The 57,007-nt window shown below is 33.7% G+C and overlaps 1 protein-coding gene and 1 non-coding gene across 4 annotated transcripts; one reads left to right on the plus strand and one right to left on the minus strand.

Moving 5' to 3' along the window:
* Positions 1 to 15,376: 15,376 nt before the first annotated feature.
* LOC142982745 (uncharacterized) lies at positions 15,377 to 50,914 on the plus strand. Of its 3 annotated transcripts, XM_076129422.1 has the most exons (6): positions 15,377 to 15,494; positions 15,574 to 15,618; positions 37,840 to 37,924; positions 41,411 to 41,431; positions 47,026 to 47,127; positions 47,593 to 50,914. In XM_076129422.1, the coding sequence occupies exons 3-6, from the start codon at positions 37,840 to 37,842 to the stop codon at positions 49,275 to 49,277; spliced, it is 1,893 nt and encodes a 630-aa protein (XP_075985537.1). In that variant the 5' UTR covers positions 15,377 to 15,494; positions 15,574 to 15,618; the 3' UTR covers positions 49,278 to 50,914. The 3 variants fall into 3 exon arrangements, with proteins under 3 accessions (XP_075985537.1, XP_075985538.1, XP_075985539.1); XM_076129423.1 differs by lacking the exon at positions 41,411 to 41,431; XM_076129424.1 differs by lacking the exons at positions 41,411 to 41,431; positions 47,026 to 47,127.
* TRNAR-UCG (transfer RNA arginine (anticodon UCG)) lies at positions 42,163 to 42,235 on the minus strand. The gene has a single exon. It is a non-coding gene; the product is annotated as a tRNA-Arg (tRNA).
* Positions 50,915 to 57,007: the final 6,093 nt, after the last annotated feature.

Consider the following 57,007-nt stretch of genomic DNA (forward strand, 5'->3'; position numbering starts at 1 on the left):
CGGGCGCCGTGGGAGCTATTTTTGCAGTACAATTCAAATGTCAAACTTAATCTCAACAGTCTTGTCTGTACAGAATCGTTACAATCTAACCCTCTCATTCATAAACATCTTTAAACCTATTTTAGTTAAAAAAACTACTATAATATGTTTTCTCTTTTTTATTTCGCTAAGGAGTGAAAGAAACAAATCTCTTTATACACCTTTCGTGACTTCATATATTTTTATGAATAAGAGGGTAAGTATTTTGTACATGACAGTACACAAGAGGCGGTTGCCCACAAACCATTAGACAATTTTGTCACAGTATGTACAATTAGAATTGTGAACGAAAACGTTTAACAACATGGAAACTAAATGATATTTTTATTGCGTCTCTATTGAACTGAGTTTTGTTAAAGTTGATGTTTTTGTGTAAAGTTTATTTTTATATAGGAATAGGAGGATCAGTACCATACTTAACATTAATCTTTTTTTTTCTTTTTTTTTTCTTTTTTATAAAGACAACTCCCGTCTAAGAATTGCTCTTGTGTCGCGGGGACTTTTACAAACATACAAACAACGGACACAAAGCACAACCAGACTCGAAACAATTATTTGTGACTAGCTGACCCGCGCAACTTCGCTTGCGTCACCTAAGAGAATGGTGATGTTATATAGCCTATAGCCTTCCTCGATAAATGGGCTATCTAACACTGAAAGAATTTTTCAAATCGGACCAGTAGTTCCTGAGATTAGCGCGTTCAAACAAACAAACAAACAAACTCTTCAGCTTTATTATATTAGTATAGATAAAAATTAATTGTTCTGTGTGGGAATCGAACCCACGAACTCCCGACACAGTGGTATCGGGCGTGGCGACCTAAACCACTGCGCCACGGAGGCATTAATCATTCGAATGATTAGGATTAATACATAGATACATAACAACACGCCTGCTATACACTTAGACAGATGTGTATAAAATACATACATTCTCGTTTTACTATTGATAATGTTAGTCCCATGTAACAGGGAGTGAGCTTATTGCTATATACCGGGCACATTACCAAAACTCCAGGCTACTATTGAGAAACATCTAATACCTATATAAAATTCTAAGGTCACAGTTTTCGATACCGTACTCCTCCGAAACGGCTTGACCAATTTTGTGAGCATATTGAGTAGGTCTGAGAATTAGCCAACATCTTTTTTCATGCCCCTAAGTGACACTTTTTTTTTAGTTTTTATGGCAATACAACGTTTGCCGGGTCAGCTAGGGAAGGTGGATTTCGGTACATCCCTGAGTATAATAGGCGCTAAGTTATAAATAATGTGGTACTAGAGAAGTTTTTACTCATATAATAAAACAAAGTAAGGGATATCCCTTATTAGCGTAACGAATATAATTAACTACCATATAATTAATGATCTTGATTGTCATTTTACAAGGTCATAAGTGCCATTACGGGCCTATAGTGTAAGTCATTTCCTTAACACCATTATCTTTATCATGCATAGTAAGTAAATCATGCATAGTAAGTAAAGCTATAGTTCTCGTCATATTATAGACAATTTCGCAAAGAAAAATAGTGCATTGATACATTGACTAATATATGTATCAGGTCGGGGAAAAAGTCTTTTCGCCAATAATAAACCTCACGAGCTCGCTGAAAGAAACCTAATGAACCGTGTGCTCATTTGTGGTTCTTGAAGCCAAAGAGATTTTATTACAAGTTCATACATACTGTAATGCGAAAAGACTTTTTCCCCGACCTAATATATACTTATAAAAAGCTGTGATAACAGTAATGTCCTACAACAAGTTTAGGTGCGTACCTAGTACTCGTAACCGGCAGTCTTGTATGACACGATGTATGTATGTTACTGTAAAAGCCCGAACGGTGGTAAATCCTAAGATTTTCCGGTATAACCTAAGATTTACCAACTCGCAATGGTAAAAGTCCGAACAATTCTTTTGTTTCGAACTTTTACCTATATTCACTTGATGATATCGAGATGTCGCCGGAGCCCCGCTTCGCGGGGCTCCTCCTTCTGACTGGTTAAAAAAAAATAACCACGAAGGCTAAGCCTTCTAACCTAACCTACCCATGTCGCTTTGCCCAAAACTCCTTCTTTATAACTATGTCACAGTATATAATTATACCGTGAAATAGTTATAAACATAGTTATGAAGGAGGATTTTTTTATATATCGTAACATAGTTTTTAAACTCTGGCTTGTTCGGACTTTTACCATTGAGAGTTGGTAAATCTTAGGTTTTACCGGAAAATCTTAGGATTTACCACAGTTCGGGCTTTTACAGTAACATGTACATAATATAATGGTTGTCAATGAAACAAAAGAAGTTTGTAGGGATCGTAGCAAGCGGTTTTCTTTGCATTTGCCTAGTTGGAAATTTGTGAAAATGGCTTGATTTGTATGTATGTATGTATAAAAAGCAACTCTATAACTAATGATTTATACATAAGCATCATGTTACGTATTTCACACCTTACATGAAGTGATGAATGTAAAGTCATGTCCCGTGTCATCGCGGCAATTTGCACTATGACCTTGCAATTCCTCAACTTGAGAATAATTTCACACAAATTCACAAATTTCTAATACACACGTAACCTGTGTATAATTATGTTTAAGGCTGAGTATCCACTGTTCTTTCTATAAACCATGACCCGCGCATCTAAATAAACATAACTGAAAGGTGACTGACTGATATAGTGATCTATCAACGCACAGTCCAAACCACGGGATCGAGCTGAAATTTTGCATGCAGGTAGTTGTGGGCAGGCATGTTATGGCGTAGGCATCCGCTATGAAAGTATTTAGATCAATTCTACCCCCAAGAGGATAAAGAAGGGGATGAAAGTTTGTATGAAAATTGTGTCCTAAGTCAAAAACCACACGGACGAAGTCGCGGGCAAAAGCTACTCACATTATAACGCTAAGCTCTAGAAAAACTCAAGTGTACTGAACGGATTATCATGCGGTTCTCACTAATAGATAGAAAGATTTCTGAGAAAGGATTTATTACATAGTTTGTTAAGGATAACCCGATGCAGCCTGGGTGAAACCGGGCATCTAGTAAAAACATAAAATTTCGCAAATACAGTGAAAACGAACCTTTAACATACAATTATACAAACAAGTTCGAACTCCGACCGATCAAGTGTGTCCAATCAACAATTAATCAGTTAATTGTACACTTTCACCCTCCGTGGAATGTGCTAGGAATTTCACAAATATTACCATTTGTGAACTTTTATTATACAATGCGAAATTTTATGATGTTTTTGATGGGTTTGCTTACTACTTATTTAAACCTTTATTATTTATTAATAACGAGAAGTAACAATTATTTATATTTACATTTTTATTCACAATATTTCTTGAATAAGTTAAAATATATAAATAAAGTTAAGATATTTAAATAAAATAGAGGAGGCTTTTATTACTACCTATTGGATTAATAATGTTTTAATGTATTTGACGTCCATTATTTCCAATGGTGTAAGCAGCGGGTTTTACCATTAACAATGTTAATACTTAATTATAGGGGGCGAGTCTATTGTCATTTAACGGGCACTTTACCAAACTCCGGACTACATTTACACCTTTGACCTTATACAGCAGCAGGCTCTCCCCCTTTTACACTGTAAAATAGCCAAAATTTGGGTGTGTTTCATCCACCTGTGGCTATATGGAGGCGCCCATAGCCAGTTGCGCTCACCGGTCGGTAAACGATCTGTGGGTTAAGCAAACCTTGGCGCGGTCGTTTCATAGATGGATGACCGCATAGTGGTATTTGAATAGGGCGTCTCCGTGCTTCGAAGGGCACGTAAAACGTCGGTCCCGGTTGTTGTCAATTGAGATAACAGTCGTCAAGCCATGTCAAAGGCCTTTGGGCGGCTTGAACAACTTTGACATTAGGTTGACCACTAACCATACGATAAGAAGAAGAATAAGAACCTGTGGCTACACCTCTACTTAAACAGGCGTGTTTAAGTAGAGGCGTGTTTAAGTGATTTATTGGCACAGATGATTGTATGCAAATATTTTTCTATATAATATTTTGAATTATTTTTATTATCTTTATTATTTACATTATTTTGACATTATTGTGATGACATCTCATTAACTGACATATTTACATTAATCATTTCTGCTCATATAACCTTAAATTATTGATGTTGTATAAAACTACGTACCTATTATTTTTATTATTATTCCACCTAACATTTGCATGCCAATTATTGGTAAAACATGTTGATACGCCCTGATATGTAACTAAAAACTTATGTAAACCACACATGTTTTGAGCAAATAAATATCTTTATCTTTATCTTTAATAACAGGTTTTATTAGACATGTTAACATTTTATTCTTGACAATGCCTTCTGTTAGATCTACTGACAGTATTAGTTACAAGTTGGTTGGTAAGGCATGTTAGTATGATGCAATAAAGGCTCTATGATAATAAAAATGTCATTGAGCAGTGAGCACGTTGTCATGAGTTTAATTCTTAAGTAGAACAAACAAACATTGAAAGTCTTTTCAGGCTTTAGTTCTACATTCTCAATGTATTTATATATGTACCATGCCATGTACCTACCTACATTAGCAAAGTCAGAACTACTAGTACGAAATATTCCGACTAACATTGAGACATTTAAAATTGTTTCCTGATTTAGATTTTTTAAGCAGAAAAACTCTGTTGTTATTGGTATCGTGTAGATTTTTTTTATTTAATAACAAGTTTATTATGAGTAATATTTAAAATGTACAGAAATTTATTACAATAAAACTTAACTATAAGTAACTTTTAACAACTAAACTATACTAGAAATAATTAAAAAAAACAAAATATTTACAATTATACAATATATTTACAATATAAAATATGGATACAAAAGGAGTGCGTCACGCGTCGTAGAATTTCTCCTCGTGTAGATTATATTTTTTTTGTTGAAATATGCCCTAAAATCAAAACGTTATTATTTATTTCTTTAGAAAGTTCTTAATACAATTCCCACCAAAGACTATCAATATAGAGATAGAAATTCAGCTATTATTGAATGTGTATTCATACAAAATTTTACCGTTAAATATGCATTATACTCACATGAATGATGACATTTGGTAAGGATACTGCAAATAATTCGTCATATCTAGCGTATTGTTAGCTCGCAAAATTTTAGCTTATGATGATTTAAGCTTATTTTTGATCTCTTTTCTATACACTTGCTCTGCGTCGTTTCTATGGCCACTTTTATCAAGCAACTAAAAGAGCTTTATTTCACCGAAATATCTTGCAAAACCACTATGCAAATGAAATTATATTTTAAACTAACTTTAAGTATATTATAGAATATAGTTTACTATTACTGTTATAAGCCTGTACCGTCCCACTGTTGGGCAAAGTAAACCTAGTTTTCCACTGCAGCTGTTTTGTAGAGAATTTAAGCTTTCTATTTTTGGTTTTAGACTGAGCAAAAGATTTGCCACAATCAGTTTGCTTCTTGAGATCATGACCTCGCGACTAGATCTGGTATTTAAAAATATGTTAACACAAGCTTTGTATTAATAACATTTTGTATAAAAAATTACAATTATCTGAGGTCTTAGTAGTCACGATAGATATTGTAATGGTATTATAATTCAGAAATACACGTCCTAAATAATTTAAGTTAAGGGTAAAAATTACATACATAGAGGTCATGTTTTGATAGTTATTTTTTGTTAATATACTAAAAAGGTTATTTTTTTATTTTACTAGAAGAATAATTACAATATAAAAGTACATATTTTGGTAGTTCAAGTACAAATATGCACCGATGGCAATGATTCCGGATAAGTAGATTCCCTGTCTTCTGCAAAATTGGTTTAAAATTAAGATAGTTATCAAAATTGCATTGTGTATTCTAATGGTCTCCGGAAGTTAATAAATATTTAGTAAACACTCTCAATTTTAACATAACAATACTAAATATTACATAAATAAAAGTGTGTGAAATTGTAATTTCATTTTCAAAATATCAATAATAACAAAATAATACGATCTAAACTGAATGAAGGAAGTCGTTGGGACGCAAACAAATGTACCATTACACGATACTCAATCAATAAAAAAAAAACGTATTTATTTATTCGATTATTATCTAAATCTATACTTTAATATTATAAAGCTGAAGAGTTTGTTTGTTTGTTTGTTTGTTTGAACGCGCTAATCTCAGGAACTACTGGTCCGATTTGAAAAATTCTTTCAGTGTTAGAGTGCCCATTTAACGAGGAAGGCTATAGGCTATATAACATCACGCTACGGTCATTAGGAGCGGAGTAGCAACGAAAAATGTTACAAAAACGGGGAAAATTTTGACCCCATTCTCTTAGGTGACGTAAGCGAAGTTGCGCGGGTCAGCTAGTCGATACTAAACTGCTAGCTTAAACACTTAAGCCGAAACGATTATAAAATGAGCTCATAAAAAAACAATGTTTGAAAACAATAATAGCATAGACATTACATTAACCGCAGCTCAATTACGTAACAAAGCAATCGCAATCTCCTTCATGAAAGCGATTGGGTACGTCACTTTTGACATCAAAGAACAATGAATGAATTGACACACATACTAACACATACAAACTTGTGTGTAATTATTTTATGTCTAAACTAAAGACTGCATGGAAAAGTATTGAATTTGGTATTTTTCCATACAATGCAATTTTGTCATGGTTTCGGAAACTTAATGATAGGTTAATTAAGTATGGTGACATTGGCTACTAGTTCCATAGAAATTTTAACTACTATGGTGGTCTTAGTTGAAATTCTTTGTAATTGCTAACGCTTTGTTAATAAATTAATTACTTTATAGCTTGTTTATGGTTATGTTGGACGCGGTTGTTGGCCATGAAGGTTCAGGTCAACTTGTAATATTTGAACATACATTAATTACGCTTTAGTTAGTTAAGTATAAAAAAAACCAAAGTCTACCTAGTGTGGTTCTTCTAGTGCCAAAGTTGTTCAAGCCGCCTGAAAGGCCTTTGACATGACTTAACGAGCCTGAAATAAATTCAAAATAATTTGACTCACAGCAAGCAAAACATTGAGACAAAGAAGATACCAATACAGATACTTTAAGTCAGAATTACCATCTCTCAAAGTCCGTCTCTCATTGCGGGAGGAGACTCTAGCCATGTCTTAAGTTAAAGTTCATAGATCAATATTTGAAGTGCGAAAGATGTTTGGGGTACTACTACCTACTCTACTCTACTACTCAACTATGCAAGTTAAACTATTAATCTTTACCCCCAGGAACTGCAGACGAAATCGCGAGCAAAAACCTGTATTTTACCTAATATATTTTCCCCAACTATTCTTAGTACAGAAATAGTTGTGAAAGTTCAACCCATCAGAATATTCTACACATAAGTATTAAATTTCGCTCTACGTTAAATGGCAGGTACTAGGAGAATATTTTGCAAGTGCGAACGTTTCTTAAATGTCTACAAGTGTTGTTTTGATACCGGGAAGTAACCCATAAATAGTTGTAATAGTAGAATGATTAAAAAACAAACGCGCATAACGAATATAACGGAGTAAATCTAAATCAAATGTCTTTTAGTTTGGATATTGTTTTTAAGTAAACACATTTTGGTTACTCGTAAAACCCCTTTCAATTTAAAATACTGTTTGTTTTCTTAATTCTAAGAAAAATGGAAACAATGTTATTTCTTTTCGCTTAAATATTATACTAGTGTTTACCTTATGGTATTGATACTTGTGCTGTTTCGAAAATATCTTAAACACTTCTACTTCGGTACTTGAAAACCAACAAAAAAATTTAAATGTGCGGAGTACAATTATCGCTAAAAACTGCGTCCGTTAAATCTAGTTAATTTGCATATAAACAGTTTAGCATACATACGCTTAAGATGAATATCTAATACAATGATACTAATTATTCGCTTGATTGTAGATAACAATTATAAATATGTAAATTTTATTTAAATATTAAGAAATAGAGTATTAAAGTTAAGAAAATTCGTTAAACGATTAGGGTTCAGTAAATAAAATTACTATATCAACACAAGTCTGCTGCAATATTTCATCATGACATTTTCCTTTAACGTTAGAACAAGTGACATCAAATTTTAATAGATACACAAATCTTACTAATATTACATATGCAGAAGTTTGTGAGTATATAATAGTATGTACGAATGTTTGTTACTCTTTCATGCAAATACTACTGAACCGATTACGATGATATTTGGTATGGAGCTAAAAAGACACAGACTAACACATAGGCTACTTTTTATCCCGGAGTTCACCGGGAATTATATGGGAAGGGTTTCCACGCGGACGAAGCCGCGGGCGAGCTCTAGCGACTTTATAATTTCACAGGCGTGTTGCCTTAAGTTTGAAACCTCAATCACATACATGTGAAGCGAATCTTTTTCCCACTGTTTTTTGGGGTGAATTAAACCCAAAAAACGAGATTAGCTGCGGTCCTTATAAATTCTTTTTGCTTTATAACCGCTATGAGTACACATCAATCCTTTTTGAAAAACATCTGTGTAAATTTTTTACATTTTTACTTCAAACTAAAATGTAGGCTTTTGATAACATAATTGCGGAAAAAACTATTCTAAAGAGCAATTGTAATCCAAAATTAGATTTCTATTCAAGCAGGCTGTTTTTGCAACTTTATAATCAGCGGTTACATCTTTTAAGATGATTTAATTAAAGCTAAATTAGCTGAAATGTGTGTATTTGATACTGTAATCCTTTTCAAAGAATGATGAGAACATTTACTATTGCATACATTGTATAATTATATTATTACTAGTTGACCGGCGTGGCTTTGCTCGTAGTCAAAATTCGACCCCCTATTTTGGCAGCTTAGGGGATCATTTAAATAAAATTGTTCGTTGTTGGTTCTTTACTAATCTTTACCTAAAATTGTATGAAAATCGGTTTAGCGGTTTAGAGGGAATGCTCAACAGATAGACTTTCGCATATAATATTAGTATGAATACTAGATTTTACGTTCTGTAATTTTGAACTGTGTCAATATAGTTTTTTGTTTAAAACATCTGCCTAGCTAGCAATTATTATTAAGGCTTAATGTTTGATTTCCGGGTTAAGTAAAATGTATTTATCGTATGTGTGCCGTTACTGCAGAAGCCTTGAATTTCATGACGTGTTTTTCTCACGAGATTTTTTTTAAGATTTACGTTTTTTTTTACTTCAGTGACTTTTAGCCGATTCTAGGTCTAGGGAGGGCTACAGGAACGTTTTCTTAAAGGCCTTCGGGCGGCTTGAATAACTTTGACGCTAAGTGAACCCCAAACCGTACAATTAAATATGTTAAAAACATGATAGAAAGAGTACTTAATTGTACGGAACCTATAACACAACCTACCTCAACACAAACATATTACGTCACTAGTGAAAATATTTATACAAGTAGTTATTATAATTTTAATATCATAATAGCTGAGTTTTAACACTTTCAATTTGAATATTTGATTCGTTAATTATTGCGTAAGTGCCCTTTACAATTAAATCATTAAGATGATTATTTTAATTGTTTAGATTTCGATGTTATGGTTCGTCTTTTTAGTAGATGTAGGTATAGTTAAGCAATGTAACCACGGCGAAGTTTTAGTTGGAAGATTTGAAACAGTCTAGATTTAATATAATGAAAGATACATAAATTTAATAGAATGAAAGCAGGTCCCGAATTGGGTTTAAGGGACTACTGGACTAGTTTTATTTATGTGTATTAAAAAATAAATGGGTCATAATTTTCCTCGTTTTTGTTAAAAAAAATTATACACACCTAATTTTATATTTATTTATTTTATTAGGTCTGAAAAGATACTGGCATCAGCCGAGGCTTGTTGTGTGGTTTGCTACTGTAAAAAATAATTACATTAAGTACTTCCAAAAGTAACGAAAAATATTTACCCGTATAGGTTATACGGGTAAATATTTTTCGTTACTTTTACTCGTACATTATTATTTTAAGACTTGCATATTTTAGACATAATTATTATCTTAATAACAATAATGACAGAAACTATTTTGTCAGCACAGAAATTTCTATTATTCTTTTTAATTGGGTAATAAAGTAATAAAATAATGTAATAATTACCGGTGCGTTAAGGATTATGGCAGTGAAAGCATACTCCTTGTATAAATAGTAATATTTTTTTGAATAAAATGTTTTGGAATAGTAAAAAATACTTTGTTCCGTCATCCTTAACAAAAAGTACGTATTAAATAAAAATATTTTTATATTATACCTAACGAACCCGTGAGATTGCCTCTGTTGTACGATCGGTATTCTATGCAACTACCGAGCGAGAGGTGGGTTCGAATCCTGGGTCAAAAAATCTATTCTGCGTTTTTGTTTCGATTTTTTTAGAGATTGCCTGGAGTTAGAAAGTTGTAGACCTCCTTGCCTCGAATAGCACGTAAATCCGTCGGACTTACGCCTAACCTCTTTCTTGTCGTATCGGTTAACCGGACTATGAGAGAGTTATGATTAACGAATAGAGAGTTAACTTTATTGTGCACACATTTGGACACTATAGACAAAGTCCTGCACAGTTGAAAATTTGGCTCTGTTGAAATCGTCCACCTGTCTTCTTAAACTACTCGAAGGATATCGTAAATACTAAAGTTAAACTCGATAATGATTATACAAATATCTTTGTTAGCACAATGCTTAGCTAAAGTATATTCTTACGAAATATCTCTGCTAATTTCACGGCTCAATGTCGTCTTGTTTAGATATTAATGTTTGATTTTCACAATGTGGATGCACATATTAATGCAGTTTGTGTACCTTTGCTCATGAAGTAGGGGGATTGCATACGTCAATTTGTAAAATACGCTTTCTATTTTAATAAAATTGTGTTCTAGACAACACGCAGGGACGGTAGCCAGTTTCACGTACTTTCAACACTGACATGTTTTTATGCTCTTCGATTCATTCACAAGTGTAATACTCTAAGATTTCAATTTTTATACAACGCACCGGGATACCACTAAAATATATTATACATTAAAAATAACGCCTTTCCCATATGAGTAGGCCAGAGACCGAAGAATGCTTCTAAAATGTTGACAGAAATGTTTTATTGGTGAAGTATCTTTGTCTCCCGTCTGGAATCAGACCTTCTTCTTCTTATCGTTTTAGTTGTCAACCATAATTAAAATATAGAATACTTCTTCGCCGAGAAATTTGCACGCAAACATAGTCGCGCGCAGAAACTAGTCATACATAAAGATAAATCACACTTCCGACATCAAAAAAATCATTCAGCACACATTTTTATCTGTAAAATTTGCATAGCACCGGAAAGATCGCAACTACATAACATGTTAGTTTTAAAACGAAAGTGACTGAAGCGTTAAATACTAAAACAAGTAGCTACAAGTTATCTAAGTTATGTTGTCAATAAATTAGGTAATATGTCCTGTTTAGTAACGTGATTTGACGTTTTTTATATTTCATCTGTTTTCAGGCTGACATACTCCAAGGCGCAGTGGTTAACTGCCACTACTAATGCATTAGGAGGTCGCGGATTCATTTATGTATTATTAGTACTACCTAAATGTTTGCGACAGCATTTTTAGTGTGTTAGTAGTATTTCTTAAAGATTTAAAATAAAAGTAAATTTTACTAAAAGCGTAGATTCTCTGTCCTCAGCAATTATCAGAAATTTTATCTTAAACTTACAGCTTAATACTACATCGTACGGGAATGGAACTTAAGAACTCAAGGCCCAGCTCGACAATCGCCATAGCCACTATTTCACAATCTCCTTCACTATTAAGCATAAACCTAGCCAAAGTGCGAAAATTTTTACGAAGGTAATTAAAATCACTCAAACTGTACTGAACTTTGATCACAGTAAAGTGTATGTGCAATGTGGATGTACTGTATGCTCTGCTGGGTGTTTAATGGCGAGATGAAGACGTACATGACATAATTTATTAGGCCGTTTAGTCAGGGCTGCCTCGTGGTCTAATTTAATGTCTGAAATCTTGTAATTAAATGGAAAAGATTTGAACACTATTTTTACTAATGCTTGATTAACTTATTGATTATTTAATTACCAAGTTTCACCTAGTACATTGAGAATTATAGGTATAGTATTAATGAGCTAAGTCAAAAATATCCCTATAGTTATTATAAGGATATTTTTGACTGTCACTACATTTTAAAGTAAAGTATCTTCACCGATCTATTTACGATGTACTAAAAATCTACTTAATGAGTTTTCATGTAGTTTTCACCAATAGGTAGTTCCTATTCCCATGGAAGGTTTTAAAAAGTATGACATATTGACCGATGCCCAGGCGGATCTCTGGCAAAACCGTAATGTATTATAAGGTTATTTTTAAATTTCCCATTTTAATTAAAGCTTTAAATACGTAAAGGTTTAATATTGTAGAACAGGCACCGAAAACCGCGATATTGAAAAGTGACATCCCTATTTTAAGATGAACTCAAACACTTACCAGCGAAAAAACCTCCACTACATAACATAATCATCACATTACATAATATCCATACTTATTTGTATATATTTATATATTCTACATACTATGTAATATTATGTATACTGTTTATATTCGCTTAGAAAATAACCACGTCTCACCGGTACATTTACAAAAGTGTGTTAAGTAGTTATATATGTATGTACCTTCCCCTTATTTCTAAAGGCTGCCTCTGTGGTACAGTAGGTAGCGCATAGAGTGCTGACTCTGAGGTCCAAGGTTCAATTCCCAGATGCTGTGCATAGGAGTATTAAAAAATTTCATTGCTGTTCTGCTGCTGAGAAAGGGTTTTCTCCGGTAATGACAGAGGGGTTAGTTCGTTACATTTCTTCAAGAACTGTGTCAAAGAACTTTCAGGTATGCAAGGTTGTATTACGATCGCCACTATAATATAATCAAAACTTTGCCTCATATAACAGCTATATTTGGACAGTCACGAAGTTGATTCTATCGCTTGTTTCATCCAAATGTCAATAATTTGATTGTTTGACATTTGAACTGTCTATGATTATGTTTTTATAAAAACATATTGATAACAATCCTGTGAGTAATTTCTTTAAGATCAAAATATAAAAAATCACAACTAACCTCAAATTATCACCATATAGGTACATATACAATAATATACATGGATTACAAACGGTCCCAAAAAATGTTATGGATATCGAACTCACAACACCCTCCACTACCAATCCGACCACAGCTCTACTTCTAACCATGCTCTCTACATTACATAAGCTTCCAACAAGACCTATAACCTCATTAAAACGGGCGATAAGCCTTCAGGCGACTTAACACAAGGTTACTTCATACATTCATACAAAAGAAAGATTTCATACAATCTCGCTTCATTAATTTTGTATGACTGTTTGTAAAAGCTTAAGAGTGTTTTATTAATCACCTAGGCTTCGAAGGTTAAAGCCTAGACGATCTGTGTCAATATTAGCACTGTTTATTGTCTAGCCTAAGTTGAAAGCTGACCTAAAAAAACTTTTTTGGTTAAATACCCCAGCCTACGTACCGTAGAGGCATAGTATGCAATACTATGGATATCTTAGTGTTAGGTTCGATGCTCAGAACGTGAAATGTATAATTTGATGTACTTTGCCCTAGTGCGCTAGATCGACCAGTAGTGCTTACGATAATCAATTTGGTAGCAAAGATGTCATTGAAAATTATTTAAGTTCATATAGCTTAATTATCTATATTTTTGAGGAAATTAAAATAGGCTTGTACTTATAAATTACGTTCTCAAAATTAAACTCCATTAGCACACTACCTGCCTAAACAGTACCTACCTCAAACACCCAAAACAAAAACGTTTCATGTACATATATTATAATTATTTCCATAGCAACAGAAAGCAGCCATAAATTACAAACCTTAAACCATTTCTAAGAACGCAGACGAAAGCCCTCGAAATTCATCAACGCAGAACATAATACATCATCATATAAATTAATGATGAATTAGATGAAAGATCCGCCTTTGATGTCCATACTATAATACTGTAAATTTGAAGGTATGTCTGTGTGTTACCTTTGACGAAAAAACCGCTGAACTGATTTTGTTAAAATTTTTCATAAAGATAGTTGAGAGATTGCAATATAATTTAAAGATTGTATTCCAATATAGGCTACATACATAGCATACATAATATCACGCTTTTTACTCATAAGGGTAGGCAGATACCAAAGAACGCCACCTATTTTAATCTTTACAAACCTCCCTTGCTTCATTTACAACCATAGATCTAGTAATAGAAATCATTTCCAAAAATCAATACCAAAGTTGCTGAAAAGTGATAGCCGAGTGGTTTAAGTTGCTGTTGCTGAAATACGGGATCAAACGCAAGTGGAGCCACGATTTTGAACTAGTGCGATATAAATTAATTAATCTCATAAAATTATTTACGAAGTACTTCGTACGAAGTTGGGGTGTTAAAAAACATTGAAGATTGCGTTGATGTCTTTTGTATGGAGAGGCTTACGAGATGGCGAGAGGTCATTTATAGCGTCTCAGTCATAATTAATAAGAGTACTTCAAATAGTGTTTTAGTGGATATGAAAGAACTTACATATTTTTATAGATTGGTTAGTAATAATAAAAATGGTTTAGAAACAGATTGTTATAGCCGAGAAAGTACAGCTTTGGTACGTAATTTGTAACATTATTTTTAACACAATTAAACTTTAGATAGGAACGAAGATTAAATCAGATTGGAAGATTCAGCAACACTGATGAAAAAAAGGTGAATGGTTTCTCAACTTTGTCTATTCCTTGATGACCTAACAAAATGTTATTTCTCCCAATTAACAAACTTTCTTTTTTCAAGACACTTAGTCACGGACCTTAAAGTCTAACTGACCTTAATAGTCGCCAATTGTCAATTAACTATAAAGTCCGAAACAAAGAGATCTTAATTATCACCTTAGACAATTCACATCGATAAACAACACTAAATAATTTGTAGGCAACTTGCCAAATGACACATGAATAGACCCAGCCTTCAATGTTCTTATTGTGTTATTTACGCAAGCGAAGCCCGGTGTCGACGTAATGTTTATTCTAATTGTCGAATATTCATTAATTTGGTAGTAATACCCCCCAGAAAACTCTTCATTCTCATTTATATACCAATTTACAATGACCTCTTAGTCCATAGTAAAAGTTTGATGAAAGAGATCAACGTGAAATGGTTCTAACGTCCAGTTTTTAGAGAGCCGTGATTGCGAAGTGAATGTTTGTGTGAAGGGGTCTTGTGTTTATGGTGGGTATCGTCATTGTAAGTATGGGAGAACGTTATAAGCGTGGTCTATGGTTCGCACGCGTGCATTCGCTTCCATTGCGTGGACGCATTCGCATTCTATTTTTTTAATAAGCTTTTTTTTGGCGGTTCTTTTCAAATCATATTTGGAACGTGAGTTTTTTTCGCTCGGAAAGTGTCTGTGTTGTGATTTTTAAACTTTTTAAATTGATAGTTTTTTTTTCTTTTGTAGTTTCGGTTTTTTGCTTCGGTGTTTTTTTAAGAAGAATTTATCAAGGTGAGTCCTTTTTAAATTATTTTATAATTATTTTGTGTGGATAAGAGATTTTCGTTTGGTGGTGTACTTTAAAAATACAAAATGTTTTTATAAAAGTAAAAACGACAATGCTTACTCTAGCATTAAAATTCCGCATAAATATATACTTAAATGCTAATTATAATATTATGAAGTAACATAAAAAGAAATCTGCTCTATTTAGTCCGCAATTTCTCACGTTTACGTTTAATTAAATCATGTTTTGCGTAGGCATATTACAAATTTTCTATGAAAAAGAATTTTCCATTTTTTTTATAATTTTGCCACTTTTAATTAATATGCAAATTAAGTGGTTTTATAAGACATTAAAGGCCAGTTTCACCACTTTTAAAAATCTATCAGATAACATATCAGACGGAGTCTCGACAGTAGTTTTCATACATTGGCTATCACTAAAATATATACTGTGAAACTAGCCCTTAGGATGGCTTAATCACATAGTTATAATATTTTAAGATATGAAATAGTAAACCTAAAAATATCATTAGACAACTCACACACTGTCATGTGATTCCAACCTAAGCAGAGCTGGCACTATGGCAACCAAATAACTGGTAAACATACTTATGTCAACTTCTAAAATCTTCTCAAAAATTGGTCTCGGGTGGGATTATATGAGTATTCCCTACATGTTATATTAAACGTTACACAAATGCCCGAAGACATAATACATAAATATTAATAAAAATGTTATATCAGAATCTTTTACAAAGTCTATATAGAGACTATAAACTAGCGCTTAAATGTAAGATAATAGTAGATTATGTAAAAATTCTTAGAAAACAATTAATAGAATCTGATAGTGATTGCATTAACCTGTTAATTGCCATGAGAGCCATAGATTACATCTAATGAAGCATAGATTAAATTCTATAGAGCATTTCGTTACGTGCTCTATAGTTGCCGCCATTTTGCAATAATTATTATTCCTCTTGTGTCGCGGGGACTTTTACAAACATACAGACAACGGAAACTTAAAAACATCTAGATCCAAAACAATTATTTGTGGAACGCACAAATAATTGTTCTGTGTGGAAATCAAACCCATGACCTCCCGACAGAATGGTAGCGATGCGGCAACCTTAACCACTGCACTACGGAGGTAGTCCTTATTGTTCCAAATTGTTTTAATATTAAAACTAATGTCATTGGGGACTTTTTCATACTAACAATATTAATGGTGAGGATCCGGTATATTTTATACACCTCTACTTATACCTTCAGGTCGAACAGGCGTGATATTATATACTAGCTGACCCGCGCAACTTCGCTTGCGTCACATAAGAGAGAATGGATCAAAATTTTGCCCGTTTTTGTAACATTTCTTATTGCTACTCTGCTCCTATTGGTCGTAGCGTGATGATATATAGCCTTCCTCGATAAATGGGCTATCTAACACTGAAAGAATTTTTCAAATCCGACCAGTAGTTCCTGAGATTAGCGCGTTCAAACAAACAAACTCTTCAGCTTTATAATATTAGTATATATGTATTACTGACACACTACAAATGGTGTCAAATTCGCAATATTATCGCAAAAGACATCAATCGCATCAATTCACAACAAAAGATGACCTATCCTTACTCTATAGCTATTGTTAACAACTTACGAAATAATGTCCAGCTTATTGCATGTCTATCAATCTTTATTATGTATTCATCATTATGTACACTTCAGTCTAATGATTATGGTCTATTCAGAAATATTTGTACACATATGAAATTATGTTGGTCTGTCTGAAAATAGTGCAATTACTACTGCTTTATCTCCCGAACAAACACCTTAACTAAAAATACTTATTATGAGTGTGCCAGATGCTCGCGAACTTTTATTCATATTTACTATATGAAGATATTGCTCAGCTAGTCACCTATACTAAGGCAATATTAGTAGTCTCAAATATTAGATCACGTATGAATATAATAAGGACTGATTAAAATCTCAGGAAAAACCACTCCCGCTCTAAGAGTTGCGCTTGTGTCGCGGGGACTTTTACAAACATACAAACCACGGACACAAAGTACAACCAGACCCGAAATAATTATTTGTGCATCGCAGAAATAATTGTTCCATGTAGGAATTAAACCCGACCCCCCGACGCATGTAAATGTAACCTTTATTCAGGTTATGTTTGACGTTACAACTCAACCCAAAAAAAACATACATATTGTAAACTACAAACAAAGTCGCGTGTCTAACTTGTCTTATAATAAAGCCTTAAACTTAACAACACCGTCTATCCAAACTTGACATGTTGCGCAATCATGACATTAAAAATAGCACCTTATTTTCTAAACCATAAAGTTGCCTTTTCATCAAAGTGGAAAGGTGAATGGGAACTTCTGTCATGTCAATTTTTTGTTAAGGGTCAGCTTCTAGTTTGACCCGAATCATTACTGTTATTACTTAGAGATTGTCTTTTGACCCCCAGTACTGAGTCGTTAGAATGAAACTGTTTTTTGCTAGTAGTATTTATTTTATACGTTTGATAAGCAAAAGTGTTACGATAAGAATTTCTGATTGGTTTAATGCCTCAAAATTATTTAGTTGAAAAATATAGGATGTCATTTAAATTAACTAAATTATAATTAGTTTTAGACTATTAGTGGAAAACTTAAAGCTTCTATTAAATTTTAGAAGTATTAGAAATTATTTGCAACACTATGTTACTCGCCATTCTCATTTTATAAAGTGGTCAAATTATCCCAAGGTAATAATATGCCTACAAAAAAGTTAAATTAAATATTTATATATAGACGATGGGAATAGTTGGAAAAAATTAAGAAATGTGGAGACCCTTGTCCAACAGTGGGACAGTGTGGGTAAACAATTATAAAAATATTTTGATTATAACTAAGCATCAACCATAGAAGCCTGATAATACTTAAATAGAAATAGAATTTAGGCCACATACTACATAACTTTATTATGGAAAGAGTGTAAAGTTGACTGAACTATAGAGCCTTTCATATATTTAGAAATATAAAATTACGTAAACTCATATAATTTTTGTTATAAAAATATTCTGCCAAAGTTAATTAATGGCTTGATTGTACCATGAGTAATTGGCCTATGACCTATCGAATGTCGAAAACACCATCAATTATGAAGTAATAAGTGCGTAGGTTACTAAATAACATACATACAAAAATATTATGTAACGCAATATAAATGGTAAGCCTATATGTAATTGTATAATTTTGTACAATTATTGAGAAATTACGTCACAACTCATATTTTTGTTTAACAAGTTTTCCAATTTGATTAGTAAGATCCAAGTTTGATTACTGATAAATATTTAGCGTTAGAAGTAAATCTCTGACCTGAAAAAAAATTAAAAAACTTAAATGCTGAAAAAAGGCAAATAATTACGATATTTAAACCTGTAAAAAAGCTTTATACCAATATTTTTTGTAATATTCTTTGAAACTCATTAATATCCATAACCTGGTGGTTAAAATTGTCACTATACGACTAGTTATCGCATGCGAGGATCACAGGTTCGATTTTCTCGTTATCCACAAATAACAGTTTTAGTTCTATCTGAGCATAGCTTCCATTGTTTGTCCAAAAGTCTCGGCATCTATAAACAATTCTTATTGCAGGAGTGGTTAATATTTTAAACACAACTTATTCGTAACAGCAGTTTTCAACAAAATAGTATCACAAAATAGTTTCATTTCACTCAATCGATATTCTCCATTCCGGTTCCCACAGAGTCAATTAAAATAGTTTCCCCGCATGTTAGTGTTCATCTTTACAGTCTAGGTACACTAGACCTTGCCCTCTAGGACCTGTTCTAGGACTTTCTATGACCTAAGACCTAACTTTCATTTTCACTTCACGACCAAAGGCCAAACAAGTTTTGTGAATTCATAGACAATTTTTGTTTGTTTTTATGTTTTTAATAGGCGTGTCTGTGATTCTCTATGGATTTTTAGTTTATGGTTAATTGTGTAGAAAGTATTTTTTATTACGATTGTTGTTTAAAAGGTTTAACAGCTGTGTTTTTTTGGTTTGTTTTCTTTTTGTGGTTTGTTTGGCCAACGAGAAAATTTTAAATGGGTGGTAGGTGTTTAATGCAACCCCTAAAATAAGATAAGACAATGGAATACCGACGAATTCGACGTTGCAGGTTGTACTCGCTGTGGTCGCAGGCTGACTGCCTGCCTGCCTAGGAAACGTTAGGCGTTTAAGGTAAAATGCGTGTCCGCGTTAATTCCCTTATCCCGTATCGTACCGCGAGAGTTTAAAAGTTATGAAGATAAAATAAGTAGATGAGGTAATCGAGTAGTCTATTATTTCGTGACAAACCTTCTAAAACAATTTTTGCATCTCGATTCCCTTTCAGTAAATTACATGAAAGTTCATACTTTCCTAATCAATTTGAAAATCGACCGGTCGCTGAGTCACGACGTTGCTTTTTCAAATAATGACATGTCATTTGAAAATCGTGAAGACGCCACCGTTGCATAAGAGTTTTGGAAGAACAACTTCCTGATTGGTTAATTGATGGTTTGCAGCACGAGTTGAAGAATTTCCACCAATCACAGCTCTCGTTGAGTTTTTATAATTGGTAGGTTCTTGGAAACCGGCTGAATAGTTCGTAGGTGTGTTTTCTTCTACCTAATTGTTTATTATCAGTTCCACCTAACACTTTGTGTAAGTGAAAATAATACTTATTATGGCAGTCTTTCACGATTTCTACAAGAGCTTGTTTGTTGAATGTATGTAGGTGCAGACTATTGTTAAATTGTGAGTCCAAACTTTTATTCTGTCTACGTATACACAAACTCTTTCATTAAATATTAGAATCTTGTAAACCTGCGAAACCCCGGTTGCGTACACGTTACATATGTTCAGCATAGGCAAAGTTTTTTTTTAAAAAGAAACCCCTACTAATTTAATTTCATCTAATTTAGCCGCGAGAGCTCATTAAACAGATTTTCGCATTCCTAATAATATAAGCATGGATAAGTTTATCTTTAAACTTTACTTCATCATAATGGACTTACACAATCGTTTTACTATATAGTTAACACATTAGTTTAACCACGACCTTGTAGAACGATTTGTCGCTATATTAACCAGAAGATTAACCTTAAACCCGGTTTAAAGTTGCTTAATACAACACAATGGTTAGTTCTTACTTCAAACAGAATACTGGCTACTAACAATCGCTGGATTAAAAACAATGCGTGTAGAGCCGAGCTCTATGGCTAATATGGCGGAATACCATAAACTATTTCTATATCTCAGAGTCTTATTTTCTTGTACAACCTTCAATTTATAGATGACTTATGGTTTATATATTTTCAATTTTTAATATTCTAGAGGTTTCCATATCTACGACTTTCGTACTTGACTCGCTTATTATTGGATTATAAGTACAATTACAGTGCAAAACGGCTAAACATATCAAATCAAAGTTTAGGGTAGAGTGATTGATTATATCTCATAAATACGGTAAAACAGTAATAAGGTTTATAACTAAGTGGGGTTCTTTGGTCTTAACCTCTTTTCTGGTGTCTTTGGGTAAAAGGCGCGATGCTATGTATGTATGTAATATTATTTTTTTGGAAATCATTTTCAATAAGATAAGTCTTTTATGAATCAAAGATTCCTATAATCTTTTATGAGTCTTAACTTTTTATCTAAAACTCTGCACAATAATACGCTTTCTGTTGACCTCTGACTGCTATTGTTCAAAGCACAATGTTACAAGTTTTCTGCCCATATACGTAAGTTAAACGCTAGCCAAAAGGCATTTTACCTTTCGCTAGTCATTTGTTGTATTTGACCGGGAGTTCAACTGTGAGTTATGAAGACGATTTCTAATAATAAGTTTAGAATGGCTATGTTGGCTATAATCCTATAATTTTGTGAAAACCCTGTGTACGGTTGGTACGCAAAATCCGGTATTAAAAACATCAGTATCCTGCAAGCGTTTGCAACACTTTTTACTTATTTTGAAAACATACATTGTCATAATGATTTATTATAATCTAAATGAATCGTGCATGCTTAGTCTCTCTACTAAGTTGTCGGACTATAGTTGTTGGAACGGCATAGCCGATTTACATACAAAGATCAGAATTTTCAAGGTGTTTTCCTTACTTAACGGGTCTTAAGCGCAATTGAAAATTAAAGACCTTTTCTGCTTACTCGACGTTTCGATCGAATTACATCGACTGTGGTCACGGGTCACTTTAACCATATGTTCTTCAATGTGTAAAAAACAAACTTTGTACGTAATAATATCATTAACATCATTATTCAAACAAAAATATTGATTTACAAACACATAACATACATACATACAAATAATGTCTCAATAGTTGCGTAAACCAAATGTTGAACCATGGCTACCGAGCGCTAAACAAATTGAATTCGGGTCAACAACTTAAGTAAATAGTTAGAGCAATTAGCATTGTAAGTAGCAAATATGTTTATGTTTACTAATATTGTGATTATGAAAGCGAACTCAAATTGTCTTCATGTTCCTGTAGTGCAGGGGTTCCCAACCTTTTTCTAGTCCGGGACCAGTTTTATTATTATTCTTGTTAGCAGGGACCACTATGTAAGTATATTTAAAATGTAGTGTAATAATCATCCTGATAATTTAACAATTTAAAATGATTCGCGAACCATATTTTGACTCCCGCGACCACTGGTTGGGAACCATTGTTGTAGAGCAATTCACTACCACACTATCGACAACTGGCTAGCTATCGAGATAAATTTGTATGAAAAACTGATTAGCGCCTCTAGCAGCAGCCGAAGGAGTTCCTTCGGCTGCTGCTAGAGGCGCTAATCAGTAAATGCACTGCAAAAATAGTTATTTTTGCAGTGCATTTTAACTGACAAAATCTCGGTACTATATAGTGATATACGATACTCGATCGATACTCGATAGTGCCGATTGCAGAGAAATGCGCCAGTAATGTTATGTGCAGCGATTTTCTTCAATCTGTAATTTTAAATATCGAGGGCTTGAATGTACAATTTTCTTGCAAAATTAGTTCTTAGGAATACTGGCGTGCTAATCAGTGCTTTATTAAAGGCTTTCGATAGATATGGTCACCCATCCACAGACCAACCTCGGCAAGCATCGTTTGACCTGAGATATCGTTCCATACGGCCGTTGTTACTTACGAGCTTTTCAAGATAAGAAATAGACTATACTACTAAAAAACTAATTAACATAACCCATCAATAACCGACAGATTGTCCTAATCTAAATAACAGTCGATTTTCAACACTCATTCACAAGAATACCTAGTTTTTGTATGTAAAGTCATTAATAAATAGTATAGTATGACATTTATGTGTATCATGTGCCAGCTGCGGGTTCTCACACTTTTTGTGTGTGATAGTCATCGTGTGTGTGTGCTATTTGGGTTGCACGCAATTGTGTGCTATTCAAATTGTGGTTTGAGAATATTATATTATAATTATGTAATTTGGTTTCGGTTTTATTGTAGTTTAGATGCTAATACTTGCTTAAAAGCGACTAACACAGTTTTTCTAAGTATTAAAAGTTTCAACTATATTTTATAAACTAGAATAGTTGTTTTTCTAACATAATATTTTGTTCGAATATGTAAGCCGACGCACTGCCAAATTTTATGAAATTCAACAAATATGTTTTAATTAACAGTATGCATAAGTATTTGGGTAAATATGTAACCATTACAAGAGTAATCTTAGTGCACCACTTTGGTCAAGGCCGAAATAGTAGACGCGACATTATGAAAAACCACGTCATATTTAAATGACGCTCAGGCACGCAAGTTTAACTTTCCATTCGTATTTTTCTTCAGGCGTAAATGTTTTTTAAATTATAATCTGTAAATATACCAAGCATACAATAATTAATTTAATAATGAGAAAGAAAAATAAAAATTTAATAACAGTAACTGTTTCAGGAATCATAACTCAAGTAAAAGTCAAAACCCAAGTCAAAGCTTCAGTTAAAGATTGACTATTAACTATTTATTTCTTTAAAGCATTGAGTACATTTAGCAATGATTTAAGCAATTTCAGTCATGAAATCCCAGGAAATACTAAACTAGGTCAGATACGAATCATAGTTTTCAAGATTAATTCATTGAAAAAAGACGTCATTCACAAAGTGTGTTTTCTCACGTGCAATGTTATGCAAAATGAATGCGATGTGAGATATCATTGAGAAATATCGCGTTAAGATTCATGTTATATGCTCGAATGATCTGAATTCTTTGACACCTTCAGTTGCTAAGAAGTTTTTAAGATACCTAGAAATCTGAGGTAGTAATAATTAAAATACTACGATGCTATTATAATAAGTAAATGTCATTGGAAAACTCACACACGGACATTTGATTCCAAACTAAGCTCTAAGCAGAGCTTGTACTATGGTAACCAAATAACCGACAAACATACATACTTATACAGATACATTAACAACCAGGCTCAGAACAGATACTCGTGCTCATCACACAAATATTTGTCCCGGGTGGGATTCGAATAAATGGAATTAAGTTTTTTATTTTTGTTTAATGTGGTCTAGGTAAAATTACGCAAAAGCACTTACCGGAGCCAGATTACTCCTTAAACTAAAACAACAAGATTAGCTTATGCATATATAAAAATATTGCAACGCTCTTTACCGTTAAAGTTAGGAACTATTAATCATAAACCCATGGCACATATTTAAGCGTACTGGCCATCAAAGGCCACATCAGATTGAGGTTTACCTCCGACCTTCAAGTTAAAAGTAACAAATAACCTTTTAAGCTATGCATAAGCACGAGCTAAGCATACTCATGTATTGTGCAAAATCATCGTTAATAATGATATCATTGTTTTAGAGAATCTATTGACCTCCTTGTTTAATTACTTGGTTACGTATATAGTCATTTGTCGGCTTTAAAACTTTTGCCGAGCTCCTCAGCTTGCAAAGGCTCCTGAGAAAAAAAGACTCCTTTTTAATACAGTTGGTGGTGAATTTCGTGCCATAGTTGTTCAAGCTGCTTGAAAGGCATCTGACATGATTTAACGACTGACATGACATATACAATTATGACAGTATAGTTCAACGAATATATAACAGCCGAGGCCGATTTTCGTCTTTCGAAGCACGGAGACGCTCAGCTCACATTCACCAACATTATTATTTCGTAGAAAAACATAATAATAAACATATATTTTCCTTTTCTATAAAATAAAAGCCAGTCGATACGATTATTTTTCAGTAATAGTAACAAGATAAGTACCTAACATAAAAAGCTCTATTCAATCGACAAACTTCAAGGAAAATCTATTGAAAAAAATAAGTTTGCAGAAATTCGATTCTAATAAATTACATAATAAGTTTCAAAGCTTTGATTCATATCGTTTAAAAGTATAACACAAAACAGTATCACAAATCTAACCTCAAAAAACAAACAAACATCGCGGAAACCCAGACGTTCTAAATTGTGATAGAACTGTCATGATGCAGGTCATTTACACTGCGCGTGCGGCACGTGACGTAACACACATTCTATTGCATACGGAAGCACGTGACCTTTGGCTTTTTGTAGCATCTTTCATGCTAGATTTGATCTAGATTTAATAGTTTGCTATATGCATGGTCTTACGCAAAATTAGTCAAAATGTTAAATTTTGAATGCCTCCATGGCGCAGTGGTTTCGGTCACTATGCTGCTGCCATTGCGACAGGAGGTCGTAGGTTCGATTCATTCAAAAAAATATTATTGGTGCGATCCACAAATAATTGCTCCGGGTCTGGTTGTACTTTGTATTCGTTGTTTGTATGTTTGTAAAAGTCCACGCGATACAAGAGCAATTCTTAAAGCGGGAGTTGTCTTTTATAATAAAAAAAGGTGTTTTTTAAGTGTAGCGTACAACAGCGTATTATCCTCAATAGTTTACAGTAATATTATATTTGTAAAAGTCTGTATATCTGTCCGTTGAGCTTTCGCGTTGAAACTACTAAACATTTATTTTCATAGTCAAACTATCTATATTTGGTGCCGCGGCATGTCAATCACTTTTGCTTAAGCGTCATACTCATCGTGATATTAAACGATGTTGATACTTTTAAAGTGAGTGCTGTCAAATGTTTATAAACTACGTATATACTCTCGACTTCGCCCGCGAAAAAAAGATTTTCTGGGGTAAAGAGTATCCCATTTGTTAATCCAGCTTATAAAAAAAATCTGTCTGCTACATTTCATCAAAATTCCTACCATAGTTTTTATTTAAAAGTAATAAACATACATATATTCCCACAAACTTATGCATTTATATTATAAAGCTTTATCATAAAGTATGAAGACGTTTTTACATAGTTTCTTCTTTCATTGATGTACAATTTGATTGGCATGTGATAGTACAGTAAGTAGGTCAGTAGTCGCTTACACACTTAAAGATGAGACGTTACGTGATTTACTGGATAATTAGCTGTTACGTATATTGTTTTTGTTAATAACTTGTAATAACTTATTAAGGAAAATATTATGAGGTATATTTATTTTATGTTGCTTGCGAAGTGACTGTTTTACAGATGTATGTTACAATCCATGTTAGGAAATGAAAGTGAAATGATTTTTCTTTTAGGTCAAATCAAGTACTGACACTTGTGATAGTCACTTCATACTTATAAAGTTGCTGCCAGTTCGGAAGGTAGGACCAATGAGAAGAGCTGGCAAGAAACTCTTAGCTACTCCTTTTTAAACTAAAAAAAATTACTATTTTTTTTTTACTTTTTTTCGAATTATTGTTTGTTGCATTGATTTATGTTACGACCCTATCAAGAAATCAAAGTGAAGCGATTTTCCTTTTGGGTCAAATGTTAAGAATTACTATCGTCAAACAGTACTAGAATCGAAAATGTTTACAGAAGTGTACTAGAGTTGATACTACATAGTTGGAAGCACATGAAATCTCCCTTTTTTAATTCAATTCAACAATTTTGAGAGCTCAAGTTACAACACTGGAATCAAGAATTCTAATTTTGCATTTTTTTCTATGAGAAAATTTCGTTTCAGGCAGTGCTAAACTTGGTTTCCTGTAAAAAAATAAAGAATTTCAACCTGAATAGGTTGCAATAAGTATAGAACGGTTCAGAAAATAACGTAATTTGTATTGTCACTTAATTACCTCTAATCATGCACTTTAACAAAACACACGCAAGTCTAAGCAAATATTGCATACAAGTTACAAAATGCAAATATTAAACAATGAATGCATACTGCAATAACCATGAACATTAAATGCCCCTTTCACCTTAAAAGTCGGGACTCCGTAGGCGTCTGCTCGAAGCTAGTAGAAGTACGCTACTCGGACGCTGCACGGATGAAAACTGGACGCTACAAAAACGATCACCCATCTATGGAATGACCGCGTCAGGGTTTGCTTAACCCACAGATTGTTTACCGACTGTTGAGCACAACTGGCTATGGGCGTCACTATCATTTACTCTAATAAAGTAAAGGAAATCTCGCTCTAATCTCAGGAACCACTGGATTTAAAATAAAAAAATTCAGTGTTAGATAGCCTATTTATTAGGAAAGCTATAAGCTATATAACACGCTACGACCAATAGGAGCAGAGTACCAGTAAAAAATATTACAAAAACGGGGAAAATTTTGACCCATTCTCTCTTATGTGACGCAAGCGAAGTTGCGCGGGTCAGCTAGTTAACAATAATCTCAAACTATTCAGACAATCCACGTATCTTTCTCCGTCACTTTCATCTACTGAAACAAAGTAAGTAATTTTATATAAAGTTTGGAGCTCCCTTTAAAACATCACTAGGCAACCCATCCCAGACATGTCCGTGACAAAGGTCGCTTACCAAATCGTTTAGCGACCGGTGTGCGCAATTAGCGTCTTGTCCTTGCAACAAACGACATGTTTCAACATTCGTCACATCTGACACGAGATTCTGAACTTTTTCGTGAATCATAATAGCTTAAAGTGAGGTTATTTTTAGAATATTTCTTAATACTGTATTTAGTATGATGTTAATGCTGAACTAGAAGGTTTGCGGTTTTGTGTACCGAAGCGTGTAAATACAGTTATAAATGAGTTTAAAGTTTTAAGTACATATTTTTAACTGCCTCTGTGGCGCGGTTGGAAGTTTATACGACTACTAGCGGACCCGACAGACGTTGTCCTGTCTACACGTCTTTAATTTGTAAAAAATAATAAAAAAAACATTGTCCAGCGGACAAAATTGTGAATCTAAATAATTCTCAGATCCCCTTGAACACACACAAAAAATTTCATCAAAATCGGTCCAGTCGTTTAAGAGAAGTTCAGTGACATACACACTACACACTTACAGAAGAATTATATACAACGTGTCCCAAAACTCAACGTCAAAACGAAAACCTGAGCTAGGCCGAGTGGTGTTGGCTCTAAAAAAAAATAAAAAAAAAATCTATCTCATGTAGTTTCAAAATGACAACCATTTTTGTAAATTGCCACCCTCTGATGAGTTTACATCTACTGTGGCTACAAATGACTTATTTTCTAGTTCTTTTTTTATTAGGAGTATTCCTAAGTAACGCTACTACAAATTTCAATTCATTATTTGCACACAACTCTATTGGAATTTCTGAAAATATCCCCTTTATGGCGAATTATGCCTTGAAAATATTTCATCACTCAACTTTGACAGTCTGTCCTGAAAAATAATTGTACAACGCTTGTTCGGCATGTACCCTTAAAAGTTGGCGCATTTAATGGGCTTTCGAAAATGGTATAACACTTACTAAACTATTTCATAGACGATGAGAAAATAATAAAAATCTTAAGATAGTCGGTATTTAACTTATTATTAGTTCGTCATAACTTTCTCAAAATTATTCTCATGTATCATCTGTAAGGTGTAATTAAAGAGAAGTAATGTTTAATAATTGATGATTAAGAAAAAGGTTCATTTACATAAACAATCCCAAAAATAATAATACTCACTGACACCAAGACAGTAGCGTCACTATCCGTTCCACTTTTAATTTCTTCGTTGCCTTATGCGACTGCCGCACAAGAGGAATTTCTTCGTCACCTTATGCGACTGCCGCACAAGAGGTCTCGAGATCGAATCCTGGGTCGAGTCAAAAAGTCATTTCAGAGACTTTCTGTTAAAAAAATTCTCAGAGATTGCCCGGAGGTAGGAAGTTGAGGTTATGGACCTCCGTGCCTTGGAGAGTACGTATAGCCGTCGGTCCTGCACCTGACCTCTCTCTGGTCGTGTCGGTGTAGTCGTCCCACCAGACTATGAGAGTGCACCTGTGTATTGTGCACACACTTGGCCACTATAAACAAAATTCTGCACAGTTGGCTGGTTTCAATAAAACTGGCCGCCGTATCCGAAATCGACTAAGACGACATCATCACAGAACGCTTAGATGACATTAGAATAATTTTGAGAAAGTTTTATGACGAACTAATAATAAGTTAAATACCGACTATCTTAAGATTTTTATTATTTTCTCATCGTCTATGAAATAGTTTAGTAAGTGTTATACCATTTTCGAAAGCCCATTAAATGCGCCAACTTTTAAGGGTACATGCCGAACAAGCGTTGTACAATTATTTTTCAGAACAGACTGTCAAAGTTGAGTGATGAAATATTTTCAAGGCATAATTCGCCATAAAAGGGATATTTTCAGAAATTCCAATAGAGTTGTGTGCAAATAATGAATTGAAATTTGTAGTAGCGTTACTTAGGAATACTCCTAATAAAAAAAGAACTAGAAAATAAGTCATTTGTAGCCACAGTAGATGTAAACTCATCAGAGGGTGGCAATTTACAAAAATGGTTGTCATTTTGAAACTACATGAGATAGATTTTTTTTTTATTTTTTTTTAGAGCCAACACCACTCGGCCTAGCTCAGGTTTTCGTTTTGACGTTGAGTTTTGGGACACGTTGTATATAAAGACTGACCAGGAAGTCACTTATGTTCTAATAGGTAGCCCGACCAGGGATTCGAACCCGAGACCTCCTGTTCAGCAGTAAGGTACACTACCTGCCGCCCCAAACTGAAAATCGTATAATATTCACACGCGAATTTTATTATAAATAGTTAAAAAGTAATAAAAATATATGAGTCATATTTTTTCACCGGAAGCGCACTAAACTCTTAAACGATGCTAAAATATATTAGCATACAAATTTACATACAAATTATCATGAATTATTCAACAATATGCTCTAACACTTAATGGTGGACAATTAACTGAAAGTGAGAGCTCATAATATGTTTTAGTTCTAATTAGCGATATTACTGTACGAGGTTCGGGTTTGATTCCCGAGTTATGTGGTATTGTTTGAGTCATTATCCTATTAGTCCTATGAATATTATAAATGCGATAGTTTGTGAGAATGTGAACGGATGTTTGTTACTCTTTCACGCAAATACTACTGAACTGATTACGTTGGTATATAGATAGTTGAAGACCCAGAATAACATAAAGGCTTTTTATCCCGGAGTTCCCGAGGGATCGGGATTTAAACGGAAAGGGTTTTCACGCAGACGAAGTCGCGGGTGGCCTCTAGTGAAAAATATTGAGCAGTCAAATTTGCTTTCTTGACCTATTTGGAAGAGTGAAAATGTATTTTTATAAACAGAAAAGCATTTAGAATACGTCTATAATCTGCTACGACCTGTGACGGAGTAGGGGAAAAGAGTGTACCTGAGTATTGTGCACACACTTGGACGCTGTAAACAAAGATGCACAGATGTTGGCTGGTTTCAATGAAACTGGCCACCGCAGCTAAATATCAGCCAGGAGGAGTATGGAACGACATGGCAGTGTAACTAAAGCTCATAATAGTATCATCTTCATACGCAACAGAATCAAATCAAAATTTTATCACCTCTTATTTGGAAGCTGTGAAAAAAGTACTACATTGTTGGCTGGTTTCAATAAAACTGGCCACTGTAGCTAAATATCGGCCAGGAGTATGGAACGATACGGCAGTGTAACTGAACCTCATAATAGTATCATCTTTACAAAGAAATCTAAATTTTATTGCCTCTTATTTGGACACTGTGAACAAAGATCTGCACTGTTGGCTGGTTTCAATGTAACTGGCCACCGTAGCTTAATATAGGCCAAGAGTATGAAACGACATACAGTGTAACTAAAGCTCATAATATTGGGTCGGGGAAAAAGTCATTTCGCATTATAGTATGTATGAACTTGTAATCTAAATTTTACTATCTAATACTAACTATTTAATATCTTTACACAACGAAACTTAATCTAAATTTTATCACCTCTTACAACATTTCAACAAATAATCATAAAACTCACACAATAACGTATTTATAGATCAATGAACCGATTCAACCGATAGATAAATCTTCCGGTTAAGCAACCGTGCGGTTATCGCTTGTGTAAGATAATAAATTATTTTGAAAGATGACTCCTTTCGTATTGGCTATTGTGTGAAGTGGTTACGATTAGTAATATATAGGTAGTAAGTGTCACGTGACTTAAGATGGGTGAATGATATTACCTAATCGAAATTAAAAACAAAACTAGAAAATTTCATAAGTTTTCGTATCTGTCTTACTAAAAAACGTCGTATAAACACTGTTTAGTTGTATGGTGAAATTCAGTCAATTTCGTCACTGTTTATGAGTGGGAAAGAAAAAAACATTGTAGAACTAATCAGAGCTTACATTTATTACTACGTTTATTAGTAAGACAGTCCATGATATAAATATAAATGTTTGTTTGTTTGTTATTCTTTCACGGCTTTACAACTTTGCCTTTAAGTATAGAAATATAGAAGACCGACGTTAAGATTAAGAATATTATTTTTCATAATCAGTCCTCGAGACTTTTTCATTTTGCCTAAAAAATATTGAAGATGCGCGTGTCCGCAAGTTACATTATACACTCAACATAGACAAATATAACAATGATCTTTGTATGTCTGCACGAATGTATGTAAATAATCTCACAAAAGATTCGCTTCCTTCTCGATATTTCACAGCATTTCCGCTTAGAATTCGAACAATAATAGCGATATGTCAAAGTGACGGCACTTTCGCCACGACTCTACATAATCGTCTCTACATCTCGTGGGAGAGCTAAGGATGTGTTCAAATGCAGTTTACTTGCATTCAATGCAAAGAATAATGTAATTTACAATTGCAAAGAAAAAATGACACTCATTGTTTGTTTGTTTGTCGTGTGGTTAGTGGTCAACCTAGTGTCAAAGTTGTTCAAGCCGCCCGAGAGGCCTATGACATGGCTTAACGATTGTTATCTTAGTAGACAACAGCCGGGACCGACTTTTTACGTGCCCTCCGAAGCACGGAGACGCTCAGCTCAAATACCATTATGCGGTCACTCATCTATGGAATGACCGCGCCTACGGTTGCTTAACCCACAGATCGTTTACCGACCGGTGAGCGCAACTGGCTATCCCTCCTCATCATAGTTATACATATTATGTACATATTTTGACCTACTGTTGAAAAGGGAAGGTATATTTATATGAATTTTACAATTCACAAACGTACTGCAAAAAATCTAGCCGGTAAACATGATTAGAACACCATAACACGGGCTGTTTTCAGTACATTTAAACAGGAATCAGACAGACTCGAGAATTGAATATGAGACCTTGTAATTATCTGTCGCATACATATTTCACTGAAACTTCAAAGAACCTATAATTCCAACTTTCATAAAATAATTTCAGCACTTGCATACATTGATTTCACTAAATTTAGTCTGTATTAACCCTTAGATAATAAATCTAGACTATAAACGTGTTAGCTGTATTTAGCAAGAGTCGTGAAGATGCAAGCTCCGTGCGAAATTTGTTAAACTGTTTTGTAAAATAACTTTTAATGTGCTTCGTGATTTGAGTTAAGAAATCTTTTCAGTTTTCATGAAGTTTTATCATTTAATCTTTGACGTTTTTGTATAAAATGAATACGTTAGTCTTTTGTTATAACATGTCTTAAATATTAGAAAGATTACTAAAACAAATTTGCATTTATAGGACACTGAAATGTAGAACCTTATAACAATAATAAAACGAGGTTATTACTGAAATACACACTAGATACAAAATATATTTATATCAAATTAATAAATCATACCACAACATTTTATTCGATCACGGAATCGAACCAGTGATCATTGATCAGTACTTTCATATCCACAACCCTTGCCGCAGTGCATTTATAGTTCATTTCATTACAATCGGAAATAGTATTATTACTTAAAATAGCGTGTTAAAACATTCTATATTAAAACAGAATCACATTAAACCAATAACATAATAACACTAATAAATATTAACCTACATATTAAAACGATTCATTTAAATAAATGTATTATTTCCGGATAAATGAATAAACATATGAACGGATATAGACAACATTTAAATAAAGCATAACAATAAAGTAGATATGACTTTAAATGTTTATGAGCATAATATTATGTAAATGAATTTTAGTAATATAATTATATAATAGCCATTGTTTCAATGATTCGCTTGCTTGCGCCACATGACTTTTTATAAATGTAATGAAAAGTACCTTAATCGAAATTCTACCAAAACGACCCCTTAGGGGTAATTTTGGATTTCAAGAAGTGACCTATGACTGACCCCTTAACTTTAACAGTCCATATATACATACACTAGCTGACCCGCGCAACTTCATCGTCGTCGAACTCGTCACATAAGAGAGAATGGGTCAGAATTTTCCACGTTTTTGTAATACTTTTTACTGTTACTCTGCTCCTATTGGTCGTAGCGTGATGATATAAAATATGCTTTTTTTTCACGAAAAATATTCTCAAAATTATTTATATCTCATAATATAACGAAGTCGCGCTAAGGCATATCCGCCATTAAAACAGTTGCCATGACAACGGAATTTTGTTAATTCATGTCATTATAATTTTGTTTATTCGCGACTTCGTTCGCCACCTGAATTTTCCCGGGAAATGCGTCATTTTCCCGGGGTAAAAAGTAGCCTATGTCCTTTCTCGGGTATCAAAATATCTCCATACCAAATTTCATGCAAATTGGTTCAGTAGTTTATGCGTGATTGAGTAGCAGACAGACAGACAGAGAGACAGACAGACAGACAGACAGAGTTACTTTCGCATTTATAATATTAGTATGGATACGGATAGGTTGTCCACGACGTCCAGGCATGCACAATCCACCATTATAATTATAAATGTCTCTTTGTATGTCCTTAACAAAGTAGCCTTACCAACCTTAGCCGTACCTTAACTTTACATACAAGGCTTTCAACTATGTTATTAGACTATAGCATCCTGTCAAATTAAATACTGATCAGTTGACCTGTTTCCATGTGGAATAAAGACAAACTGACTAACTATCAGGTTTTGTGAAAAATACTTCGCGACTGTTTTTAAGTTCTTAGCTTTGAAAAGTTAAACGCGTGTTTGGCCTCTGTATATATAAAGAAAATTTAATGGCTTATTCAACCATAATAAGGCTCCATAAAAAAAAATAAAAAAACAATGCCAAAATTGACCTCTAAATTGACCTGAAACGTGTCAAAATGTTCTCGAGGCGCACTTCCTTTCTAAACGGCGGGGTCAATCGGGTCAAATGTCATAATAAGATGACAACGTTGCAATTATGTAACATAACTGTGTGATACTTGTTGTATTCGCGACATACATTTACTTTATGTAACGGTTTTGAGTAGACCGGCGGTTTGTGAGCGGTTCAAACGCTGCGTTTTTGGAGATTAGACTGACAGACAAGGAGAAATTCCTTGAGATTGTACCTCAGTAATTGTAGCTACGAAGAGCCTCAATAATAGGAATGAAAAACTAGTTTTCTATATAGATAGATACACATCTACATCTTTAAATATGCCTGTCTAATAAAAATTTACTGTGGTGAGTAATTTTGAATACTGGTATTGGGTATCTGGTTATAAATATGGGATAGTGGTTACAGAACCATTATGACTAAATAATAAAAACAGTGAGAATTGCTGTATGTAGTAACGCGATTTTGTACGGTCCGTACTGTCGAGTATCGAAAGTTTGACATTTAAAATGTGCTGCCAAAATAGTTTCTACAACGCCCGCTAGTGGCGCTTATAATATTTTCATACATAGTTTCTCGATAACTAGTCGGTTGTCGATAGTGGTAGAGAATCGAGCTATAGTTATTAGGGCGCAGTTAAAAGCTGTATGTAAGTGACATGACACTTAAAAATAATAAGTAGAGTAACGGGTACAAACATAATAATATAACAAAGAATACTTACTCGTATATTTCTAAAAAATCTATACAAAAAAACGGCAATATTAATTACGACACTACGAGTAAATATCAAAACGATCAACGTCTCATTGATATTCACGACATTTAAAACAAAAGGCTTTACGTGCGAAACTCGCACGGTCAAATGGATTAAATGTGTAATATTTAGTTAAAAGTGAATTGTGCATTGTAATTTTATGGTAATATTGCAATTATTGCGTGGGCACGTTATTGATTATGATGTCGTTGTAGTTTTTGTTTGTTGCGTTAGAACGCTTACAATAAATAAAGTTTGTAAACTGTTTATGTTGAAAATAGACTTTTATTGATGACTTTCAAAAACACGCTTGAAGCTGAAGACTATAGACCCTGTAGACTTTTCTTTTATTCAAGAGCAAATAAACAATTTCATTAAATTAATGATATAATATTTTTTTATAAAACTTATAAGGATTTTGTAATTTTTCTTCATAAATATTGCTAAAATCTGCATCTATATAAGACTCGACAATACTGTTTAGGCTTTCTCAGTACTTAAAATAAAAAATAAGCCGGAATACCAATAGTTTAAAAATTAAAAAAGCAAAAAAGAAAAGATTTTCTACTAAGTATTATACTAATCCATTTTTTTGTTTTATGAAACTACTAACAGATCACTTTTTGGTCTTGAACATTCTGTATAAACATTTCTCGCGTTTCGCCCGCTCGTCTGCAACTTGCAAATCTCTAACATTTATTGCATTATGGGACCGAGACCTCAAAAGCCAAAACAATAGGTAATTTCCTCTTCACGCCTTCCCCGTCGTAAATATTTGACTCCATGTTATTATATGAATTAGTTCCGAGATCTCAAGCGAATGGTCTACTTCCTGATGGAGAAAATAGGCTAATGAAGAAAGTTTGAAAGGTAGAACCTTGGTCTTTCAGTAGTTAGTGTTTGAATAGGTTTTAGTGCCTTAAAAAATGTCTGCTCTAAAAATGCATCAGTCAAAAAAAGGTAGCAGGTTTCTTGAGATTTTTGGGTCATCGGCATATAAATTTTTGTTTTGTAGAATAGTAATGTTTATAAGTAAATGTCGACGAGAAGGACATGCATTTTTTATTGTACAATTCCGGATATAAAGGTTAAAATAAATTTGGGTATAGTTTCGGTTTCTTTTGTAGTTTTAAAATTTAGCATTTTTGGAATCTAACTACATATATAATGAACTAGCTGACCCGCGCAACTTCGCTTGCGTCACATTAGAGAATGGGGGAAATTTTTCCCCGTTTTTGTAACATTTTTTACTGGTGCTCTGCTCCTATTGGTCGTAGCGTGATGATATAGCCTTTCTCGATAAATGGGCTATCTAACACTATTAGCGCGTTCAAACAAACAAACAAACTCTTCAGCTTTATAATATTAAGTATAGATTTAAAACACTCGCGAATCCACGAACGTTTAGCTCTTCACATGTACGTAGTAGGTCATTGTATTCCTTCCCTATTAAAGCAGTAAACTTACAATGTAAGGTGATGTGTACTCATGATTTCTACATATTACACAATAGTACTCACACGATACAAAGTTTCGTGACGAAGTTACGTGTCCTATTAACTAAATAACAAGTGTTTACAAGCAGAGTTGATTTCAGAACGCTTATTAATGTAATGAAGCGTGTAAGTGCTTTGATTTCTACACGATCAGTTACATTGTTTGAGGAGTGGTGAGGTGAAATGTTATTGGAGTGAAATTACTGAAATTATATGAGTAATTGAAGCCTCGTTCGTGAGTGCTTTTCGGTCGGTTCACATTAGCATGTTCGCGGAAGAATTGAACCCACGATTCGTCACTGGTAGTGGTGTGGCGATTACAATAACCACACGGAGGCTGTCATTTAACGTATTTTCGTTTTGTTAAATTAGTGCATTATCATACGCTTACTGAATTTGACTCTGTATTTGGGTTACCCGATATTACATAATTAAGTCTATTGTTATTGATCACGAGGTCTGGCGCGTTCTATTCCCGAGTCGGGTTTATATTATGTGTGCCCGGTATACAGGGATAGGCACACCGCTTTTTTCATGGCACCAATGATACCAATTTCAAAACGTGGGTGTATGCCATACACCTTTGCCCACATACATACATACGTACATAATATCACTCCTTTTCTTCCATTGGGCTAGGCAGACACAGACAAAGTAAAGAACTCTGCTTACATCTACAGTTATTACAGGCGTAATGTTATATATATTTTGAATTTTTCATCACGCACATGCTCAGCACATCTTAACGCACAGTGCAACTTGCGTAACCATCTCACGTTACAAGTCTAGTAATTGTTCATTGTGGGTTCGATTCCCAGCTTATCACACAATAGAGATTTATCTGTTTACTAAGCCTTGACTTGTTTTGTACAAAAATTCAGGCTATTTGAATTATCTTGTCGATTTATGTTTAAGATTGTAGTTTAATTGTTACATTGATTATATAGTATGCTTTATGATCCATTTTATTAAATGTTTGGTGTGAATATAAAGATTTTTATGTCAGATGTTTTTAGTCATATTACTTATTAATATGTGCTGGGTTTTATTGTGGTATTTTGAAATTATAATTTACATATTTGCAGAAAATATTGTAGATTTTAAGTTCATAGGTAACTAGTAGTCCATATGATTTTTTAAGATGCTAATATTGTTATAAGTTAATATAAAAGTTAAGGCTATCAGACAATCAGTAAAATTAAATACTTACACAATCAAACATAATTAAATACATAAAATATATACTTACATATATGATATTGGTAATTTAAAAATACGTTTATAAATATACACAAATACAACTAAGGAAAGTCAAGTAAGTCAATAGACTCGTTTATTAACAAAATATTTTCTTTCTATTACAGATGGTGCGCATATGCGCTGTGGTGGCGCTGTGCGCGTTGATCGCGAGCGCAAGCGCAGATCCCGCCGACAGCTCATCTCGTTTCCGTAAGTACCTACTATAATATATACTTTGTACCTTCATGGTACATACTTGATAGTTCACACATAGGTACACACATAAATTATGTAATAGTTTTCAATGTATGAAAATTTTCGAAAAGATTGACAGTATTTTTCCTGAAATTATAGTTCCTAATAAAACAATAGGAAACAGAAATTCATTTAACTTTTTAATTGAAGGAATCTTATATTCTAATAAGCTTGTCCCTCCCTTTTAATAAGAAAACGATGAAAAGAACATTAGGATAGTATTCGTTTTAGTTTACTCTGCAACACTACCTCATAATAAACCTACTACCTATAACTCGGGCCATTTCAAACGTGCAAACTAACCCCTGGTTTCTGAGTACATTTAGCGGTAGTTTATCTTTAACTACCGTTAAATGTACCTCAGAAACCGGGGGTAAGTCATGTCATTTTATCGGAGCCTTTCGCTCCCACTTACACACATTTGTAACGGCCTGAGCATAGTTTTTCACTAATTATCATACTAAAAAATCTTAGTTTCATGCTCATCTACATCATCATTCATCCTCCACTGCTGATTCTCATCATACTAAACGCTTTTATCCTTTCTGATCATCACCATCATGCATTTACCACTTAACTACTAACACCGGTTATTTACATTCACAAATATAAGTATTCATTAGTAAGTATAGACATTTGTAGTCTTACGCCAAGCTTTTCTTTACAAAATTTGAAGTTAAATCGCTTTGAATTTGTCCATAACGAAATATTTGCGTTTGTGAATGACCGGCGTTATGCCAAACGCCTTCATTTACTTTCTGTTCATCATCATCATAATCATTCACTTAAATGATTTCAGCTCCTCTGGGGGCTATCACGTATTTCAGTTGACAACTATTTGCAAGCCACTATGCTATACATTGATGTCTCCCTTGGATTTAAGCAATTGACACGTTACGTCAATGCAGAAATAAACTCAATAGTGACTATCAATTTGACGGTCACTAGTTGTCAACTGAGGTACGTGATATGCCTACTAGTGGCTTACTCCCGACAGGATCAATAGGTACGAATGCTAGCGCATAATTGAACACTTCATCTTAACTATAGATCAGCTTTCGAACATACGCTAATGTATAAGATATAATTTAAGAATACTATTTGACATTACCCAGAATCGAACTCTATTGCATTCGTATTCAATCCTGTCGGGAGCGAGCTACCAGAAATCATCACCATTCATTTTCTTAACTTCTAAACACTAGACGTGAATCCAAACATATCATCTACACCTACTTAGTGTAACAACAAAATGTTACATAATAAATCGACAAGTATGTCACTTACGACTTTACTGAAATAAGGAAGGAAAGCTACGCGTCAGGTTTTGTTAACTATAAGTGGTAATAAACACTTCGAACGTGCTAAAATAATTGCACAATTACATGTAAGTAAGCTTAGTAGATAGAGAAAAGTATAAGTTTTGTTGCCAACATCAATTGGCTCTACAAAGACTTTTAGCAAAAAATAATTTTATAATCTAGCTTTTTTTTGCAAGATAGTAAAGTATAACTTGTATAAACCTTCATTTCGAATTGAATCTTTGCAAGACTAATTGAAATTTTTAATAAGTCTTGCAAAGATTATAATTATTATTAACTAGCCCATCATCTATTAGGTAAAGTTTAAAATACACACTCACAAAATAAGTTTTATTAAAGTTTGCACCCTCAAACACATCATAAAATATTCATTAAATCATTTCATCTCATCTTTCACTAAGTCAACCAAACTCCTATTGCAGGGTTGCAAAGGATAAGACGCCATTATCTTGTGCAACTCTTCAATACTGTTCAACCATCTAGCACTCGTATCTATTTAACAAATTAACCACATCAAATAAAACATCTATTCGCAAACCAGATTCAAATCTATTCAAGCTAGGCTCTATTTAAATCATGTAATCAATCGACCTAGTTCATTTAGTGCTAGTCCCATTTAAAAGAATTGATTTTGAGGTCAAGTTCGAATTTAAATGGTAATGGTTACATTGGGTATGACACTGTTGAGACTATTTTAACGTAAACATTGTTTCATCAATAGTTCGAGATTGCTTTTGTACAATAAGGCCTAATTATACCTTTTACCTAATTTCATGTAATTTGTGTGCAAGGGTTCAGAGATAGTTATTTCATAGTTCTAGCAAAACATTAATTAGATGACCTTATTTTAATCACCTAGGTAACAATAAAAAAAATTGCCATGATTTAGGTCAGTGAAGTTATGAAGTTTTCATTATAGAGGGAATACTTTTGTATAATGTAATAAGTTAAAAATCCATATTTAGCCAGTAAAATTTAAAACTTTTTGCGTTAGTCTTCCTTAATCCATATCTCAAGAGATTTTAGTTAAATATCTCAAATAATCTAATAACGATACCAGACTCACCATAATGTATAAAAAAACGATTCACCTTTTAGTACATTCACAAGCATGATGCACAATCAACCGAATCCAGGTCACATTACCACGCATAAGTAAATACAAGCTTAAACAAGTCCTGCTTTCAAAAAAACATTGGATAGTATGCTTATTACACGCCTATCTAGGTACAATAGGTCTCACAATGTCAACCTTTAAAAAAGCTTTTGGGTTGCGCAACAATCGCTTGCGCAACTGTGCGACGATTGTTGCGAAAAACTTCATATATTGTCAATGATTATACTTTTTTTGTACATATTCTGATTGAGATTCTTTGATGTATGTACGTAAGAAATTGATGAATGAATTTGATTGGGAATGTTGAACAATGAATTTGTTTTAAGGTAGGATTTTGTGTGAAAATAAATTGTTTAGGTTTTATTTTTGAGTACAAATTTCAAGTTTGATGGTTTCCTTTTTGTTTATGTTTATTCATACAAAATATCGTCAGGAATAGTGCAAATTCGGGTCACTAACATTGAATAATACCGCGAGTCAAACAAAGGTAGCTAATTTTATATTTCAAGTAAGCGTATTTCTTAATTTCAAGTAGTGTATCGGGTATATTTAATCATTGTAACAGTTGTTACATTTAACATAAAAATCACTTCAATTTATTATTGAATAATTTATGTTTAAAATAAATTACTCTCCATGTGAAAATAAGTCTTATTGCCTTTAAAATTGCGATATTAGAAGGTTTTAAACGTCTCGTGTTTTAGATCAAATGCGAATACGCGATATTATCCAATGTGAAATACACGGATTTGCACTAACCCCGATAATATGCATTTTTTATGATTTCTTTTTGTAAATATTATTTCTTCAAAATTTTGTATATTTATTGATTGGATTTTTTTTAAATATTGTAAATTATTTTTTCCGTTGCTGTAAAAAGCACAAAGCATGATAGTCATATAAGTTATTTTTAAGCATTTTGTACATAAATAATTGTAAAAATACTGTAAATATTTTTTATTTATTTTTGTGTATTTAGATTAATTGTAATATGTTTTACAGAAACAAGAAAACGCAAGACTGGTACGTACACGATACAAATACCACTTTATGTGCAATTTAATCGTTTTGGGTACAGCATTTTATTGATGGATACATATAAATTTACAAATTTAAATAAATTATTGTTATACCATCGATAAAATATTTGTATGTTTGTACCTTTAACCACTTGACACCTCCATTTACACAGGTATTTGCTTGTAAATATTCTTGAAATGAAATATTAATATTGATAAATATAATTTTTTTAAACACATAAGCTTATAAAACTTTAACATTTTCCAAAATTCGTATTTACTTATTAAAATAACGCCTAAAAATTTATTAGTTTCTCTAGTCATTAACCGATTTTAGTTGAAATTAATAGACATATTGTAAAAAATACAAATACAAAAATGTAAACTAAAAGGCGTTTTATATGATTTTTATTTCACTAAATATAAGAGTTACTTTCTTCCTTTTTTTAAACAACTCCCGCTTTAAGAATTGCTCTTGTGTCGCGGGAACTATATTTAACTATGTTAAAACCATTATGTGTTATGTGTTCACATAAAATATACAAAAAGATGAAAAAAATAGTATGGGACGTTTAGCAAATATGATATTTAGTTTATAATATTATAAAAATTGTTAGCGTAAAGCTTTCACAATTCTGTAAAAAAAAATATATAAATACAAAAGCCCGAAAAATGTATGTAGTAAAATACTCAATAAATGAAAGGGTTAAAAAGTAGAGATCTTTCGTCCACGGCCGACCGTGACAGGACTTGAACCTGCAGTCTTCGGATCCGAAGTCCGACGCCTTATCCATTAGGCCACACGGTCTTATGTATGTAGGCTTGAAATAGTGCTTTTCAGGCTTTTCAGGTGACCTATTTCGAAACAGAGTATTGATTTTTATTGGTCTGTTTGCGGCGAACTCGCACTTGGCCAGCTTGGTGGATTCATGGCCTAACCCCTCCGTTATTGCGTGAGGAGATCCTTGCCCAGCAGTGGGACAGTTTTTTTTTATAACCCATTACTATCCCACTGTAGGGCAAAGGTCTCCTCCCAAACGAGCGGGACGGGTTAGGCCTTGAGTACATACAGCCACGTACAGTTCAGTTCATACATACTATAATGCGAAAAGACTTTTTCTCCGACCTAATAGGTACATAAAGAATATTCAACTAATAAAAAAAAAGTTTTATAACGTGCACACTGCACGGTATATAGCAGTAGGCTCGTTTATTTTTATTCTCTAGACCTCTGCCTTCGGATTTAACAGGCGTGATTTAATAAATAAAAAATAAATATAGCACACCACAACAATTGAAAATTGCGATAAAACCAGTATACTCGTACTATTCTTCAATTTTTTTTTACATTTTAGCTATAAAAAACTTGTTGAAATGAAATAAAAAGGTAAATAAAAAAGATTTAATTATTAAAAAGCAATTAAATTTGTTTAGATTTTGTAAAAAGGAACAAAAATTTTTGTGTGCATATTATATTATATGCGAATGGCTTATCACACGTGTAAAGTCTCATTACAGTACACTGCGATATTTTCGTACCATTCGAACCGTGACAGGATTTGAACCTGCAACCTCCGGATCCGAGATCCGACGCCCTTTCCTTTAGGCCACACGGTCTGATTATCAAAGTTCGAAATAATGGACCCTTTCAACTTGTCACGTGACTAATTAGGGAGAAATTGCCGTTTTTCACCGCTAGATGTCGCACGCCAAAACTCTCGTAGCCGGTTTTTCCACTTCTGAATAAATTAAATATTGGCGGGCTTATCAAGTAAATAAATTACACATATTTTAATACATTTGTAACCATCAGATACGTTATTCGACACTTAATTTCTTTCTGTGGCAGCCCCATCTGGGTTATGCTTGTGATAACTCATTGGGAGCCAGTTGAGTAGTCAGTATTGATTTTTATTCGTACGCGTTGTACCACCCAGGCTGCAACGAGAGTCGCTTGTTTAATATGCGTATTATTGTATCAGTTGACAACTAGTGTGCTTGTTTTGAATGTGTATTGTGTACGAGACAACTAGTTTACGTAAATTTGATAGTCACTATGCTTTACATTGCAGCTTTGACACATTACTTATCATTATTTTAGAAATAAAACAATGTAAAGCAGTGGCTATTAGTTGTCGACTGAGACTGTTATCGCAGGAATATCTAGCAGTTAATTTTATTATGCTCAAAAATTATTTGACCACTTATGTAAAGCTCAAAAGTTTATTTGAACGCACTATTTTCAGCAACAACAGATTCGAATTGAAATAATATTTATTTGGGACGGTTTTAGGCTATAAATCATCACGCTATGACTAATAGGAGCAGCATTAGGGTCAGAGCCCATTCGTCCCCTAAGATTCGCACCCTGTGCCCACTCGTCCCCTGGAACTTTTGAGGGGACCATTCGTCCCCTGAAGAATATTTATTTTTATTCATTCTTCTAATATAAGTACACGTATATGTGTATACTGCAGCTTGGTAGTCCTGGTACAGTCGCGCAGAAAAGCCTATAATAAAAAATATAGTATTTCGGTAGATATCATGTTTATTTCAAATAAGATTAACACATACAAAATCACAATGTCCTAGAAACTAACTAAATACAACTCTTTTACAAAAATCAGTCTTGATTGACCGTCATATAAATCAACATTAAATATAAAATATGCAGAAAAAAATAGAACACAATATATCAACAGTAAATAATTACTTCTTATTTTTTTGTATATTTACCAACTGCAAAATCATAATAGCTTAAATCTATAAAAATATAACAGTACAAAAAAAATACTCAAATCACAATAATTATTGAAGATTAAACAAATCAACATTATTTTAGTACAAAACTAATCTTATATTTGTTTTTTCATTTTAAATTAATAATATATGCATAGCTTTTTCAATGATCTGTTATGATTTATTAAATTAATTCCGTTAATAAACTGTTCACAAGTGTATTATGTTAACCGTTTCTTATGTAAAATATAGCTAATTTTATCTCAGGGGACCAATAGGCACCTGAATAGGTGCCGAATCTTTAACTTATATTGTATATATATTAGAGGGGACGAATGGGTACCTTAAAAATAATATTTTTTATTAAAATATTAATTGGTCCCCTACCAGGAGACCAATGGGCACCTATGTAGGGGCCGAATCTACAACTTTTATACTAGGGGACGAATTTTAGGGGACGAATGGGCTCTGACCCCAGCATTAAAACATTTTATGAAAATGGAAAAATGACGCAGACGATTTAAGTAATATTTACAAGCAAATACCTTCTGAACCTCCACGCTTGCATTCCTGTAGTACCTCTCTTACTATTACACTGTTCTTAGATTACACTATATCAGCTTATATCTATTGTGACACTACTCTGTACTTCACTAGTTAAGACTTTTAGTTTTTCGAAACTTTATATGTACTCACAATTTATTCATAAACTTTATATGTACTTACTTCATTCATGGTGGTTCTGAAATATGTTTTGTCGAAGCAGTCCATATACAAAAAGTAGGGGGGTCATCTGCTAGTTTTTTTTGCTGCCTTGTCATTGAATGTATTGAATATTAATGTATTTTTTTAGTTTTAAAATTTTAGAACATTTTTAGTTTTAAAATTTTAAATATTTTTAAGTTTTGAAATTTTAGAACATTTTTAGGTGCCTTTAAACTGCGTTTTTAATAAATACTTCCTTTTTTAATGCAGTTTTATTAAAAAAGAATAGAAATTTAAATTTCAATCAAAAATTGTAAGAATTTATTAAAATTTCTAAATAAGACACCTTTCCGAATAGTATGAAGCTTCTCTCGTTATATTTCGCAATTATCAAAGAACATTAAATACCTATCTATTTTGGTAGACAAACAATGATTTCGCTTAGCAATGACAAATAGCGATAAAATTCAATTTGTTCATACATTCATGCGATTTTTCATACACACCAAAATAAAATATTTCAAAGGTAATTAATTCTTCATACTTTCGATTATAATTTTTGTACACTTTCTACGAGATTCTTTTTGGTTTCGTATTAATAATGGATGTCTAAGTTTGGAATCACTTTCTTTGTTGAAATAGCCCGTGCTTCGGCGAGCACGTGACTGTGATGTATGTCAATGATTTAATAGTCGTTGAAGGGAACCACAATAATCAGTTATACTTAAAATTTTGTTTATAGTAAGTGCCGTTTAATTTGCTATGCCTGAATGTAGCGTAACTCAGTCGTAACCATAGATTTCTTGTTTACTTTTCACATTCCACGTAGCAGTTTGTTGCTATATTCAGACAAGCAAAACTAGATGGCATATTTTAAGTACCCCTTTCTCAACTACGGCTTTTAATTATTATTCAGATTTCTGCCTTATTTCTAACTTTTTTTTAGATATCTGTAGTACTTATTTTAATTTCATATTCTGTTGTCCTTATAAGATTTTTTATACCTTACTTAAGGGTCGTACGCATCTGTCGAAAGATAAGTCGCGTATTATCCGTCGTGTACACAGCGTATAGCAAAATACATATAGAAACGTTGAACCTCTTACATTAAACCGATGATGCGTTGATGCGAAAACCATACAAAATAAGCATTGCCCGACATATCTTCCGTCAGGTGTGTTCCGACCCTATATAGTGCGACCCTTTGTAAATAATAACCTTTAATTTTCAAACATTTTACTTAATCTAATTTCATTATTATAATTGCTACTACATCTAACTTACCTTTTCTTTGTTTGTTGTGTAAAAAATTAAAAGATCTTATTTTCCTCGTTTTTGTATAATTAAACTATCGTATTAATTTTAAGCACGTTTCCTTATGGTTTAAAAACTTTTTAGTAACCTGCCAGAATTGGTTTTTGTCTCATACTTAAATTTTCTTAATTTTACTTTTGTATTTGTTTACTTCTGTAAATTTTAAAACTTTATTTGTATTCCTTTTTTCATCTTGATTTGCGTGTTCAAATTATAAAAATCCTGAAAAAAGAATCTACAATATTTCTTACTTAACTTTAGACATGTAATTTTATGTATTATTAACAATTTAAGTATATATTTTTTGAGGAGTTTTATTATTTGGACACGTTCATTTCTTACTTACCTGGCCTGGTTCTGTAGTCACTTATTCTTTAACACTTGTCTTAGTTTTTTACTGTTATCTTGATAGTGGCCATGTTTTGATTAATTTTCAATGTTTTGTCAACATTTTGTGTTGTCTTCTAAGTATTATTTTTATGCTAATTTAGGTACTAACTCTAACTATTTACTTTAACACTATACTATATGTAGTTTAGTTTACAACTAATAACAACTTGGTTTGTATAATTAAATTCCGATACTTTATACTTTGTCTTCTTTGTTCTCAAAGTTAACAAATGTAGAAATTGTAAATGCATATATTTCCGACACTTGTACTGTATCATTAGTTTTCAACACATAGTAGATGGTAGACTGAATGTTCTTTCTATTTCCTAACAAAATATTTCAAAACTGGGTTTACCTGAATAAGAACCTTCTTCAAAATCTTCCTGACTTTCGTAAGTAGTGGTGGTGGTAACCAAACTGTTGGTTGCTGACGAAGAGTGTGGTTTCCAGCTGATCAACCACTGCAACCAGAGAAGCAGGCAGAAGTGGACGAAATGGTGAACAACTTGCTGCACTGGATACAAGGCCTTTACCAACAGAAGAATAGGAAAGGTGCCGATGTAGTATTAAGATTATTGCGTTTTAGAAACAATTACGAATGATGGTATAGTAAAAGATTATTCTTAAATATATTGTTCTAAGAACTCAGCGTTTGCATAACGAAAGTATATATAAATAAAGACTATTTGTCCAGTACTAGCCATCAAAAGTAATGTTTTTGGAACGCATTATAGAATGTAAAGAATAGATAATTCTGTAATTTTAACCTAAAATAGTATTATTGTGAAAAACATTATTTTTCTCTCTTAGGTACTATTTAGTAATAAGAGTACTAGGACAACATAACTATGAAGACACTGTCATAACATTTACGTCACAAGGAAACTCTCAGAACAAAATATATTGTTGCACTTGACACTGTTTCAAGCATCACTAAGCACAAGCACATGCAGCTTAGAATCTTTAAAAAAAATTACCCATATTCTTTTACTAACTTTTACTTTTATACATTTCCAGCACGTCAGTACTTCGGAGGGAAACCAGAGAAACCGAGGCCGTTTGAACCAGCCAATAACTATCTGCCGCCAGTGACTGGATACCCACCTTCAGGGACCAGACCCTCGCCGTCATACAGCGATGGACCATCACCGTCCAGCCCGCCTTACCAGCCCAGCCAGCCAGGTTACCAGCCTAGTGAGCCGTTCAAGCCCAGTCAGCCGACTCAGCCGTCTTACCAACCATCGCAACCTTCGTACCAACCTCCATCGCCTTCTTATCAACCGCCGCCGCAGCCATCTCAACCCTCGTACCAACCAAGTCCGTCAACTCCTAGTTATCAACCCAGCCAACCATCTTACCCATCTTCTCCGAGCTACCAGCCTTCTCAACCCAGTTATCAACCTTCCTCACCCAGTTACCAACCTTCCTCTCCAAGCTACCAGCCTTCTTCTCCATCCCAGCCCGGTTACCAGCCATCCCAGCCTGGTTACCAGCCTTCCCAACCCGGTTACCAACCTAGCCAGCCTGACCAAACCACTCAATCCATTTACGTCTCTGAAACCGGGTCTAGTAGTTCCAGCTCCAGTTCTTCTTCCTCAAGCTCCTCTTCATCCAACTCCGAATCCAATGTGTCCCAGATTCCAATTCCTGATGATGATGAAGACCGCCATCCTCCTCACATCCACGAAATTACAGTCGACTGCGGCAAAGAAATGATGACTATCAACATTGAATTCAACAAAGCTTACAATGGACTTATTTACTCCCAGGACCATTATAACGAGCCTGAATGCGTCTACGTCAGGGAAAATTCGGGCAAAACCAAATTCTCTTTCACCGTCAGTCTGAACACGTGTGGTACTAGATTCTTCAGTGACTTCCAGAACGAAGGCCAAGCTTACTTAGAAAATGTTCTTGTACTGCAAAATGAAATTGGTATTCAAGAAGTCTGGGATCATATTAGAAGAGTCAGGTGCTTGTGGGAAGGAAATCTGAAGAAACAGCTGGTATCGTCTCTCAGTGTTGGTATGTTGAACCAGATTACAAGCAACTTCAGTGGAGATACTGCTATGGCTAGATTAGATATCCAGACTGGAAGAGGACCTTTCGCTCCTGAAGCCAATGGTCTTGTCAAGATTGGAGAAACTATGACTCTGGTCGTAACTGTTACCGGTGACGCTGGCTTCGATATCTTCGTCAGAGAATGCATAGCGAGAGATTCTGATAACCGCAACGTCGTACCTTTGACTGACAGCAACGGTTGTGTATTGAAACCCAAGATCTTCGGCGCCTTCCAAAAGACAAGAGACACTGGAAATACAGGAGCTTCCGTTATCGCCTTTGCATTCTTCAACGCCTTCAAATTCCCTGATGAAATGGATCTGATTATTCAGTGCGAGGTGGAACTGTGCAAGACTGACTGCGATGTCTGTCCTAACCCTGGTAGTATCGAGCCTAGGAAGAGGAGGAGGCGTGACGTCATCCATATAGGCAACAGGACTGTAGTTGAGGAGCCTTCGACGATTATTGGTAAAGGATTGAGGGTTGTCTTCCCGGAAGACCTTCCCCAGCCCACAGGGTTCTGCATGTCTCCTCCAGCTGCCCTCTGGGGAGGTATGCTGGTCCTCTTCGGGTCTTTACTCAGTAGTATCATGGTCTCATACTGTTGGCAGAAGTCAAGAGGCTCCGCAAAATTCGCGTAAGAGTCTTTACTGTCTCTTTGCAGTTAAAGAGATAACTAAACGAAACTTAGATGAAATCTTGACTCTATTAAGTTTACCAGTAGTGTTAAGTATTTATAATGGAAGATTTGAAGTTTCATAAAGAGATGAACAAGTACAAAACGTTAAAGCTAAATAAGAATTTAATATGAAAAAGGTGCTACATTCTACCCTTTTACTAATTAACTAACTAAAGAAGGCAGTACGAAGACAGAAAAAAGACGTAATATATTCCTTTAGTCTTAACTTAATCTTACAACTGGTTCTAAATACGACTAAAAACAACAATAGTTAGACTTAACAATAATAAATTCCAAGTTAGAGCAGTACTCTAATTATTTCGTCGATAAAAAGCTGATGATATATCACGATACATATTTTCCAAATAAAAATAAAGAAGTATGTGCTTCAATAAAGTTGTATCATCATCAGCCTAGCCTTTCTTCCAAACTATGTTGGAGTAGGCTTCCGGTCTCACTGAATGCAGTTGAATATCAAAATTTTAGTGTTTTCTCAATATAGCTGTATGCAACAAGAATAAATCTTACATCGTGTAAATGAGGCTTTGGCTGTAATAAACCATAGCATGTTTATAAAACTTAGCTGAAACACCGGTCATATAACTCAATAGTTTAACTAATCATCACATAAATAGAATGTTAGTTGTTTATAAAAATGAAGTGTTAGAACGCCTACACAGTGAGTATTATTAGGCTTGGGAAAATCTCCGGCTCGCGATCTGCGCGTGAGATACCACGGCTTGCGCGATTCACTTTTTTGTTCAAGATTTTTTAAATCGCATTGTTTTCCGTCAAATGAGTTTCCTTAGAGAATACTGCGGTGTCTGTGTAAGATTTTCACGAAGTATTTTGCTTTTAAAACGTAAGATTTCCTTGTGCTTTGTGCATATAAATAGAAACTCTGGTAGACACGTAACACACATATTTACACACTTTTCTCTACATCAATGAAAATTGTGAAATTACTACTGCATATTAACTTTAAAGTAACTTTACAATCACTGCGTATTATTTGCTGTATAAATAATTGATATCACACAATAAATACGAATGAAAATATAGTGGTTGAAACGTCCTCAATACATGCTCTGTCCTAGTTGTCTCCGTTTCTTACTTTCAATTGTGATTCGCTGCAGAAGCGAAGATGTAAAGTGTTTATCTCAAAAACTCTTTAAAATATTTTTAAGGTCTTTAAATATCAAAAGAATATCCTATTCAATTCGTACTAAAACAAGGAAAAATATTACATATTTTATTTATATTCAATCTTTATCTCGCTTTGTTAAATCTTATTAACTTTAATAATTATTTGTAACAATAACTGTATTATGACACTGCCAACAAAATCTACGCTAAGTTATTAATATTGAAAACATTATTACCAATAGATTACTATTATAATAATTGTTATTGATCCGTTGAAAATGGATTGAAAAAGTATTTTTGTTTAAAAATTATATTAAACGCAAAAAAGTATTTTATTATTTTTAAATTAGATTAGATGTATATTTTTGTAAAATTATTTTAAATTTTTAAGATAGTTGTTATTTTTGTAAATATTAATGTTAAGTTATATTGATATTAAAGTTCTTAAAACAATTGTTGTTTATTTATTTTACACTTCCTGTATCTAATATTTTACAATTCTTATTTAATGTCATTCGGTATATCTTTGGAAAAATCTTCAAAAATAAAAATGCCCGACCGGGTATCAAACTCGGGTCCTCGTCGTCATCAGTCATGTACAGTCCTCAAGATGTAACATAAGTAAAAATAATATACATAAGTGCACTGAACTTTAAATTGTTTTCCTTTCTTTATGTCATTGACGCAAACTACTACTATTTCGGGAAAACCACTTAATTTTTTTATTGCCCTGTGTTACCTAAATATTTACTGTCGCAATGAAAGTAAAGATTGCTTAGTAAACCATTGGATTATAATAATATAATTATTACATCTAAACCTCAACAGTCTTAGTAACTTAGTAATCATCATCATAAAATCGCGCGATTTCCTACCACTATCGACTATCGCCAACCGGCTAGCTATCGAGAAGTTATGCATAAAAATCTAGTTAGCGCCTCCAGCGGGCGTCGTAGGAACTATTAATGTAATATATTTTAAATGTCAAACTCCATACTCGATAGTAATACCTACTCGTTGGCCTTTGTTTTTTTTTGTTACATGCGGTTTAAGAAAAATTGTATTCCTTCAAACACCACATAGAGATTTCTCAGGAATGCACATTTTTTAATCCTTTACCACATAACTAAAAAAAAGCATTCACATTTTGTTTCAGTGAGGATGCGGTATATATTTTTCTTTAATATTAGTTACAGATTTAACAAGCAGAACCGCAGTCAAACTCTAAAGACAATTTAGTAATTATTGACACGTTATTATATAAATTACAACAAGATAACATTAGATATCAGCTCATATACTCACTTTATCACATTATCTTAAAACACGTTTGTTGTAGAACAAACAATGTTACACTGTTTTGTAAAACAGTAAACAAACGAACACTTTAGATGTCATTGTAATGATGGAGAGACGTGGAGATGCGTTATTTGTAAAGTCAGGACTATAAAATCATACTAATATTATAAACTAGCTGACTCGCGCAACTTCGCTTGCGTCACCTAAGAGAATGGGTCAACATTTTCCCCGTTTTTGTAACATTTTTCGTTGCTACTCTGCTACTAATGATCATAGCGTGATGTTATATAGCCTATAGCCTTCCTCGATAAATGGGCTATGTAACACTGAAAGAATTTTTCAAATCGGACCAGTAGTTCCTGAGATTAGCGCGTTCAAACAAACAAACAAACTCTTCAGCTTTATAGTAGTATATAGATATATAGATATAGATACGAAAGTTTGTGAGTATCGACATGCTTCCACCCTCACAAATTACGTCACTCTATTACGACAAAACTACTTAACTGATTTAAATGCTGATACACAAATCACTCATAGGCTAGATACGTGGGCAATAATCTTTTCATGCGGACGAAGTTGCGGCTGGAAGCTAGTTATATAATGAAGTATTAATCACTCAATTTTTGTTATAGCATTTGCTGTAGCCGACTGATAGTAGTGGTCAAAAATTTAAATTTATTTTATCTACACCAAAACTTTTTCAAAGTTATGTGTGTAGCTATTACAAATAATTATCACTCGCTCCATCAGTGGAAGAAAAATGTCGTGATGAAACCTTACCTTATGCTTGGAAGTTCCTTAAAACAGTTCTTGAACGCAAAGACCGCAAAGCATTTGTCCAGTGTGGTGGACTCAAGGCCTATTTGTCCTTAATTGCAGGAGGAGAGCCATGGCTAACGGTGGGACATTCATGGGTTTTTATTTATTTATTTGTTTAAGATAATGTAGGCATTTATTAAAACTAAATTTATGAAATAATGGACTCATAATACGTCTTGTTATCAATAGTCAACAGTGTGTTACATTGTTATATAGTAAATACATAATTATCGGCATAAGAAAAAATATTCCGATGAACAGGAAAAAATTGTACAAAAATATCGATCCAAACTTTTCATTGTTTCTGATGTCATGAACAATTCTAAATGATCCACCAAGGGCAATAAAAAAAAGTAATATCTTCACGACCATTCTCTTGAAGGTGAAGACAGTATAGCAATGCAGTCAACCATTTATCATTTTGGTCTAAAATGATGTTTAGAATTGCAACAGCAAATAGTAACTTAGATGAGGCGCCCGTAACCAGTTGCGCTCACCGGTCGGTAAACGATCTGTGGGTTAAGCAAACCTTGGCGCGGTCATTCCATAGATGGGTGACCGCATAGTGGTATTAGAACTGGGCGTCTCCGTGCTTCGGAGGGCACGTAAAAAGTTGGTCCCGGTTGTTGTCAATTAAGATAACAGTCGTTAAGCCACGTCAAAGGCCTTTCGGGCGGCTTGAACAACTTTGACACTAGGTTGACCACTAACCAAACGATTAGTAGTAGTAGTAACTTAGATCAAAGCAAGGGTTCAATTTGTCAGAATTATCATAAATTAAATTCACTCTCTGTATCATTGACTATCATAAGTATCCACATTTGACCTAAATGAATAAATGATTTGATTTGGTTTATAATGGACCAAGATCCCAGAGCTGCCAGACCTACGTCATTTTAGCAAAGCTGAAATTTTGAGGATTGTTAGTATAAAGGGTCTGTTAAGAGGTATGTACATCCACTACCTTGAAAGCGGGGCCGTTTCTGAGGTAGCGCGGAGTGAAGGTGCGTAAAAAACGACCCAACCTACGTCATAGTAGCAAAGTTGGTTTTCAGATATGTTTTTAATGATATTATGTAGAATTAAAATTGACTATTGCCAGACCGTTTCCCGGGGCCATTACTTCTGCCAGACGTCTTAAATGTTTCAAAAAAGTAGGTAAACTACGTTATAGTTACAAGCGTTAATTTTATATGTTATTTTAGGTACAATTTTAAGACCCTTTGTATGCGGACAGACCAATCCGAAGGGCCATTCGTCCCCTAGACGCCTTTAAACTTTCCCTATGAGTGCGAGAGTGTGCGTATGCCCAATGGAAAATATGGAAAATCGTAATTTTAGTTTAATAGGGAATTAGTGTGTGACATAATCATTGTGTAAATGTGTATCTATAGTACAAATTTGTGTATCCACCCACTGCAGTGCTATTCAATAACAGTTTCCGCTGGGACTACGTTATCCCAGTGGTACTTTTTTTTCCATGTGGACGCAGAAGAAAGCAAATACATGAACAAATTAGTGTGAATTTGTGCGTAAATGTGTATCTTAAAATGAAATTTGTGCAACATAAAACTGCGAAGATATTCAAGTTTCCGCTGCGCTTACGTTTGGACATTTGCTGGAAATCATATAAAACGGTTTGATTGTATTTTCATATTCTATTTTCACACACATTATAAACAAATTGAAAGCAACGTGCATAAAAATATACAACTCTACACTGAACCGTTTTATACAGGGTGTCCCAAAACTCAACGATAATCCGAGACAGGATGAAAGGCCAAGTCATACCGGCTATAGGAAAAATAAAAAAAAAATTCCATATCACTTAGTTCAGCAATAATAGACACTCCATTTTCCTCTAGCATGAATTCAGGCTCTGCAACGCCTTACAAAAGACCTTTGCACCAGTCAATCAAAATTCCTTGCATTCATTTCCTCTGACGCTGTGTCAATTTTATGGCTAAGTTCTGACAGATTTTGTATTGATTTCGAATAAACTTTTTCTTTTATGCATTCCCAGTAAAAAATATCTACTGTATTTAGATCGCGAGAATGAGGAGGCCATAAAATTGTACCACTGCGTCCGATCCATTTGCGAGGATACTCTTCGTTCAAATAAAAATAACATTTTTAATGGCAAGAAAAGTGGCAAGTGTTATACCATTTTGAAATCTTGATTAAATGCGCCAACTTTTGAAATAACTTGCCAAGGGTAGTGTAGTACATTTTTTTTCAGTATGAAGCGTCAAAGTTGACTAACGATATTTTTGAGAAAGATGACTCACTAAAACTTAACTTTTTTTATTAAATTAACAATGTTTTGTGCATTAATTTGTTATACGATTAATAGCATATTTAATTAAGATCACGAAATTAAAAAAAACACAGCGAAATTGTGACATTGGTGATCACAGGACTTGAAAATGCGACCAAGGGTGTGGAATTTCAACTTTTTTAAAAAGTGTCTATTATTGCTGAACTAAGTGATATGGATTTTTTTTTTATTTTTCCTATAGCCGGTATGACTTGGCCTTTCATCCTGTCTCGGATTATCGTTGAGTTTTGGGACACCCTGTATAATTTCTAGCAAATGGCCAAACGTCAGCGCAGCGGAAACTGGAATATCTTCGCAGTTTTATGTTGCACAAATTTCATTTTAACATACACATTTACGCATAAATTCACACTAATTTGTTCATGTATTTGCTTTCTTCTGCGTCCACATGGAAAAAAAAGTACCACTGGGATAACGTTGTCCCAGCGGAAACTGTTATTGAATAGCACTGCAGTGGGTGGATACACAAATTTGTACTATAGATACACATTTACACAATGATTATGTCACACACTAATTCCTAATGCTAGTTTAATAGGTAAACTAAAATTACGATTTTCCATATTTTCCATTGGGCATACGCACACTCTCGCACTCATAGGGAAAGTTTAAAGGCGTCTAGGGGACGAATGGCCCTTCGGATTGGTCTGTCCGCATACAAAGGGTCTTAAAATTGTACCTAAAATAACATATAAAATTAACGCTTGTAACTATAACGTAGTTTACCTACTTTTTTGAAACATTTAAGACGTCTGGCAGAAGTAACGGCCCCGGGAAACGGTCTGGCAATAGTCAATTTTAATTCTACATAATATCATTAAAAACATATCTTAAAACCAACTTTGCTATTATGACGTAGGTTGGGTAGTTTTTTACGCACCTTCACTCCGCGCTACCTCAGAAACGGCCCCGCTTTCAAGATAGAGGATGTGCATACCTCTTAACAGACCCTTTATACTAACAATCCTCAAAATTTCAGCTTTGCTAAAATGACGTAGGTCTGGCAGCTCTGGGATCATACTCTATAACATTTGCGACTTGCAGTCGCATATACTAAGGGACGAACCACAGAAAGATAATAAAAAAAATCTCAAATACACCAATGTATCCACAAATCGAAATGATGCAATTAATCTGCCTCTAAAACAATCTCGGAAGTCAACAGTATAATAAAAATATACAACACAAACACCAGGTTTTACTCTTGTTTGATTAGAATTAACTGACTCTGATTGTCGAGGTGAGTGCTCCAGTTATCGGCCTTTCATAATTAATGATAAATATTATTGTTAATGACTTTTATTATGCTATTTAAGTGTTATCTTGGAATTGAATTATTGGTTTTTTCTTGTTAATAAATAAATTCTAGTTTTGCAGTGCCAGACCATCAACTATATATTCATATGGTTTCAATTTGCGCAGAAAAACTCGTTCCTTACCGAATGGAGAAACGTTATTCATTTTAAGTCAGATTTATACCACAGTTGTGTATGAAATTTGTTTATCTATACTTACTAATATTATAAAGCTGAAGAGTTTGTTTGTTTGTTTGTTTGTTTGTTTGAACGCGCTAATCTCAGGAACTACTGGTCCGATTTGAAAAATTCTTTCAGTGTTAGATAGTCCATTTACCGAGGAAGGCTATACATCATCACGCTACGACCAATAGGAGAAAAGTACCAGTGAAAAATGTTACAAAAACGGGGAAAATTATGATTCTCTTATGTGACGCAAGCGAAGTTGCGCGGGTCAGCTAGTTTTTCATAAGTAGCAAACAAATATCATAGGAAATAATAATAAATACAAAAGAAAGGGCCAAAGAACGGCACGTGCTACGATCTTTAGAAATTTCCCTTGCATATCATATATAAATATGTTCATTATTGTTCATACATGAACTGCACGTTTGTCGCAGTGGTTTAAGCGGTCACCTCGCCGCAACAACCGTAGCGCCGCGTGTGGTGGGTTCGATCCCACCCGGAACAAATCTTTGTGTGATGAGCACGAGTATTTGTTCTGAGCCTGGATGTCAATTTATCTATATAAGTATGTATTTAGAAGTATATAAGTATGTTTATCAGTTATTT

Source organism: Anticarsia gemmatalis, chromosome 22, assembly GCF_050436995.1.
Source record: "Anticarsia gemmatalis isolate Benzon Research Colony breed Stoneville strain chromosome 22, ilAntGemm2 primary, whole genome shotgun sequence".
Classification (NCBI taxonomy): Eukaryota; Metazoa; Arthropoda; class Insecta; order Lepidoptera; family Erebidae; genus Anticarsia; species Anticarsia gemmatalis.

Coding starts and splice junctions, on each gene's coding strand:
- LOC142982745 (XM_076129422.1), top strand. CDS start 37,840: ATGGTGCGCATATGCGCTGTGGTGGCGCTGTGCGCGTTGATCGCGAGC. Junction 41,432..47,025: donor AACAAGAAAACGCAAGACTG/GTACGTACACGA, acceptor TGTGGTTTCCAG/CTGATCAACCACTGCAACCA. Junction 47,128..47,592: donor CCAACAGAAGAATAGGAAAG/GTGCCGATGTAG, acceptor ATACATTTCCAG/CACGTCAGTACTTCGGAGGG.